This window comes from Salvelinus namaycush, chromosome 11 (genome assembly GCF_016432855.1).
Source record: "Salvelinus namaycush isolate Seneca chromosome 11, SaNama_1.0, whole genome shotgun sequence".
NCBI lineage: Eukaryota > Metazoa > Chordata > Actinopteri > Salmoniformes > Salmonidae > Salvelinus > Salvelinus namaycush.
The window spans coordinates 22,642,458-22,714,546 of NC_052317.1; the positions used below are offsets into that span (position 1 = coordinate 22,642,458).

The 72,089-nt window shown below is 41.3% G+C and overlaps 2 protein-coding genes across 6 annotated transcripts in view; one reads left to right on the forward strand and one right to left on the reverse strand.

The window, feature by feature from the left end:
• Window positions 1-869: 869 nt before the first annotated feature.
• LOC120055298 (vasoactive intestinal polypeptide receptor 2-like) lies at window positions 870-26,924 on the reverse strand. Its single transcript, XM_039003174.1, has 12 exons — window positions 26,864-26,924; window positions 15,924-16,037; window positions 12,492-12,583; window positions 8,828-8,925; window positions 8,489-8,618; window positions 6,999-7,149; window positions 6,823-6,883; window positions 5,245-5,314; window positions 4,659-4,750; window positions 2,774-2,900; window positions 2,606-2,647; window positions 870-1,043 (listed from the first exon to the last, which is right to left on the reverse strand). The coding sequence occupies exons 1-12, from the start codon at window positions 26,922-26,924 to the stop codon at window positions 870-872; spliced, it is 1,212 nt and encodes a 403-aa protein (XP_038859102.1).
• A 20,648-nt stretch (window positions 26,925-47,572) lies between these two features.
• The window catches only part of LOC120055924 (zinc finger MYND domain-containing protein 11-like), a 29,063-nt gene continuing 4,546 nt past the window's right edge, over window positions 47,573-72,089 (forward strand). Inside the window, exons 1-16 of one of the 5 annotated variants that reach the window (XM_039003976.1) lie at window positions 47,573-47,682; window positions 52,334-52,469; window positions 56,753-56,912; window positions 58,069-58,092; window positions 62,470-62,493; window positions 62,848-63,009; window positions 66,241-66,318; window positions 66,617-66,709; window positions 67,335-67,422; window positions 67,855-67,910; window positions 68,066-68,143; window positions 68,371-68,489; window positions 69,221-69,485; window positions 69,783-69,890; window positions 70,246-70,521; window positions 71,030-71,215. In XM_039003976.1, coding sequence (XP_038859904.1) covers window positions 52,339-52,469; window positions 56,753-56,912; window positions 58,069-58,092; window positions 62,470-62,493; window positions 62,848-63,009; window positions 66,241-66,318; window positions 66,617-66,709; window positions 67,335-67,422; window positions 67,855-67,910; window positions 68,066-68,143; window positions 68,371-68,489; window positions 69,221-69,485; window positions 69,783-69,890; window positions 70,246-70,521; window positions 71,030-71,215 — 1,848 coding nt within the window. In that variant the 5' untranslated portion in view covers window positions 47,573-47,682; window positions 52,334-52,338. Of the gene's footprint in view, window positions 47,742-52,333; window positions 52,470-56,752; window positions 56,913-58,068; window positions 58,093-62,469; window positions 62,494-62,847; window positions 63,010-66,240; window positions 66,319-66,616; window positions 66,710-67,334; window positions 67,423-67,854; window positions 67,911-68,065; window positions 68,144-68,370; window positions 68,490-69,220; window positions 69,486-69,782; window positions 69,891-70,245; window positions 70,522-71,029; window positions 71,216-72,089 lie in introns of all 5 variants that reach the window. The other 4 variants (XM_039003975.1, XM_039003974.1, XM_039003977.1 and 1 more) reach the window with 4 other exon arrangements.

Consider the following 72,089-nt stretch of genomic DNA (forward strand, 5'->3'; position numbering starts at 1 on the left):
TGCCTTATGTCATGTTCATATGATATATGATATCTGAGTGAGTGAGACTAACAAAATCAAATGGGGGGGCCCCCTGGAGGACAGGGCTCTTCGGCACACTCCGTGCCCAGTCTGTAATTTGGTGATGATTACTACAGGGTTTAGATAGCTGGGTAGACTACCTTTCCCAGCAATCTAAAGAATTGAGCTGATATAGCTGGGCTAACTGAGTGACTGTCAGTGACTGACATGACAAGTGGCAAACTGCAATACATGACCATATTTCTAAATTGCAACTTGTGTATTCTACTTTGTAACCCTCAACAGTAAGTTGAAACCCAGACTGAGTTCCTACGTTTTTTTTCGTTTTTGGGTTGGGGACCCCCTAATGGCCGTGGAACCGTGGGTGTATAGGCAGAGGCATCTCTGGTCGTTAACCACAGAGTGAAATCCATTTTACTACAGGGAGAGGGAGAGAGAAAGAGGGAGAGAGATAAAGATATAAGAGCCATGCAGAGCACTTCTCCCTGGCATCCAGTAATGAAATGTTTACTTAAACTAACCAATTATTACAAATATTGACATTAATGCAGTATAGCCCAATTTATTCATATCTGTTCAAAAAATACCCTGTTACGCCATCTGCCATAAATTGCGGGCACAAGAAAATATAGATTTTTTCAAACCCTGTACCGGTGTCTGGGTTTTAGTAACAAACTCATTAGAAGATCCTAGAGTGCCACTGTGCCAATTGTTCTGCCAATACCGTGGTCCAAGCTAACTTTTTAGTGCCCACAACTGTAGGCTGTGTGTGCTGTAGTGTGTATTTAGGCCAATACCAGAATTCCAGAGCGTTTTAATGGAGACCGATCCCTCTTTACACGCAGCCCTCACACTACAGTGGTCTCTGACTGCAGGAAGGACTGAGCACGAGAATTACGTTGGAACTGAGCCATGTTCTCTGAGCCGTTTTTGGAGGCGTAGGTGTTGTGCTGGGTGTAGTTTCTGGCCATATGGCAGTTGAGGCATATACTCCGCCATTTTCTCTTGAGTTCCCCTTGAACCTGAAGTAGCAAGGTAAATATTTTAGCACAGAGGGAAAACTAGCCCACATCTGTCACTACATTGCTTATATAAATGTTCTTATAAAATGCTGTACTCATCGTTTCACTACAATGAAAACAAAGCAGACAACAATTAAAATGTACAATTGTAGTAACTGCTAACAAAATACCTTTAAACATTATACACTTTAAACATTTCTCATAATTTACACTTTTACATTTGAGTAATTTAGCACTTATCACTGTCAAGTAAATTTTTCCTCAATAAAGTTGCTATCAGCCAAGTCAGAGCCAGTAAGCGGGAAAAAAATCCAGTGCGAGTGTTAGTTCACAAATGTGTTTTTGTTTTGTATTTTCGGGGGGCCAATGTTGATTCCAATGCTTCCCACAGTTGTGTCAAGTTGGCTGGATGTCCTTTGGGTGGTGGACCATTCTTGATACACACGGGAAACTGTTGAGTGAAAAACCCAGCTGGGTTGCAGTTCTTGATGCAAACCGGTGTGCCTGGCACCTACTTCCATACCCTGTTCAAAGGCACTTAAATATTTTTGTCTTACCCATTCACCCTCTGAATGGCACATATACAAAATCCATGTCTAAATTGTCTCAAGGCTTAAAAATCCTTCTTTAACCTGTCTCCTCCCCTTTATCTACACTGATTGAAGGAGGGGTGTGTGTGGGGGGGGGGGGGGTATTTAAGATATTGTTAAAAGAGGTAGGGTTTCAGTTTTTGAAAGATGGGCAGGGACTCTGCTGTCCTAGCTTCAGGGGGGAAACTGGTTCCCCCATTAGGATGCCAAGGTAAGAGCTTGGACTGGGCTGAGCTGAGCGGGAGCTGCCCTCCCGTAGGGGTGGAAGGGCTAAGAGACCAGAGGTGGCAGAACGGAGTACTCAGGTTGGGGTGTAGGGTTTGAGCAGAGCCCGAAGGTAGGGAGGTGCAGTTCCTCTTGCTGCTCCGTAGGAAAGTACCATGGTCTTCCAGTGGAGTACACGGAGGAGCGGGGTGACATGGGAGAACTTGGGTAGCTTGAACACGGGAAGGCTGCAGCGTTCTGGATAAGTTGCAAGGGTTTGATTGCAACAGGCGGGGAGCCCAGCCAACAGCAAGTTGCAATAGTCCAGACGGGTGATGACAAGTGCCTGGATTAGGACCTGCGCTGCTTCCTGTGTGAAGTAGGGTTGTACTCTACGGATGTTGTAGAGCATCAACCTGCAGGAGCGAGTCACTGCTTTGATGTTTGCAGAGAACAACAGGGTGTAGTCCAGGGTCACGCCAACGTTCTTTGCACTCTGGGAGCGGGACACTGGAGTTGTCAACCGCAGAGCTGCTCCGTCTTGTCGAGGTTGAGGTCAATTACAATGATGTACACAACAGCTTTTACAAAAGCCTGCACGTTGCTTCTCATCTATCCTAATTTGTGCCAAGGAGGACTTTGTCAACACTGATTCAACACTAATCATTTACGCTGTTGTGCGTCTTCTTAACTGGGCCATCAGGGCCCAAGGCAACCTATTCATTCCAGAATAAAATGCAATTAAGAGCAATCAAGGCGAGAGCTTACCTCACTGTTTAAGAAACAGTACAGGATGGCAACCACCAGGCCCTGTCAACAGAACAGAAAGTCTTCAAAATGAGAAACAACCAAAAACAATCCAAAATAAAAATGCCCCAAATATAGCCAAAATATATTGTGATATAGATTAAAATATCCTAAAAGGATCAGTTTTACCTGAAAGGATCCGATAGCAAGGTCAAAGAAGATTTTATAATTTTCCATGGATTCATTGAGAGACACAAAGACAACGTAATGGATGCCAAACAGGGGGATCAGCAGGAGAGTGGATTTGGCCAACCTCCTGAAACCAGACACACAATATTACAGAGACACTCTATGGAGGGGACCTAAAGACTACACTGTTATACAATCACATACACCGAGTATAGTCAACATTGGGAACACCTTCCTAATATTGAGTTGCACCTCCCCTTTTGCCCTCAGAACAGCCTCAATTAGTTGTGTCATGGACTCTACAAGGTGTCGAAAGCATTCCAAAGGGATGCTGGCCAATGTTGACTCCAATGCTTCCCACAGTTGTGTCAAGTTGGCTGGATGTCCTTTGGGTGGTGGACCATTCTTGATACACACGGGAAACTGTTGAGTGAAAAACTCAGCAGCGTTGCAGTTCTTGATGCAAACCGGTGTGCCTGGCACCTACTTCCATACCCTGTTCAAAGGCACTTAAATATTTTTGTCTTACCCATTCACCCTCTGAATGGCACATATACAAAATCCATGTCTAAATTGTCTCAAGGCTTAAAAATCCTTCTTTATTAACCTGTCTCCTCCCCTTTATCTACACTGATTGAAGTGGATTTAACAAGTGACATCAATAAGGGATCATAGCTTCCACCTGGATTCACCTGGTCAGTCTATGTCATGGAAAGTGCATGTTTTGTATACGCAGTGTATAATTTAATAATAATTGTTGTTAATACATCCACAAAACGTTGGTGTTTACCCATTAAATGATAGGGAGCATATAAGGCAGGGATGGGCAACTCTGATGGGGGTGGGGGCCACAAAAAAATCTAAACTAACCATGAGGGGCCACAGTGGCTCGTGCAGTCAGAGCCTTTTGAGGTACCCATGTTGTTTGCGCTGCTGTGAGAGTAACCTATAGTGCACTACTTTTGACCAGAGCTCTATGGGCACTAAAAATTGTGCACTATGAAGGGAATAGGGTACCATTTCAGACACATCCTAAATCGTGAAGGGGCCCTGACTGCTAAGTGCCAACCAAGGTGGACTTTCCTGTAGCAGTAGACAGCAGCTCATCCAGTCTTAGTGTCGCCAGCCGCTTCTCAGCCCTTAAATCCACTCACAGACAAGATGGGAATATTTCTCCCTGAAGGCAAATACGTGCTGTGCTGACCACCTCTGTAGCTTAGCCGAATCTAGTGTCACTCTACAGTGTAGTTCGCACAATAGAACAATAGGCTGCATATCTATGTCTTTTGCTTGAGAAGTCAACTAAAATACCATATGTCAGAGTGACATACAAAGGCATACTGAAACATTTGAGCACTTAATTTCTCCATTCAGGAATGTTGACACTGAGTATTCATGGTCTGTTGCCTGAGCGCAGTAACACATAGGTCTCCCTGTTTTGTGACTGACTGAGCACAACACATACCTGTTTTGTGACTGACCGAGCACAACAACACATACCTGTATTGTGACTGACTGAGCACAACAACACATACCTGTTTTGTGACTGACTGAGCACAACAACACATACCTGTTTTGTGACTGACTGAGCACAACAACACATACCTGTTTTGTGACTGACTGAGCACAACAACACATACCTGTTTTGTGACTGACTGAGCACAACAACACATACCTGTTTTGTGACTGACTGAGCACAACAACACATACCTATTTTGTGACTGACTGAGCACAACAACACATACCTGTTTTGTGACTGACTGAGCACAACAACACATACCTGTTTTGTGACTGACTGAGCACAACATCACATACCTGTTTTGTGACTGACTGAGCACAACAACACATACCTGTTTTGTGACTGACTGAGCACAACAACACATACCTGTATTGTGACTGGTCGTTGCCACCCACATCAGGACACCTCAGCTTCTGAACCAGAATCCTTATAATACTGATGAACAGGAGGAAGTTCACCTGGAAACCCAGTCAACATATATTGACATACAGTATGTTGTATATTTAGTGAAATTTGGTTACTGCAATTATTTTTAAGGGCAGTTAACTCAGCTATAACCAGCGTTGGTATACATTGAGGAATGTGTTATGCAATCAGATAAGACGACAGTACTTAGTTCCATATAAATCATCCCATATAAATTACCTGTTGTAAAATACAATGACAGTTCGATAAAGCTAGTTCAACCTTGAACTACATCCAGGCCAGCATCAATTCACACGCATGCAGAGCATCTAGGTTTAACATGCTCTTGCCGTTACAGTCCTATCAGCTCCCCAGTATGCGCTGGCTACCTAACATGACAGATTGGAATATTCTCTGTGTGGCATTTACTTATCTCCTGGACACATTCTGTTAGTTAATGCTTGGGATGTAGCAGGGGTTTGATCCTGCATGTGGCAAAGAACATTAAAACAGCAGCAACCGAGAAGGATAAATGATATATACCCACCATGATGGAGAAGCCTATGGGTACATTGATCACCCACTTGGGGATTGGGTTATCATTCTGTTCCCAGCATCTGAAGGAATAGGAAATGATACCCATACGAAGATGTTAGTCAACACGTGCCATGCATCCCTGGCCATACTAACCTAAGTACAGCACTCCTAGGTTCCTGCATTTCTAGTGAGTTTTTCCTAGCCACCGTGCTTCTACATCTGCATTGCTTGCTGTTTGGGGTTTTAGGCTGGGTTTCTGTATAGCACTTTGTGACATCGGCTGATGTAAAAAGGGCTTGATAAATACATTTGATTGATTGATTGAGCACTTTGAACTGGTTTAAACTGATTTGAGAAATAAATTAAAATGACAAAGGTTGCCAATGCTTCATTAACTTTATAATCACAATCAAATTCTTTCATGCAGTCCAAGACAAACAGCACATCTACATTAAGTCTGGCAACAGGCACATGCACAGATTGGGTTCAACCAGTGCCCAAACACCTGCCCTTTTCCCCTCTTATGAAAAAGTGCCCACGCAGCTCATCGATCATTTACATGTTATTATTTTAAAAAATATAAAACATTTAAAATATATATATATATGAATAATATTCCCTATTTTACCCCAAATTTTATCATAATATCCAATTGGTAGTTACGACCTTATCTAAATGCTGCAACTCCCAATGGGCTAGAAAGAGATGAAGGTCGAGACGTGAAACATGACCCGCCAAGCCGCACTGCTTCTTAACACACTGCTCGCTTAACCCTGAAGTCAGCCGCACCAATGTGTCGGAGGAAACACCGTTCGACTGAACGAAGCCAGCTTGCAGGCGCCCGGCCCGCCACAAGGAGCGCGATGAGCCAAGGAAAGCACTGCTGGTCAAACCCTCCCCTAACCCAGACAGTGCTGGACCAATTGTGCACCGCCCTTTGGTGTTCACGGTCACAGCCCCAGGCTGTAGTACCTTAGACCACTGCACCATGCAGGTCTCTTAGAATATTTTTCTTAATTTTAAACGTAACAAATTGCGCATTAAAATTAGGTCATTTCATAAACTCTTGAATCTCAGAAAATACCCCCCCCCCCCTCATCTGACTTGCATGCAGTGGCCACTGGCTGCGGGCGGGGAGACATTTCCCCGTTCTTTGCCCCTAACAGTGAATGAGACTCATGACAGATCCAACACCAATAGTAGCCTCCTACCAGGAAAGAATGGGGCAAACTGACTGATTGTTAGTAAGAGGCAGATGTCAGCAGCAGAACACACTCAAATCAAGTGAAAACTATTTTTTTCCCGACGGCATTGCTAACTAGCTAGCATATTTAGCCTACATCATCATTCGCTCTCTGGTTGTCTCCAGGCCTAGGAGTCACTGGTTTGCTTACAATGTTTGATGAGTGAGTGTGTTGTACCAGAAAATATTAGAACGATTTTCTTTTTTTGGGGTGCGAGGGGGGGCTGCCCTTATTTTGAGCACTGCCCCCGAAATGTCTGTGCACGGCCCTGTCTGGCAATCACAAATGAAAAGAATCCACTACCCTACCAACCATGTACATTTATGCTTTCCAAGGTGACTTACCCAGTATCCTCAAAATAAACCCTTGTTATAGCCCATGCAGAAACAAACACGGTTGGGAATCCTGAAATACAGATGGAGAATTCACTGAATACAATCTCATAGCGTAAATGGTTTGGATGTACTGTATGTTCCTCACTGTTTTTGATACATTGGATATATATTAATGACTAGCTTACCCCAGCCGATGAGAAGATAAACGATGAAGTGTCTATTTTCAGAGAAGATGACAATCAGGAGCGTATGGAGGTAGAGGCCCTCGACCAGCAACCAGAAGAAGTTGGCCATGATAAAGTATTGAAAAATCACCAGGCTCGCCTTGCATCCAATCTGGAACAACATTGTAGTACATCACTTGTGCTGCTATACAAAGAGAAACTACAGGACACTCAACACAAATAACCAAAGTGTATCTATATGGAAACTGAATTCCATGTCCTTATTCTGATAGAAATGAGTGGTTACCAGATCTTTGTCTAAAATATACCCACACCAACACAATCGGAGTGAAATGAATGAGCAACAATCAAAATGTGTCCAACGGAAACTGAATTCCGTACCTCAATTTCAAAGAAGTGAAAGAAACATGTTTCATAGCAAATCTACACAAATAAAGTTGAAGTCAGAAGTTTACATACACCTTAGCCAAATACATTTAAACTTTCACAATTCCTGGCATTTAATCCTAGTAAAAATTCCCTGTCTTAGGTCAGTTAGGATCACAACTTTATTTTAAGAATGTGAAATATCAGAATAATATAGTAGAGAGAAAGATTTATTTCAGCTTTTATTTCTGTCATCACATTCCCAGTGGGTCAGAAGTTTACATGCACTCAATTAGTATTTGGTAGCATTGCCTTAAATTTTTTTAACTTGGGTCAAACGTTTCGGGTAGCCTTCCACAAGCTTCCCACAATAAATTGGGTGAATTTTGGCCCATTCCTCCTGACAGAGCTGGTGTAACTGAGTCAGGTTTGTAGGCCTCCTTGCTCACACATGCTTTTTCAGTTCTGCCCACAACTTTTCCATAGAATTGAGGTCAGGGCTTTGTGATGGCCACTCCAATACCTTGACTTTGCGTACTATTGTTTGTACATATGAATGTGGTACCTTCAGGCGTTTGGAAATTGCTCCCAAGGATGAACCAGACTTGTGGAGGTCTACAATTTTTTTCTGAGGTCTTGGCTGATTTCTTTTGATTTTCCCATGATGTCAAGCAAAGAGGCACTGAGTTTGAAGGTAGGCTTTGAAATATATCCACAGGTACAACTCCAATTGACTCAAATTATGTCAATTAGCCTACCAGAAGCTTCTAAAGCCATAATCTTCTGGATTTTTCCAAGCTGTTTAAAGGCACAGTCAACTTAGTGTATTTAAACCTGACTGCCTGGAATTGTGATACTGTGAATTATAAGTTAAATAATCTGTAAACAATTGTTGGAAAAAATACTTGTGTCATGCACAAAGTAGATGTCCTAACCAACTTGCCAAAACTATAGTTTGTTAACAAGAAATTTGTGGAGTGGTTGAAAAACGAGTTAATGACTCCAACATAAGTGTATGTAAACTTCCAACTTCAACTGTACATCTATACAAATACATATCAGTTGGAATTGTCAATGATCTATAAGAACCAGAGGTATACAGGCTGATGAACAACCTGACTCACCAGTGAAGGTTGCTCAGAGCACTGATTGCGAGAGAAGAGGATGTCGTCCTTCACAAGGACTGCCACCGCTCTCAGGATGAAGGAAAAGAAGAGGTTGAGGTGAATGTAGTTCCGCGTGCAGTGGAGTTTTCTATAGAGTGGAAGAAATGATTTATCAGAGGATCTCTGGTGATTTATCAGAGGATCTCTGCTGTGTCACAATACCCTGCTGCTTCTCTCTACAGTGAGTGACTAAGACTGTTTCCCAAATAGCACCTTATTTCCTACAGTATATGATGCACTACATTTGACCACTATATAGGAAATAGGGTGTCTTTTGGGACTCATCCTAACTCTCACCTGAATAGACAGAGGATGGCGCTCCCGGTTGTGAGGGCGATCAAAGACAAACTGTGGCCCAGCGTATACAGCGTCTTCACCACCGTAAAGAAGACAAGCTATAGGTAAGAGAACATACTGTACAGTCATTGGCAGTATCAAAGCTGTATATATAATTTATCTCAGATGGGCATTCACTTCAGCACCATAGAAGAAGAGTCAGGAGAAAGAACATACAGGGCACAGGCCCAGCGCATGGATCACTTTCAGAATGGACTGATCCTAACACCAAATGACAGATGTAAAATCATATAATTATCATCAGCAACATCAACATGTTGAAACTGAAAGACTGTAGGATCTTTAGAAACATCATTTTCAGAGTCACAAAAGTGTACTTTAGAGACGGTGTTTAAAAACATTGGGGAGAAAAACATGTACCGAGCATTACTGTCAGAAAGAGCCTTCCCCTGAAAGGAGCCATTGTAAGTACAGTGCCTTTTCTGCTAATCATTCAACCCACTCAAAGAGTGATCCACAGATTCAAACAGATTAAAATCTGTCAATAAAATGACCTGCTCGAATTTGCCCTCTTATCTTGTTTCCCCAGGAAATTAGTCAAAGGTTTGATTTCCCCCTCTTTCACTACAGTCGAGTGAAAAACAAAGAGACTTCCTCTAAAACAAATGTCAGACAAGGACCGTACCAACCCACCAATGCTCGCAGTCATTCCTTTGAGGCAGTGCCAAATTGACATTCTCTTAGTAAAACAGTCACTCTTTCTAAAAGCATTGAGTGAGCTCCTATCCTGTAGCAGTGACATCTCTTCTCCACCTGCACTTCACACTTTCCATTGCTCATTGTTCTACAAAACGTGGACGCACGCACACACTTCCTACAGAACGAATGTATCCCTATAGACAGTTGTAAACAGTGAAATGACAGATACAGTCAATTTGAAGAAAAGGTCAATTTGGTTCGATACTGCATCTCCTCCAAAAGATTTTAAAGAAAACTTTGTGTACATTTAGTTGCTAAAAACACCCCAATTGATTACATGAAATACACCTTCACTACGAAGCACGTATCAAAACTGCAAGGTGTCTTCAGTACACTTTCCAAGCGTATTCAGATGGAACTGTTGGAAGTTATCCATGGGAAATGCCTAACACCTATCAACCAATAAGCATCCAAGATCCAAACTACCCATTTTATTCTACATAATGATACCTCAAATAAATAATTAGCCACAGCAAAACTGTGTCATGAATTTTGTCTAATTGGCAGGGCTCATCATGTCAAAAGGGCAATCAACATCTGTCCCGCTAATCTGCTCATCTGTATCACCAAAAATAGCCTTTGATCCTACAAATATTGTTTTTTAAAATAGCTTTAAGGTATGAGAGGAACAAGTGAGAGTCCTAAATGTTTCCCCTTTAGGAGACTTTGCCACTTCTGACTGCCACAGGGACTGAATTGGCTCTCCAGGGCGTCATGTTGTTCTGAGGAAATTGCCTTTAGAGGACACACAGCATGCAACTGATGTACTGCATATGATAGACACAACCTAGTATACTGTCAAACTTACATAATTGCTTCAGTAAGAATGTCAATGAATCTATTCATGTATTATCACGGAGATATCACACGTAATATATATTAAGGTTACATTAGGTTTGAACATCACACATCAAACATCATAACTCACCTTCAAATACAACTATAAGAAAAGGTTATGTTAAATAGCCTGGTGCCAGATCTGTTTGTGCTCTTGCCAACTCTATTGTTGTCATTGTCAAGCCAAACATAACAATGAGTGACAAGGAGTTGGCATGAAAGCACAAACAGACTGGCACTCAGGCAAGAGGTTACATCCCAAAGGCAGGGTCCCAAAGAGCTTGCAGTATATTGGTAATGGCAGTGGGCATCGTTTGGTACTTCTTGCCCCTCCACCACCTTCAAGAATTCCTTGCTTCACTACTAGTTGCAGCCCAAAGTGTATGAACTACAGGTGTGAAACAAGTCATTGAGGAAACGTGTCATATCTATTTTTCATAGTGAGAAGATGAACTTTCCTTTCCGAAAGACTGGACTGGCCTTAAGACAGACGGACCGGTGGAAAGGCCACACAGCTAAAGGAAAAGCTTTCAATACATTTAATATTCCATATTTTTTCAGCTTGAGATAAGCACAGTGCCAATGGTGGCCCTGTGATCCAGACCAGAGGCGCATCTTGGATAACCACCAACAGAAGAGAGAGAAAGTGAGCACAATAGGCTATTCAAAGGTACTGACATTCATGCCCCAATCTGAATAAAACAAGTGAATGGGAGGGAATCGTTGATGGATCCTTTTTGTCTTCTTCTAATGCCTCTTAAGGGGAAAGTAATCCAAAAGTAAATCAGATTAGGTTACTGATTACAATTTTGACACATAACTAGCAACTGTAACGGATTACATTTACAAAGTAACCTACCCAACCCTGGTTGGGAGTATTATTTAAATTATCTCAGTTTGATTTTCCTTTTTCAGGTCTCATCTCTGATCAAATCCTGGGCAGTGGAATAGCAGTATGAATCTCTTACTTGCTTGGCCTCTTACTAACATCTGCTGTAGAGGGCCAACCAGGAGGACAGTAACTCGGAGTCTGCATCCAAAATGTCACCCAATTCACCACCAGGGTTAGGTAGGTTACCTGTCCAAAATTGTAATCAGTAACATAACTTTTGGATTATCCAAACTCAGTAATGTAAACAGATTACATTCAGTTACTTTTGGATTACTTTCCCCTTAAGAGGCATCAGAAGAAGACAAAAAGGATCCATCAAACACATTTGGTGTGTCATCATAGTGGTCTCTGACTTGTGGTCAGACTCCCTCGGGTGGAACAAACTTAAACGTGCACATTTTTCCAATGCTGAATTGAATGTCACTGAGAAAACAGAAAGGTGTTTTGAATTTAAAAATAATCCAATATGTAATCTGTAATCAGATGACAATATTTTTGCTGGTAACGTTACAGAATACAGTTAGTTTTGTAATCAGATTACATGTAACTGATTACTTGTATTCAGTTACTCCCCAACCCTGTTCTACCTCAGGGCTCTGGTTAAAAGCTGTGCACTATAGGGAATAGGGTGCCATTTGGGACACAGCCTGGTACAATGTTTAGATTGAGGAGACAGCTGGGTGCCACAGTGAACAGGATGTTTTATTTAGCCTTTAAGGCGCCTGTGTTTCATCTGTATTTCAAGTCATCAGGTGGAAGTGAGCACACACACACACACACTGCAGTACACCTTCCCTATCAAAACAGACCCAGGACAGAATTTCAATGCATTTAGCAAAGGGTTCTTAGCAAATGGTTCTACTGCTAGTTTTCATTACCAGCATGAGGGCCTTGACAATCAGAAATCAGACCAAACAAAATCTAATTTTATATAATATAAAACCATGGAAAAATCTATCACACAAGAACATTGTCTTGTTTCTCTCTCTGAGGTCCAACGTATCAACACCTTCATTGCAATATCTAATATATGATAGAGTACTGTATTGGATTTCCAAATAAATCTACTTTCAAGTCATATCATGTAGTTTCTTGGTCAATCTAAGAACAATGATACAACACCAGAGAGACAATAGATGTAGAGATCTAGAACTTAAAGAACATCACCCTGCTTACCCTATCATCCTTTTCTTCTGCCCCACACACACTGCTGATGTTGGGGAAAACATCAGACCATCCGTCCGCTGTACAGTTCTTGTTTATGTTTCCTGTGGACAGGAGAAAAACATTCTTTTTGCCAGTTAAATGTTTCTATTGCCTCTTCTCTAAAACCTTTATAAATGGTTATCCAGACCCATTATTCCTTTCATAAATCATAGTCAAAGAAACATGCAGCATGTTTATTTGTTTGGAGATGTTTGGATTTGATTTCTCTGGTGAGTTTGATGAAAGATTTTTCTTTAGCCAAGATTATCCTCCATTGTTTTCACAGATAGTAAGCCCAATCAAGCTGACTGAAATATTGGCTTCACACACAACCCCAAAGTGAATTGCTGTGATCCCATTTTGAGCATGACAGATGATGGCTTCCATTAAAGTTTCATTCATCAGGCTCTTGTTTACAGTATTATCATATATTTTGAAGTCTGTTTTTATATCAATATCAAATTGACAAAAATAGCTTTTTATCAAAAAACGATTTCTCAAGCGAGAATTTAGCTAGGACTGTCTGGGAGTGGGGAGGGGAAAACTGAAAACTAGCTGTTATTGCCAGAGAACTCTTTGAAACTCTCTTTGTTATTGGTCTATTAACCAGTTTACCACCTGGTAATGTCACCTGGCAAGCCGAAACTCCAATACATGCAAACCTGCTGATTAGAAAGTCCCGTGTAGATTATGTTTTCAACCGGCAACTATCAGGAAATAACACTGATCCAATTTCTTCATACTGTTAGTGTTAGTTTCATCAGCTGTTGTACAATATGATTTTTTTTAAATTCTACTGGGCCTTTAAAAGATATTCAGACAGACTTTTCAAGGGCAAATAGATGTAATTTTGAGAGACAGGTTTTTGACAAAAACCACTCACTCTGGGAAGAACAATCAATTGTTCAATGCTTGATTCAAATGAGCCTTCGACTTAGTCGGTTGAATATTGAATGTGTTTCTTCTCTTGGGTTTGGCATTCCACAGAGGTCTAGATGAGAGAATGTGTCTGGAGATATAAACGTCTTGAGTGTGCTCTGCTCTGTGGCAGGGACAGACAGGGGCAGGGGGAGAATGTAAGCGGAACAGAGGATGTGAGAGCCTGTGTTTATTCTCTCTGTGTTATTCTCGAGGAGACAACGATGACTGTCCCAAATGGCACCCTATTCCTCACAGTGCACTACTTTTGACCAGAGTCTTATCGGCCCTGGTCAAAAGTAGTGCACTATATAGGGAATAGGGTGCCATTTGGAACGCAGACGATGGCAGTGCCTGAACCCAGTGTGCAACGTCCTGTAATGTACTTTGCCACATACTATGTATAACCACAGGCCTCTTGCTTTCTTTCTCCACTTCTGTGATCGGAATGAGCATGTCTCACTCCATTAGTCTACTCTACACAGACCCTGCCACAGCAGCCTGCCTAGCCGTAGGTTTGACGAGTGCTATAGGGCTCCCCAGAGGTTTCTGTTACAAAGAAGTCTTCCAAGCCAATTTACATGCCCAACTCGTCCTTTCCAAATCAAGAGGTACACTATACAGACAAAAGTATGTGGACACCCCTTCAAATTAGTGGATTCAGCCACATTGGTTGTCGACAGGTGTATAAAGTCGAGCACAAAGCCATGCAATGTCCATAGACAAACATTGGCAGTAGAATGGCCTGTACTGAAGAGCACAGTGACTTTCAATGTGGCACCGTCATAGGATGCCACCTTTCCAACAAGTCAGTTCGTCAAATTTCTGCCCTGCTACAGATGCCCCGGTCAACTGTAAGTGCTGTTATTGTGAAGTGGAAACGTCTAGGAGCAACACCGACTCAGCCGCTAAGTGGTAGCTCACACAAGCTCACAGAAAGGGACCGTCAGTTGCTGAAACGTGTACGACAAAAAAAATTGTCTATCCTCGGTTGTAACACTCACTACCGAGTTCCAAACTGCCTCTGGAAGCAACGTCACACAACATCAGCACAATAACTGTTTGTCGGGAGCTTCATTAAATGGGTTTCCATGGCCGAGCAGCCGCACACAAGCCTAAGATCACCATGCTCAATGCCAAGCATCGGCTTGAGTGGTGTAAAGCTCGCTGCCATTACACTCTGGAGCAGGGGAAACGCGTGCCTCCCCATTTGGCAGTCCGTTTAGCGAATCTGGATTTGGCGGGTGCCAAGAGAACACTACCTGCCCCAATGCATAGTGCCAACTGTAAAGTTTGGTAGAGGAGGAATAATGGTCTGGGGCTGTTTCATGGTTCAGGCTAGGCTCCTTGATTCCAGTGAAGGGAAATCTTAATGCTACAGCATACAACGACATTCTAGACGATTCTGTCATTCCAACTTTGTGGCAACAGTTTGGGAAAGGCCCTTTCCTGTTTCCGCATGATAATGCCCCCGTGCACAAAGCAAGGTCCATACAGAAATGGTTTGTCGAGATCGGTGTGGAAGAACTTGACTGACCTGCACAGAGCCCTGACCTCAACCCCATTGGTATGAATTGGAACGCTGACTGCGAGCCAGGCCTAATCGCCCAACATCAGTGCTCGACCTCAATAATGCTCTTGTGGCTGAATGGAAGCAAGTCCCTGCAGCAATGTTCCAACATCTAGTGGAAAGCCTTCCCAGAAGAGTGAAGGCTGTTATAGCAGCAAAAGGGGGACCAACTCCATATTAATGCTTATGATTTTGGAATGAGATATTCGATGAGTAGGTGTCCACATACTTTTTGAATGTATCTTGAATGTGGGGCGTTCATCATAGGACTGGAACCTGTCTTCAAGTGAATACGATAATCTAACAGTATAACCCATCATTTATCATCCTCTTTGTCTGGGTAATTAGTTTATAATGAATGAAGTGTCCATGCAGATTCATCCAGACTGATGGGAAGGAGGAGAGCTCCACAGCATCCTAGTCTGCCACATACATGGGCCATTGGAGATTGTGGAGTGAGCAGACGTGATTCATTTTGCCTCTAGTTCATGCAGTGCAGAACATGTTCTCTGAACCTTGCTTGGTACAATTCACCATGATTCAGTGCCACAGTATATAAAAAAGAACGATATAGACTTGGGGGCCATTTTTGTCCCTGGCTTTCAATGCACTCCAAAAAGGTAGAACATCTACATTACACTGGTCTATACACCTCAGTAATTCTGTGAAATGAGAAACATGGGTCTGGTGTGACTCCAAAGCCCAAACATAGCGTGAGCTTTTTCCCAAAAGAAAACTTACATAACATTGTAGTGTAGCTTTAGATATCACAGACCATATCAGAACATTGCTTGAGGAGTATCTCAAACTACCCTTTCATCTGGGCCTGGGTTTGAGAACAGAACACTCACACTAAACCATTCAGAAATGTTACTTTGCCATTGATATCAAAATGAAAAAATACAATACTTTACCATTTCTGCCAAAAAACATCTTGAGCACTCTGGGGCACTCTCTAGTGACAGTCTCTCCAACCTCTGCACGGTCCCAACATGCTATGTTATCCCAGATTGCTTTGCATCCCACTCCTGTCAAGAGATCAGACAGCAGCGTCTTAGAAAAATACAACAATTTAAGTAAATAAAACATGTTTATCATAACTCTGCCTTATGCAATTGTTAAAATTGTACTTCTGCCATAGGTGATTCAAGACCATACCCTCTACAGCAGGGCTCTCTAACCCTGTTCTTGAAGAGCTACCCTCCTGTAGGTTTTCCAAACCCCAGTTGTAACTAACCTGATTCAGCTTATCAACCAGCTAACTATTAGAATCAGGTGTGCTCGATTAGAGTTGGAGAGAAAATGTACAGGATGGTAGCTCTCCAGGAACAGGGTTGGAGAGAAAATGTACAGGATGGTAGCTCTCCAGGAACAGGGTTGGAGAGAAAATGTACAGGATGGTAGCTCTCCAGGAACAGGGTTGGAGAGAAAATGTACAGGATGGTAGCTCTCCAGGAACAGGGTTGGAGAGAAAATGTACAGGATGGTAGCTCTCCAGGAACAGGGTTGGAGAGAAAATGTACAGGATGGTAGCTCTCCAGGAACAGGGTTGGAGAGAAAATGTACAGGATGGTAGCTCTCCAGGGACAGGGTTGGAGAGAAAATGTACAGGATGGTAGCTCTCCAGGGACAGGGTTGGAGAGAAAATGTACAGGATGGTAGCTCTCCAGGGACAGGGTTGGAGAGAAAATGTACAGGATGGTAGCTCTCCAGGAACAGGGTTGGAGAGAAAATGTACAGGATGGTAGCTCCCCAGGAACAGGGTTGGAGAGAAAATGTACAGGATGGTAGCTCTCCAGGAACAGGGTTGGAGAGAAAATGTACAGGATGGTAGCTCTCCAGGAACAGGGTTGGAGAGAAAATGTACAGGATGGTAGCTCTCCAGGAACAGGATTGGAGAGAAAATGTACAGGATGGTAGCTCTCCAGGAACAGGGTTGGAGAGAAAATGTACAGGATGGTAGCTCTCCAGGAACAGGATTGGAGAGAAAATGTACAGGATGGTAGCTCTCCAGGAACAGGGTTGGAGAGAAAATGTACAGGATGGTAGCTCTCCAGGAACAGGATTGGAGAGAAAATGTACAGGATGGTAGCTCTCCAGGAACAGGGTTGGAGAGAAAATGTACAGGATGGTAGCTCTCCAGGAACAGGGTTGGAGAGAAAATGTACAGGATGGTAGCTCTCCAGGAACAGGATTGGAGAGAAAATGTACAGGATGGTAGCTCTCCAGGAACAGGATTGGAGAGAAAATGTACAGGATGGTAGCTCTCCAGGAACAGGGTTGGAGAGAAAATGTACAGGATGGTAGCTCTCCAGGAACAGGGTTGGAGAGAAAATGTACAGGATGGTAGCTCTCCAGGAACAGGGTTGGAGAGAAAAGGTACAGGATGGTAGCTCTCCAGGAACAGGGTTGGAGAGAAAATGTACAGGATGGTAGCTCTCCAGGGACAGGGTTGGAGAGAAAATGTACAGGATGGTAGCTCTCCAGGAACAGGATTGGAGAGCCATGCTACAGTGCCTTTGGAAAGTATTGCTACAGTGCCTTTGGACCCCTTGACTTTTTCCACATTTTGTTACGCTACAGCCTTATTCTAAAATGGATTAAATAAAATAAAAAATCCTCAGCGATCTACACACATAACCCCATTAATGACAAAGCGAAAACAGGTTTTTAGAAGTACCTTATTTACATAAGTATTCAGAGCCTTTGATATGAGACTCGAAATTGAGCTCAGGTCCATCCTGTTTCCATTGATCATCCTTGAGATGTTTCTACAACTTGATTGGAGTCCACCTGTGGTAAATTCAATTGATTGGACATGATTTGGAAAGGCTCACCCCTGTCTACTGTATATAAGGTCCCACAGTTGACAGTGCATGTCAGAGCAAAAACCAAGCCATGAGGTCGAGACAGTATTTTGTGTCGAGGCACAGATCTGGGGAAGGTTAACAAAACATGTCTGCAGCATTGAAGGTCCCCAAGAACACAATGGCCTCATCATTCTTAAATGGAAGAAGTTTGGAACCACCAAGACTCTTCCTAGAGCTGGCAGCCCGGCCAAACTGAGCAATCGGGGGAGAAAGGCTTTGGACAGGGAGGTGACCAAAAACCCGATGGTCACTCTGACAGCGCTCTAGAGTTCCTCTGTGGTGATGGGAGAACCTTCTAGAAGGACAACCATCGCTGCAGCACTCCACCAATCAGGCCTTTATGGTAGAGTAGCCAGACAGAATCCACTCTTCAGTAAAAGGCACCTAAAGACTCTCAGACCATGAGAAACAAGATTCTCTGGTCTGATGAAACCAAGATCGAACTATTTGGCCTGAATGCCAAGCATCAGGTCTGGAGAAAACCTGGCACCATCCCTACAGTGAAGCATGGTAGTGGCAGACTGGGGGGGAGGGTTCACCTTCCAACAGGACAATGACCCTAAGCACACAGCCAAGACAACGCAGGAGTGGCTTCAGGACGCTTCAGAAGTCTCTGAATGGCCCAGCCAGAGACCGGACCTGAACCAGATTGAACATTTCTGGAGAAACCTGAAAATAGCTGTGCAGCAACGCTCCCCATCCAACCTGACAGGGCTTGAGAGGATCTGCAGAGAAGAATAGGAGAAACTCCCCAAATACAGGTGTGCCAAGCTTGTAGCGTCATACCCAAGAAGACTCGAGGCATGATTGCTGCCAAAGGTGCTTCAACAAAGTATTGAGTAAAAGGTCTGAATACTTATGGAAATTTGATATTTCTGTTTTAAATGTTTTATAAATTAGCAAAAAATTCTAAAAACCTGTTTTTGCTTTGTCATTATGGGGTTTTGTGTGTAGCTTGATGAGGAGAAAAACTATTTAAATCCATTTAGGAAAAGGCTGTAACAAAATTTGGGAAAAGGCAAGGGGTCTGAAAACTTTCCGAAGGATAACATCATAGAACTATTGAACATGATCAATGCCTCATGTACTGTAGTGTAGACACAATATACAATATACACTGCACAATATACACTGCACAATATACACTACACAATACAGCAGGGTCTTTCAGAATGAAAGGTAGTCCATTAGGCTGCTGGTGTTTGGAACAATATGATAGACTCTCTATGTGGGAGTGAAAGTGGCTAAATGTGTGACTCTATTTGCTTCACCAATGTCAGGAGGAGGACCACGGCTGAGAAAGCCTTTCGCTGAAACTTGATTCCTGAAATGGCTTGTTATGAAACAAAAGGGTGTGAAAGTGCCAAGGGCAGACTTAACAGTCAAACCCTTTTAAGCCACTTAGTGGAAAAAATGGAGCGCTTAAGCTCAGTAAAACGTAGATAGCAGAGAGAATCCACCAGTAAACAATGTAGCTAGCTCTATCAAAAGAAACCTTTTAACTAACATCAGATAAAAATAATTAAATTAAAACAAAATTGTGAAACCCAGACAAAAAAATACATATTCATGATGTGGCCCACATGAGTGGTATAATGTGTGTCCTTCTGTGTCTCAAATGGCACCCTATTCCCTTATAATGCACAGGGCTCTGGTCAAAAGTAGTGCATTATAGGGGATAGAGTGACATTTGAGACACACCCAATGATATAATTTTAAGTGCAGCTCCTGCTTGCTGTATGGTATCTTCATAACTGTGATTCAGTACATGGTAATGGCAGTTTTGTATCACACTTTTAGATGATACTGTTGAGCACTTTGCCACCCACAGTGCGCCCTGGCGCTAATCAACGCATAGATTTTTTTCATAAATGTTTCATAATCACATTGGGCTTTAGAACAAGAACAAATCAATTATCGATTTGCATTAAGCATGGCTTCATTCCAGTACCAGGGTAACTGATGCATGAAATCCCGGCCCCCTTTAATGTTGACCTGGATGCTCTCTATACTTTCATGCTACAGTTGGCTCAGTTAGTATGAGCATGGTGCTAGCAACGCCATGGTCGTGGTTTTAATGCCCCCTGGGACCACCCATATGAAAAGGCATACATCTATTAATGAAGTCAAATTATTTTGTGTTCTCTTTTATGTAATTTTATGTTCAGAAAAAGGATTTGTTCCTGCTGTAACTGAGTACTTTCAATCCATATTGTACTTAATATTGTCTATAAGAACTGTTTTATACCTATGCTCATGTTATGGTGAAAGAAGGCAAGTTACATTGCAAAATAATGTATAATTTAAACTATACACGTTGTTTTAATTTTTGCGGCAAAGACTAAGTGTCTTGTCTTTGATAACGTGCACTAATTCCCTTGACAGTTCACAGTAATTCTTCATCCAATTAGTTTAATTTATGTAGCACAGCCTGGGTTACAACTCACAGTAAAGTGTCAACATAGTGAGTCGGCAGCATGGTGGAGCTGCCAGGCATGAAGTTTAGTTTAATAATAATAAGAAGAAGAAGAATTAAAACTGCAAGCGGAAATGCCAGGGTTCAAGCTGTGGGCCCACTGTGCTACCATCAGGACAAACTCGACACATTGCCCTAGGATGAGCTACTTCTGTAATCCATACCATGCTTGCCAAATATCAGAACTAAAACATCAAACAGATCATGCAATATGCCTTTGATGTATTTTGGACCAACTGTAATGATGATGACTACTTTAAATGTCTTATTCTCCAGAACCACTGGACCGATCTGCACCAAATTTGGTACATGTATCCATGTTTCTGGCTCAAACAATATGACCTCTATGAGCCAATGAGCTTGCATGAATGGTTTTTCCTGTCCAACAGTGCCACCATGCAGCCAGAATGAACCACACTATACAGGTTAGCTAGACTCATATCCCTGAGCATGTGTGCCAAGTTTAATCAATCTGAGTCAAACAGATAAAGATATATAAATATGTGCCTGTTTTAGCGCCACCGTGTGATCGATCTGAATGTGCTTGCATATGTTGAGTCTTGACAGTGTTTGGAACATGTGTACCAAGTTTGGCTACAATACAAATATCCGTGTCTGATATAGATGCATTAATGTGCCAGACCACACCCACATGAATGTTTATTGGTTAGTAGTAGTCATGTTGTTTGACATACTAGTCTGGAAAATATTGTGTTGAGAGACCTTGGTCCATAGATGCCGTATGTTAAGGTTCATCCAGATCAGCCCAGTGGTTCAAGAGGAGATGTTATTTAAGTGTTTTTAACAAAATTCTAAATGGTGGAAAATCCATCATGGCGAACCTTATGGGTCATTGAGGCAACTTTGTTCCTTGTGAGAAGAGGGACCGATTTACTAAATGTCAGGACTCTAGGTCATATGGGACGAGGGACGTGATGTTTCAAAGTTTGCAACTTCAATCGCCTGTTATAGAGCCACCTTGTGGCCAATTGGCATGGCATGGCATGAGAGGGTGTGGACTATGGGCCTTTACCATCATGTCAAGTCGCACCGTCCTCGGCCTTACCATCTCACAGTCATTTGCATATTAAATCTCCTTGCAAGAACAACCGGTATAATGATAATGAACGCCAACAAATAAAATAGGGTTTCACCCAGCTTCACTCGCTTGAACCCTTAATTATAGAGAGAATGCTCATAGGTATGAGTTGTAAAACATTCACTATGTACAACATTTACTTCAAGATAGCTAAAGTGCGAGCTATTCAGATTTTAATATTAAGTGCCAATACATCAAAGGTTTGTGGTCACAATCTGAGTTGCTTATCTGGACTAGGAAACACTGTACAACTACTAAAGGTCTTCATTTAATTTGACATTTACGTTTCAAAGGCACTCGAATAGGTGGCATTTCATATTTTCGTTTAAAAGTTTCATAAAAGTAATTTAGTTGAGTGACCTAAAAATCTATGTAGCTTGTAATCTTTCACCATTAACCAAAATATGCAGTCGGTTTCCATTCCCGAAATATTCAGAAATCTATTTTCAACCCATGGTTTATTCTGTCTGATGAGAAGAGATGAATGTGAAATCAAAATATTCTGTGATGTCACCTTTGGAGTAATTTGAAGATTCTTGGTCCCTCAGCTTCACAAGACATGCTTCCTGGTCTGTTTCAAGCTCCAGGAGGAAGTTACATGTTGGATGTCTTCCATTCACCTAAAAAAAAATGCAATATAAGTTTTATTAAAATGAATTGAATCGTATTTTGAGATCATATTAAAGAGATCAATTGTATAGTAGAAAGAAAGGTGTAGTTCATTTATGTTGTAGATTCAATAAATTTTTCACAGGACATCATATATTTTCTTAAGTAGCAGAATGTAGGGAAACACCAGTGAACAAAACATCCACAATATCAGGGACGGGTTATACATCAGCTGTTATACATCACATAAATCGAATCATGTTTTAAATACATTTATTTGATGTGTTTAAATGACACAGCAGTTCATGATAACAACACCTTCTATATAGGTTAGTTGACAGAGAGAGAGAGAGAATGAATTAATAAATAAATGAATGAGAAGTTTTACTGGAGGAGAGAGATTCCCATTAGAGGTAGAACAAAATAGATTGTGAGAAAAATTGCTAAACTTTTCCCATGAGTAAATGGAGAAGATGGATAGAATAACCAATTTGTTTATGCATCATGATGTTCCACACTAAACAACCAGTGTTAGTATATGGTTTTGGGAGATAGGACGGTAGGGAATTCCTTGACAAACACTTTCAGCATCCTAGATGGGAACTGTATACGTTCCCTAGATCCCCTGAAGGGTTTCAGACATATGTGATGACGTACAGTATGTATGGCTGTGTGATGACGTTGTGTGTGAGTGGGTGAGCATCAGTGTGTGTGTGTGTGTGTGTGTGTGTGTGTGTGTGTGTGTGTGTGTGTGTGTGTGTGTGTGTGTGTGTGTGTGTGGGTGTGTTAACCACGTTAGCCCTTTTCTGGAGGATTCAAGTGCAGTAAAAAGATGATGATGGCCTGAGTGTAAAGAACAGAATAGTCAAACTGGGCATTGTGCCATTATGAGGTGTGCTGGAGGAAGAGAGTGGCCTGAAAACATGACTGAACATCAGAATGAACTGTCGTTTCTGAATTGACCCATTCTCTGCCAGGGGAAACAATTGGCATGTCACAGAAAGGGTGAGAGACACACTGTGTGCCGCAGAGAGCACACCTCAGGGGGCACACACACAGCACCAAGTAGCATTGTCAGAAGCGTTAACAAGCAATCGGGGCCACCAAGCAGAAGAGACCTATTCTGCATCCAAAATGCATCCCTATTCCCTACATATTGTACTACTTTTGACCAGAGCCCAATGGGCCAAAGTCAAAAGTATTATACCACTCTCCCCTATGTATTTGGACAGTGATGCTAAAACTATTCATTTGGCTCTATACTCCAGCATTTTAGATTTGAGATCAAATGTTTTATATGAGGCGACAGTACAGAATGTCAACTTTCATTTGAGGGAATTTTCATACATATATGTTTTACTGTTTAGAAATTAAAGCACTTTATGTACTATATCTAGTCCCCCCGTTTGAAGGTGTCATATACTTAGAAGAAAATAACTTATAGTGTATTACATTTAATAAAAAGTTTAGTATTTGGTCCCATATTCCTAGCACGCAATGACTACATCAAGTTTGTGATTACTTGTTGGATGCATGTGCAGTTTGTTTTGGTTGTTTCCAATTATGTTGTGCCCAATAGAAATGAATGGTTAATAATGTATTGTGTCATTTTGGAGTCACTTTTATTGTAAATAAGAATAGAATATGTCTCTGAACACTTCTACATGAATGTGGATGCTATCATGATTACGGATAGTCCTGAATGAATTGTGAATAACGATGAGTGAGAAAGTCAGAGAGGCATAAATATCATACCCCCCCCCCCCCCCCCAAATGCTAACCTCCCTGGTTATTGTAATGGTGAGAGGTTCGCATGTCTTTGGGACATGATCTTTGTGCATTCGTAACTTACTCATTCATCATTACTCACGATTCATTCATGATTATCCATAACATTTTACTGCAGTGGGCTAAATCAGGGTCACACAGTGTTTCTTGGTAGTCTTAAACAAATCTACTTTGAAACAGAAGTATACACCTCACACACATGGTTATGGGCTTAAAAAGAAGAAGACATCTGTACCATGTCAGACAGAGTTGAAATGTATTCCATTTTGAATTTGCATCCTAATAATACAGTATATACTTCACAGAAGACTAAAATATAACAAAACTGTTTGACATAGAAACACCAGATTTTTGTCCGTTTTTGGAAATAATCTTTATTAATCATGAAATTATAAAAAATATGAATAACATTCCATCCATGAGGCCAAAGAGAGCACTTTTGATCATTGACTGCAGGAAAGGGCTACATCCAAAATGCTGAAGAATAGAGCTAAATTTAACGTTTTAGCTTCACTGTCCAAATAAATACGTAGGACAGTGCATATATGAAAAAGGGTTCTGTTTGGGACACAGGCAATGACTAATATGACTTCCGGACTCTTCTAAGGCAAACACACAGAACTACACTACACTCACAGTCGAAGACGCATTCAAAAGAATCTACATCGCACTTGAAACAGAATGTTTCCCCTGGCTGGCTAGGAAGGGTATTGAGGGCACTGCTACCTTTCGTGAGTGTGCAGTGAGAGAGGAGATATTGACTCTCACACCCGGGACTCCACACAGTTTCGCCCCAAAATGGCAGTGATTGTCAGGTCAGTGGTAGGAGCATCTATCTCTGAGAGAGAGTCAATGACCCACTCCCAGTCAGCTAAAGGGCCTTTTAAATGAAGCTGCACACAACACACCACTAATTACTGGGTTTACTAACCGTCGCCTAGGCCGTTACAACTAGGCTCCGTCCCTAATGGCATTCTATTCCCTTTAAAGGGCACTATTTAGTGCACTATTTAGGGAATAGGATGCCATTGGGGACATAACACCAATGTGTGTGGCTACAGATATGTTAATGCAGCAGCAATCCCATCCACTGTATGTTTTGCTAAAGCAAATGTATTTTAACGCTTCTTTGCTCCACCAACTTGTGGTACACACACATTAAATTGGAAGGCCATTGGCGGTAGAAGATATTGCTCTGATTAATTCCTAGTATTCTGTCAGAGAGAGAGAGAGAGAGAGAAGAAGTGCAGAGTATGTAAGTGCAACTCAACGCAGACCTTCAGGCTAAAATGTGAGAGCCTAACATTTTGATATGAAATGTATTGCGCTGCTATTACTATACCCCACAGCTGATTTGTAACTAACAAAGCTAAAATCACTGAAGCACTGGGGACACACAGTAAGCCTTTACACTTCTTATGCATAAACAAACTTCACAGCTTTTTATTTAATCATCCTCTATCCAAAAATATGTTTTGATTCCTACAATAATATCAAATAAATCCATAATGTTCATCACCTTCCCCTAACAGATGAATCTGTGTCCAGTGATGCTCTGTAAATGGTTTATCTGTCTATAGCCAGATGGACTTATGAACCCAAGACTGGTACATAGCAGCTTTACACTAATCATACTGATTTGGCACATACTGTATTAAATCTGTGACATAATAGTAATTCATTCGATGAAAGGCAGTGGCTAGAACATGCTATTTCACAATTCACATTGACCTGAGACTGCATGGGACTTTCTTTTGTAAAGCACAATTAGGTGAGATTAGAACGCACTGACTATTGAATGAGACAGACTGACTTTGTGTTTGCCGGATCCAACATGCTTTATACTTGAGAGTCAGGGGCGTTTCATTGCAATCAGCAACCATTTTAATTAGCTGTCATGTCATGTACAGGACACTTGCACATCTAGACAGCTGTTGAACATGATCTGCTGATTGGGATCTTTGGAAGTACAGGATAATCATGAGAGTCTGCTAATTACCTGCACAGAGTACATTTTACAAATGAAAAGAGAATGCCAATTACTAGGTCTGATTTTGAAATGATCTTTGTAGCCGCTTACAGACAGCGCATACAGATGATGCTCAGATAGGTATTTCTGTACAGTACAATATGTCCTCCATATCATCGATATCATCGATTACAAAGTAAGCACTGTGTGTTGTATTAAACATGAACACATACTGTATACTGTAGATAGACTGCCTACATTATTAAGAGCTTCTTTACTGGCCTCAACATACAGTGCTAAAGTTTTTCTATGAAATTACGCTCTGCTTTCATCAGGTTGGTGGAGGAGAACTACCATGACATAAAATACACAAAATATTAAACTTATTTTGAGAGAGGAGGTTCATTTGTACTGGCAATAGTCCTGCCCTCTAGCACTATGTGAAGATAGGGCAAAACTGGAGAGTCTATTTGTATCAAGCACATTGGCACTATACCAAACCTAAAGGTGTAAAGGCAGTGGTACATGAGGTCTCGCTACAGCGTGTTCTGAACAGATAGGAGCACCCGGGTGCTACAGACACTGAACATGCCTGAGGTACATTACAGCATATTAGGTACCAGTGTGCTAGCCTGGTCTCAGACCTGTTTGTGCTTTTGCCAACAGTATTGCTCCTTGTCAAGCCAAACAGCATATTAAGTGTGACTTGAAGCAAAGTAAAAAGTACTAGAATAGGGTTTGAAAAAAATCTGTAAGTCTAAACTGTTAGACCATGCAGACAGCAGACAGTCCTATTTTACTCCAGTTTTCAGAGTTGAACATCTTGTGTGAGAGGGCTTCTACCATAGAATCTCTATGGCTTGTACTTTCCAACTTTCTGTGCAATGTTGTGATGTTAAAAACAAGAGTATTTCTAAGTAAATCATTCTCACATCATTACATCAGAATATACTGAGTTGAACAGACACTGAACAGCTGCTATCTCTTGTTCTGATGGGTATAATCTCATTACATACACTATGGGACCAGACTCCCATTCACACCTGTGTCCCGATCACTCTGCCACACATTGAGGGCACAGCCAACACAGACACAGTATTGCATGGGTAAATTCCATAGAGGTAAATAGAGGACTCTCGTGCCCAAAAGACAGTTTTAGCATGGGCAGCGCCATTGAGGACTTTCACCATTTTCAAGTAGTCAACAGGGTGGGAATTCCTATGGGTTAAGGAAGGGTCACATAATTCCATCCAGGTCATCAGGAGGGATCATCAATCAATGAATTATACTTTTGTGCCAACATTTCAAAACTGTGGTGGTAGTAAATCAACAACCTTGGCTTTATCCTTTATCCTCGTCTTTTCAGTTCGCTGCAGCTAGTGACTGGAACGAGCTGCAACAAACACTCAAACTGGACAGTTTTATATCTCAATCTCTTCATTCAAAGACTCAATTATGGACACTCTTAATGACACTTGCGGCTGCTTTGCGTGATGTATTGTTGTCTCTACCTTCTTGCCCTTTGTGCTGTTGTCTGTGCCCAATAATGTTTGTACCATGTTTTGTGCTGCTACCATGTTGTGTTGCTACCATGTTATTGTCATGTTGTGTGGCTACCATGCTGTGTTGTCGTGTGTTGCTGCCTTGTTATGTTGTTGTCTTAGGTCTCTCTTTATGTAGTGTTGTGTTGTCTCTCTTGTCGGAATGTGTGTTTTGTCCTATATTTCATTTATGTTTACATTTTTTTATCCCAGCCCTGTCCCAACAGTAGGCCTTTTGCCTTTTGGTAGGCCGTCATTGTAAATAAGAATTTGTTCCTAACTGTCTTGCCTAGTTAAATAAAGGTTAAATAAATAAATAATATAAATAAATTATACCTGTTCTAACAACACACTCCAGGTGGCGGTATTCACCTTTTCAGTTTTTTTACCATTGCATAGACGCGGCTGGTTGTTTAGCAACAAAACCGATGTGTCTTCAACTGTGGGGCAAAACAGAAGGGGTTGGCTTAGATTGTTGACAACATGTAAACTATATTTCGTATCCAATGTTTATTGAAAACATAAATACATTTTCACAATGAACACTTGTCTCTCAAGTACATTGTTACAATTGTTGGTTAGGTAGGTAGCGAATTTTGCCGATATGGCATAGACATGACATCAGTCAAATTACCTCAAAACAAGACATGGTATCAAGAACAAGATAAAACTAGCTGAAACGAGCCACCTACAATTCCGCACATGGCAGCTTCTTGTCATTGTTGCCAGCTATCTGGCCATCCAAAATCACAACAACACACAGACTAATGCTCATTGAAGCGTGCCATCGTTTTTTCGTGGCATTGTCAGCTAACCCATCAATAGAAGTATCAAAAATGTACTTCTTTAAAATGGAGATTGCCTCAATGGCGCTGCCCATGCTCTCACAGACACCATAATGCGACAGATACAATATTATGTCCTCTAACTATATCTATGGTCAATTCAGAGCAGTCCTTGAGGGGTAGATAATGAGGATGCTAGTTAGCTGAAAGATGAAATTACCTAGTCTAGAATTTGACCTGTAAAGTGGATAAAAAGGGAAGAGGGCACTCCAATGTCAGCATTATGGCAAAATCTTGATGTTTTGACGAGAACAACCCTATTCATTACTGCTATGTGTTTATATCATATCTCTTTGGACTGTGAAAAATGCTGCTTAAATCAAGAGCTGAACTACTGTAGACTGCAGAGAGCAATATGTTTTAATAAATTAATAATAAATAATAATAATAATTACAACACAGTAGTGTACACTGTACAGTTGCCTATACCATATATCGACAAAAGCCTTATTAGCAAATGCACCAATCATAATGCCACACTTTGAGGTACATTTCTGTTATGTCTTTATATTTATTATATTTCATATTTTCAAGCATTAGAAAGCCCTTCTCTGCAATCCTTGTGCGCATTTTGATCATCACGCATAAAACGGAATATAAAATAAAAGTATTGTTGTGTCACACTTACCACAGACAGACACGTTGATAATGACAGAATAAAAACAATCAAATATGTCATTTTAAATTCGTCGGTCACCTGCTTGTTCTTCTAAAAGAGAAAAATCTGTTTCAAACTGATACCGGACTTCATTGATGAGAGCTCGTAATCCCACGTAAGTGACTAAGAGTGTTTTATTGAGAAGAAAAATCTAATATCCCAAGATTTAAAAGTAAAACCAACCAGCTATGAAAATGGCTTAAATATTTTGATTTGTCAAATCCAAATACTTGACTCAGAGAGACAGAGGGGAAAACGCGCACTGCTTGTTTGTCCGCCCGCACTTCTTTGGCACCTCTTCGGGTTGTTGGGAAGTCAGAGGTCTGCAGCAGACGTGTCAAATATTACATTGAAAGCTTATTTAGTAAGTCCCGAATCACCGAACTAAGCTTTAAATTTTGAAATTCCATTTCCCTGAAGCCATCAAACCCGAGAAGCATCTGCACGCATCGGACAATAGTACAGCAGCACGCGCGTCCGTGGAGGGACGCTCCTTTCTCCTTGTGAACTTCGAAATGACTGAAGTCAGCTCTGCGCTGTTGTTACGCAAGGCAAAAACGCGTGCACATCAATACAAAAATGATATTGACCTCAGCTTCTAATCAGCTGATCGTTCAGGCTACTAACCACGCTCCCTTAATTTCTTGGATTTCTAATGTGGATTTTGTATACAACATGCCTAGCCTACAACACATAAATAACAGCATACTTATCGTAAATTATTTGTGTAAATTCACTTCCATGAAAGTAAGTTTCACTCATTTGATAAATAATGTAATAGGCCATCAACCAGGATAATAAAAAAGTGTTCATAATGGAAATTTCCCCTTCTCTTGAACATGATTTACTGTTCAAAGCTGAGCTTTGTGTGATAGTGAAGGGAAACCAAAGTGACAGCACGCAAAGCCCAGAGCAAAGTCGACAGAATGATGACGAAACAATTCCTAAAGATGTATGTGATGCACAATGTTGCAACAAGTACCTGAAGAGATCCTCCAACAGCAGTGTTTTCATTTTCAAGCCAAACTCACAATCCATATCTCAAATGAATGGACTAAAGATGTGTTTCAAGTACGTAAAAGATAAGGGGAAAAAATGTAAGGCAATTTCAGATGCAATACATTTGACCTCTAAATAGCAGCAGCACTGCTTTTCTCAACCGGACAATCTCCTGTAGTTGTCCACTCCACTCACTCCACCCTCCACCCACTGCAGCCAACTAATCATGCATTCATTCCAAGACCTCTTTTTTTGTTGAGCACTAATGACACTTTGCACTGGCCCTTGTGTACTCCATAAGCATGGGATTCAATTAAGAATATATTTTTTTCCTTTTTATGGTTTGAGTGCCAGTACCTGCTTAACCTAGTTATTTATTTATCTAACATCCCGGCCACCATTCACCAAAGACCCTTTCACCTCCATGGTTCACTCTACACACCTTACACAGGTCTATCCATAGTGGGGTCTCCATTAGTCCCCTGGTCACTGATGAATGTGATAAGCAGAATAATATTTCCAAGGGGAATGGTAGTAGACAGTAGAGCCTTCGGTTTTCCATGAGGAAGAAAGGGGATGTCGGAGGCATCAGTGTAACATTGTTTGTGGAGCTGAAGCAAGGCCAATATAAGCAAGGCAGCAAGCACTGCAGAGGTCAGTGTAGCATACCTCACATTGTATCCATCATTACACTTTTCTGAAGGACAGGCTGTCTATCAGCAATGTTACATTAGCATATAGGTATTTCATTTACCTTCGAGAGTACTGACCAGAATTATATTTTCCCAGTGGTGGAAAAAGTACCTAATTGTCATACTTGAGTAAAAGTCAATATACCTTAATAGAAAGTTACTTAAGTAAAAAACACCCAGTAAAATACTACTAGAGCAAAAGTATAATAGCATTTCAATTTAAATATACTTTGTGTCAAAAGTAAAAGTATAAATCATTTCAAATTCCTTATTTTAAAAAGCACCACTTTTTAAAATGTTTATTATGGATAGCCAGGGAAACACTCCAACATAATTTAAAAACAAAGCATGTGTGTTTAGTGAGTCCGCCAGATCAGCGGCAGTAGGGATGACCATAGACGTTCTCTTGATAATTGCATGAATTGTACAATTTTCCTGTCCTGATAAGCATTCAAAATGTAACAAGTACTTTTGGGTGTCAGGAAAAATGTATGGAGTAAAAAGCACAATATTTTCAATAGGAATGTAGTGAAGTAAAAGTAAAAATATAAATAGTAAAGTACAGATACCACAAAAAACGACTTAAATAGTACTTTAAAGTATTTTTACTTAAGCACTTTACACCACTGTATTTCCCCCAAAATTTAACAGATAATGAACCATTACAGCGTAGTGACAGAGTTGAGCCATATGTTCTGGGAGTGCATATTACTGTGCGAATATTTAACATATAGCCAATCAGATTACGTAGAATGAGTACTTTCAGATGTAAAAGCCATCAAGATTATGTTTTTAGGTGTAGTGTAATATTTACTCAGAGCAGGGGATACATTTCATAGCTCAATTTCATAGCTCCAATGAAATTCATCCCCATATTTTTCGATCAATTCCACTTCCCGGCAGGCAAGTGTTCCGTTTGTGTGACCTAGACTAATCTGTAATATGATTGGTTTGACCCAGATGATGGCTGCACACATTATCTCAAACATGTGGGATTTTTTCCAGTGGTAAAGCAGTACAAGGGGGGTTATTTCATTTGAAGGCCTGTCAGCAGTTAGCACTAGACAACGGGGACATTTCAATCATTTCACAAGTTTGTCTCTTTGATGTGCAGTGTTTGGCCTAGGATTTTTTTTCAGCAGTGGTACTAGCGTAAACGCAATGACATGCTAGATATTCCCATAGACCTACAGTCATTGAGCCAACGACTAACCATTTAAAAGCATGTGTCAGCAGAAATATACAGTTCAAGTCGGAAGTTTACATACACCTTTGCCAAATACATTTAAACTCAGTTTTTCACAATTCCTGAAATGCAATCCCAGTAAAAATTCCCTGTCTTAGGTCAGTTAGGATCACCACTTTATTTTGAGAATGTGAAATGTCAGAATAATAGTAGAGAGAATGATTTATTTCAGCTTTTATTTCTTTCATCACATTTCCAGTGGGTCAGAAGTTTACATACACTCAATTAGTATTTGGTACCATTGCCTTTAAATTGTTTAACTTGGGTAAAACATTTTGGGTAGCCTTCCACAAGCTTCCTACAATAAATTGGGTGAATTTTGGCCCATTCCTCCTGACAGAGCTAGTGTAATTGAGTCAGGTTTGTAGGCCTCCTTGCTCGCACATCCTTTTTCAGTTCTGCCCACACATTTTCTACAGGATTGAGGTCAGGGCTTTGTGATGGGTTCTCCAATTCCTTGACTTTGTTGTCCTTAAGATATTTTGCCACAACTTTGGAAGTATGCTTGGGGTCATTGTCCATTTGGAAGACCCATTTGCGACCAAGCTTTAACTTCCTGACTGATGTCTTGAGATGTTGCTTCAATATATCCACATAATTTTCCTCCCTTATGATGCCATCTATTTTGTGAAGAGCACCAGTCCCTCCTGCAGCAAAGCAACCCCACAACATGATGCTGCCACCCCCGTGCTTCACGGTTGGGATGGTGTTCTTCAGCTTGCAGGCCTCCCCCTTTTCCTCCAAACATAACGATGGTCATTATGGCCAAACAGTTCTATTTTTGTTTCATCAGACCAGAGGACATTTCTCCAGAAAGTATGATCTTTGTCCCCATGTGCAGTTGCAAACCGTAGTCTGTCTTTTTTATGGCGGTTTTGGAGCAGTAGCTTCTTCCCTGCTGAGCGGCCTTTCAGGTTATGTTGATACAGAACTTGTTTTACTGTGGATATAGATACTTTTGTACCTGTTTCCTCCAGCATCTTCACAGGGTCCTTTGCTGTTGTTCTGGGATTGATCTGCACTTTTTGCACCAAAGTAGGTTCATCTCTAGGAGACAGAACGCGTCTCCTTCCTGAGCGGTATGATGGCTGCGTGGTCCCATGGTGTTTATACTTGCTTACTATTGTTTGTACAGATGAACGTGGTACCTTCAGGCATTTGGAAATTGCTCTCAAGGATGAACCAGACCTGTGGAGGTCTACAATTTTTTTTCTGAGGTCTTGGCTGATTTATTTTGATTTTCCCATGATGTCAAGCAAAGTGGAACTGAGTTTGAAGGTAGGCCTTGAAATACATCCACAGGTACACCTTCAATTGACTCAAATAATGTCAATTAGCCCATCAGAAGCTTCTAAAGCCATGACATAATTTTCTGGAATTTTCCAAGCTGTTTAAAGGCACAGTCAACTTAGTGTATGTAAACGTCTGACCCACTGGAATTGTGATACAGTGAATTATAAGTGAAATAATCTGTCTGTAAACAATTATTGGGAAAATGACTTGTGTCATGCACAAAGTAGATGTCCTAACCGACTTGCCAAAACTATAGTTGGTTTGACAAGAAATTTGTGGAGTGGTTGAAAAACGTTTTAATGACTCCAACCTAAGTGTATGTAACTTCAACTGTATATAAAAAGTAATTTAACAGCGGTGGTCCACCACTGATAAATGAATACAGGGGAAACACTGATATTTAGTCCTGGGGTGACGTTTGCTACTTTTCATTGACAAACTTCAGAAGTTTCTAACATGTAAACTAGACACTAACCATGATCAATAGGTCAGTCAGCCTAAAACAATTAAATCCTGAATGCCTTACCAACCACCTTGCATCACTAGAATTTGAACTTTTTAAGACTTTTCTGGTATTCGACTTGATGCACTCATTTAAACACCAATCGTATGGGGACTCTGGAATCGCATGTCAATCGCATGGGGACTCTGGAATGGCTCCATTAACCGTGCTATATTTGTAACGCCCTAAATAGTTTCACCTAAAAATAAAAGACAAGATGTGAGCATGAAAAAGAACATTCAATCAATAAAATGTTAGCTAGTCTGTGAAAAGAAAGTTAACCCACTGAAGGCTCAAACATAGAACTTCACAAATACCCAAAACTTGGTGTGTCATCTGTTTCTCATTTATGTTATGCCAGTAATTCAGCACTTATAAGTTATAATCATAGGAGGCCCATGAAGTTAGTCAGTTCAGTGAAATCAATTAGTTATAAAAGTTGAGCTTAGCTTTGCACAATTTACTTCATTAAAAGATATGATGACCTGTCATTTCAAGACTTAACTCACCATCACTGTCAATTTTGAAAAGTCAGTCATTATTCTGTTGGATGGCATTCCACCACTGAAAGACAAGAAAGAACATAAATGCAAAGTCACAAGAACGAGCTCAATGCCATAATGAGGAATACATTAGTAGTTGTTGTGCTTGTTGGGTCAACATTACATGTGTAGACTTGTTATTATTTGTAGACCTGTTACAACATACAAACTACATTTCCCTCAAATAATCCTTCCTTAAAATGAGGAAAAGTGTTAACTTGACCCATTTAGCCAAATAATTGCTTCCCCTGGGAAGTGAGGCAGCTCAGGGAACACGGGTCATCTCCTTTCTGCACCATCTGCTGTCATGGCTGTGCTACAAGTGTTGAATTTCATGTTGTATAATGACACAAAATCTGAACAGTTCTCATGCCTGATATTAGTGTACATTCCTTTTGTTGCTGTATGTGCCCTTTTTAATGCTGACTTCCTTCTCCTCCTGTATTCCCCCTCATAATCATCCCTTGCCCCTTTCCCTGTTTACTATACTCAGGTGGAAGACATATGTTACAGTACAATTGTCCATTTCAATTAATCATAAAATCACAAATAATGTGTTTATATGGTTTTGACAGTGTATTATAATGCATTCCTACCAATATATTGTGATGCATTTCATGCATTAATTAACTGTATCTTGTAATGTGTCCCTACTGTACATGTTAGCTAGCTACTGTACTTTCTTCATTGGACTAGCATGGCTATTCATGTGCACTTTCATTGTTCATTTGTACTTTGCAGAGGAGTTGGCGTATAAGGGCAGCACAACATTTTGGTTTATGGAAGTTTTTCCTTTCCTTATCAGAGAATAAAATATCAACATCAACCCTGATCCTATGGTCATACAGAAGCTGATCAAAACATAACGCAAAGGTAATCTACACCGGTCACAGCTGGAAGGACTTCCCTCTCACTGAATCTGGGTTCCTCAATTTCATAATTTTTTCCAAAATCTAAGGAATTTTGCCCAAATCTGTGTCTGGGGCACATGTTGTTTTAGTGGTCCTGAGACAAAAATACTATGGCTTTAGGTTATTGTTGACTTGTAATTTTATTTGTATCATATTACTGCAATTTATTCTGTTGCTTTGCATTATTGACTATTGCTAAAAGCTTTTGGGAGTTAGTTCAAAAAATATTTTCCAATGATTAGGTAGTGTATAAACATATTCATCGCCGCAAAATGTACTTAAAAGGACTTTTCAGATACCGTATTAAGACTAAACATTCAATTCAATCCAACATCCAATTCAGACTCTCATTTTGGAAGGTATCCATATTACTTCAAGCTACCATTTACATAGAAGCTGTTTACCATTCTCATCATTTGAATCTCAGTACAGCACATCTGAAGCATATTCACAAAATGAGCTAGCACAAAACCTAATAATAAATGACTAAATATGGAGCTATCTAACATAGCTAACATTCCAAGAGGGTTCAATGTTTATTTTAGCAAAGTACTAAACCATAAACAACACCCTTTTATTGTCTATTTAACAGCTCTATACCAGGTGGTGTCAGAGGAAGGCCCGGAAAATTGCCAAAGACTTCAGCCACCCAAGCCATAGACTGTTACTCTGCTACTGTCCAGCTGTCTACCTGAGCATCGGCTCTCAGATCAACAGGCTCCGTGACATCTTCTACCCCCAAGCCATAAGACTGCTAAATATTTAATTAAATGGTTACCCGGACCATATCTTGCACTGACTATGCACACTCACGAGACTATACACTCTGTGCTATCTAGAACCTTAAAGGGATCTTCGGCTGTCCCCATAGGAGAACCCTTTAAAGAAACATTTTTGGTTGCAGGTAGAACCCTAATGGGTTTCTACAGATGGTTCTACATGGAACCCAAAAGGGTTCTAACTGGAACCAAAAAGGGTTCTACCTGCAACTAAAAATTGTTATCCTATGGGGACAGCCGAAGAACCCTTTTGGTGCCCTTTTTTCTAAGAGTATACACACACACACACACACACACACACTACACTGAAAAACTCACACAACACACACATACCGACACAACACACACACACACACACACTTTCACACTCATCATATGCTGCTGCTACTCTGTTATTTATTACATATCTACCTCAAATACCTCGTATCACTGCACATTGATCAAGGGCTTCTATTCCCTGTCTGTACCGCAGCTCCATTCTTGTGTATTTTATTCCTTGTGTTACTATTTCTATTTGTATCTCTGCATTGTTGGGAAGGGCTCTACGCCCGTTGTATTTGGCGCATGTGACAAATAAAATGTGATTTTATTTTATATATTTAAACAGTACTGATAGTAAGTGTACCACAAGCCTGGGAGAACACTATAGTGTATAAAACTCTACTGAGAGAGGTCCACTCAGGCAATGACCAGTCCCCTTATTAACGTAAGAAGATTGACGATTCCCTGCTGTTCTGTTTTAACTGGGCAATCTGGGATTCAAACAACAACAAAGTGATCACACTGCCTAAAATGGATGTAACAATTCCAGATTTCCCCTTTAAGGATGCCCCCATGATGCACTTTGGGATTCTTCTGGTGCTTTGAGGAAGTGACTCATTTGTAAACAGTTATCTGTGATTTATCAAATAACTGTGGCCGAGTAGGCAGACCTAAGATGCATCCCAAATGGCACCCTATTCCCTATGTAGTGCACTATATGGTAGGTTGCCATTTGGGAAACCGGTCTTAGTCTCACACAGTAACACTGCTCTCTCTCATATCTTTGTTCAACATGTCAAACTGTATAACATGTCTCACCTTGTCTAAATGCTTTTAGATGTAAATATATTAACTGAATGTTATTATACAGTTGGCTACTTTGATTTACTTTGGTAGCGACTACATAAAACACATCTGGATGGTGACCAAAAATGTCTGAGAAGGTCCAGTCCAGACAATAGTTAGAAATAGAGCAATGTAGACAGGAGACTAATATGAGATCTTTGTCTGCACTAAACGAGTTTAAAAGGAGAAATCTGCGATTGCGACCTTTAAAAGAAGTATACATACCCATTGATTCTTAACGAATGTAACTTATAAATGCCTCCTGAGCTTATTTCAACTGTCTCACCTCATCAGAACTCAAAATAGAAGCTTGTTTTACTCCTTTAAAAAAAACAACCAATGTAATTGTAAACAATCACTATATAGACTAAAAACATGGTTAAAACTATCATTCTGATCTCATGGATGGTCAGTTCTTGCATCGATAGCTCTGTCTATGAATTTGAGAGTGGTTGCATTTCTGCAGCCCCATCCCTCAGCTGTTTACCAAAAACAGTGGCAGGGAATCGGCGTTGTTATTGTTTGAACTGCAGATTGCCATTTTAAAGATGACATGAAATGATGCAGCTGGGCTGCATACCGAACCATGACACTTTGGAATAAGGAGATTGTACTCATGATATGTGTTTTGTTTAACTGCTAGTAATTCAATCGCAAACCTCACAGAGTGAATACTGGATCGTGTGTGAACACTCCACATGTGGAGGCATACCTTCATAAAACTATAGTTTATTTAAAACATTTATTTAGCTTACTGTAAAAGGGAAAGAACACTTTTGAAAACCAGGGAAAGAGAATTGATATATTTTGGGTCGATTACATTGATTAATTGGGAAACGTCCAAGACGTCCAAGGGCCAAGAAATGTAAAAAGTCACATGAAGCCTAAAGATTAAAATAATGAGCTGTACTACATGGATTCAACCATTCCAAATAAAACAATGCTGAGTGATTTTCATATCATCGTTATGAGCGGAAGCAATGAAGAAAGCCTGCTATTTATGTTGGGAAACATAATTCATGTGTTATTCCTCTACCAAAACGAGTAAACAAATAAATATCCTTTTTCTAAATGAAAGCAGCGCAGACATACACTATCAGAGGGCATGCCAAAATACATCTTGAGGAACTTCGACAAAGAAGTAAGCTGCCCTTCAACATTCAGTAGGACGTAATCATCTGAAATGGCCAAATATAGTGACCACCATGTCATCAGGCCAAAGCACTCAAAGCAAAGGAGACCGGCAAAAATTGATAAAGGTTATCAGGAGAGTGCATGAATAGATGAATAGATATGTGGACAATGTACAGGACTGACTGTACACATGCATACACAATTCACATAATGGATTAAAGTACACTGTGAGCGAAATCCTAAAAAACATGCACTTTCACTTAGTCATACATTGATGTCCAGGGCTTGACGTGGGCAGGAGCTCACCGGAACTGAGTACCGGCACGTGAGTACCAACTATCTAAAGTAGTGAAAATAAGATTTGCCATTGAATTGCTAAAACATCACAAAAGTCTGACCGTTGTTTTTTTGGGCTTGACAATCCTAGACTACTGCTTGTAGTGCAGCAAAATTGCTGCCACTTCACAAATGATTACACCTTGGCTTTCTCTACCCTGCAATAGATTTTGGAACAGAGAAGTTGTGGAACGAACAATACAGACAGACCTCTTCTGTTTTTGTCTGGTGACGTGCAGAGGATGTCATGTCAGTCTGACTTTGAATGAAGACAAATTCTTCAATGGAGAAATACTGAGTCACTGGCATATCCTGTGAAAATTGGTTTACACGTTTCCTAAGTGCTATACACCTTGGTTGGAGAGCGATGTTCCAACCCTAAGATCTATAATGGAGTATGACCATATCCCTTGTACTGTCACTCCAAATTGAGTGCCGCCATTACAGTCTGAATAGTGTCACCCTATTCCGTGAAACTATGAGAATGTCCCAATGTGATTCGAACAAATGGCTTACATGAAGTTCAGTGTTCATTTGCAAATGAAACTTTTACACACTGCACTGCAGAATACAAATGAGTTGACTTGTCAACCAATGGAATAACTGAACACTCCACTATGACCTACGGGGTTTGGTGTACACTGTGGAATTTCCTATTGTCCTGTGAGAAAAGTGTTGCGACAGGTTTTATGTAACATGTCCTTTCTCACAAACGAGCTACGCACAAACTGTGGCACTGGGTCAATCAGTACTTGTTTCTTGGCAAGGATAGAGGGCTTCTGAAAGACCCAGAAATGTTAGACAGACCAAGGGGTTCCCATGTAAGCGGTGTCTGTGTTTGTGTCTCCGATTCAAAGACACCTCTGCATAACAGGCATTAATGTCAAAGAGATTACTTGAGCTGAGTGGTAAAGCAAAAATGTGCTTGTGAGTCACATCTTATTGATGCATATGGTTGCTATTAATATGATTGGTTTTCATTTCACTATCGATTTGGTCTGTGTTCAGATGCTTGGTTCACATTCTTCCCTCACCCCTCTGCCATATGTGGTTATGTGAATTAGCTGCTACTACAATTCACCACTCCTCTTAAAAATACGAATATGCGTAGGCTACCCTCAACGGAGATTTAGATTTGATGTATACAGTTTTATGTACAGTGTCAAGCCGATCAAAGCATGATTCATGCTGAGTTAATGCATGACCTACTGCAACAAAAGACTAGGAAAACCATGCCCAGATGTCTTGCCATGGGCTAAATTATCAACATTGCATCTACTTCTGCTTGTAAAGGCTTAAGGGTGCCAGTCTGTTTAAAATGCTTTGTAGTTTGTGTACAAAACAGTCTTTTAAACATTCTTAAGCATAAACATATACATCCCATCCTCAATGAAAAGAAGAACGAATTCCCATACAAGTTAGGAGATCAACAGCAACTGTCTTTGCTGGAATATGTTTAGCTCGTAAAACGAATGCATCTTTTTCTTGAAAGATAAATCCACAGAGTACATCCACAGTATCCCCTTATGACAATCTCAAATGAATATAGGACCCCAGTGCACTTACTGTAGAATGGAACATAGAACAGACTGCCATCCAGATCTAGTACAGTAGTCTATGTCAATCACTTGATATAGAGGTGTCTTGTCTGGCCACTAAGACATATTGGTTAACTTTTATTTAACCAGGGAAAAACACATTGAGACCTAGGTCTCATTTGCAAATGTGCCCTGGGAACAATACAGAAAAGAAAATGATACACAATTTAAAACACTAAATAAAATAAATAGCAAATATTATATACACAATAAACAATCAAACAAAACAAACACATTTATCAATATAAAAATCCCTTTCCCCTAAACTGACCCAGAGACAACAACACATCCAAATGAAACATTACTTGGAGATTATTCCATGGTAGGTAAAGGCAGATTTACCCAACTCTGTGGATACACGTGGAGTCTCCAGCATTAACCAACCCTGTGATCTAGTGTTTTAATACTAGTTTCTGTAGTTCAACAATATCAAGTAAATTGGTAGTTTATTGAGTAAGGCTTTATAAACAAAAACAGAATAAGGAAGTGACCTACGTGTTTTTAGCGAGGTCCAACCATCTTTATGATAAAGGATGCAGTGGTGAGTGTCAAAACTGTCAGATGTTATAAAACGAATTGTGCTATGATAATTGTGTCCAAGGGCTTCAAAACACTGGGAGCTGCACTCATGTATATAATATCACCATAATCTATAACAGGAATGAATGTAGACTGAATGATCTGTTCTCTACTATTTAATGAAAGGCAAGCCCTATTCCTATAGAAGAAGCCCAACTTAATTCTTAATTTCTTCACTAACTCGTCAACATGCTTTTTAAAAGATAGCTTTTCATCAATCCAGATGCCCAGATATTTATTGGCGGGGACACGATCAACGAGGGCACCATCTAATGTACTTGTACACAAATCATCAGTTAGATTATTAAATGATTTGGAAAATAACATGTACTTGGTTTTAGCAGCATTTAGTACCAACTTCAGGTCAACGAAGAGCCAATCGTAGAATAAGTAACGTGTGATCCACAGTGTGAATGCCTTGGACAGGTCAATGAAGAGGGCAGCACAGTGTTTCTTCGTATCTAAACAATTTATGACATCATGACCTGGTCTGAACTTTGACTGTTTTACATTCAGAAAAGATGTAGCAGTTAAAAGGGATCTAAGTTGAGTATTAATCAATGATTCCAGGATATTTGCTAGGCAAGAGAGTTTGGAAATGGGACGATAATTATTTAGATCACTCGGGTCGCCACCTTTATGCTGAGGAGGCACATGGGCCGCCTTCCAAACTCAATATAATTGTCAAGTTAAGTATATGTGTTAATGCTTCCACAATCAATGGAGCAAAAAACTTAAATAAGAAGGCATCAAGCATATCAGCCCCAGTAGATTTTTTTTTACACCAATCATAAGTACTTGTTCCAATACATCAGAAGTAGACAGTTGCTCCAGAGTACAAGGATTCACTGGGGGTTGTCTGGTCCTTTATCAAGTCGACTTGTGGCTGGGAGAGGGACTAGCGGCTGGGAGAGGGACTCGCGGCTGGGAGAGGGACTCGCGGCTGGGAGAGGGACTCGCGGCTGGGAGAGGGACTCGCGGCTGGGAGAGGGACTCGCGGCTGGGAGAGGGACTCGCGGCTGGGAGAGGGACTAGCGGCTGGGAGAGGGACAAGCAGTTTACTGACTGACCCGGGTCTATTAAACCAACATGTCTTTCAAACAAAAAAACGGCAGACATAAAATGTTGATTAAAAGCATGACCTATCTAATTTTTAAAAATAATGATATCAGAGTTCAGTATAACTTGCTTGGGTAGGGAAGGAGAGGAATTTCCATGCTTTAGCGCCTTAACGTTTTTCAAAATGTAGATGGATCACCAGCAGAGTCAGCGAAAGAACTTAGGAAGTAGCTTGATTTAGCCTTTTTTACTATATATGATAATTACAAGATTTAGTCCACCAATAATAATTGGCAATAAGTAGTTGACAGATTTTAGTATAGTGGTTTGGTTCAACTACCACAAGAAATAACTCCTAACCCACCAGGTGCAATGCAATGTGTAACACTGTACAGGTCAGTTATAGGTATACATTTTCAGTGCTACTCTATCGCCGCCCAGTGGTGATTGATTGATATATCACTCATCCAAATTCCTCCACTTTCTTTCAATTCAGATTCAGACTCAGAACTACAGAATGGCTAGGCCTACTCAATCTTTTGTCTTCGACAAAACTTTGGGCCTTCCCTAATTTGATACTGGCAAAATGCTTCCTCTTGCTGTTAAAAAATGGCTTACGTGTCAAGAAAATGCATGCCATTTACACTAACAAAAATGTAACCTTAACTAGGCAAGTCAGTTAAGAAAAAAAGTAATATTTACAATGACGGCCTAATGTTAGGCCTGGCAACAGTCAGAATAGATGGGCCTCACCTATGAGTCTGGTTCCTTTCTAGGTTTCTTCCTTCCAGGCCTGGGTAACTCCAGTCCTCGGTGCCTGATTGGTGTCACACTTTTTCCCCAGCCCCAGCCAACGCACCTGACTCCAATAATCAACTAATCATGATCTTCAGTTTAGAATGCAATTAGTTTAAATCAGGTTTGTTTGCTAGGGATGGGGGAAAAGTGTAACATGCACCTCTGATTGATAGCCTACAGCTGCTCTTTGAGATCTTGACAAGGTAAAGCAGGAGGGACAACTGCTTTGATGTAAAAGGGGCTTATTACAGTATGAGCTAGAGAGCGAGCATCACATCCGGACATTCAACTACACACCGCTATTTGGCGCCAAACACAGATTGCAAATGTTTGCTATTTGTCATGTTAATTGTAAGCGTATTTAACCACATTCATGCTTAACCTGACCGACAATTGTTATACAAAAATCACAAGTGAATAATATTTAGTTAAGTTTAAAGTTAGTAACAGTGTTGGTATCGCTGTCGACGACCTACATGTAGCCTACTCACCACACCAACTATGGTCAAGTGAGCCAACACTTACAATATGCATGTCAAGCCATTCATTTTCCTTCTGAATTTGTGTGCGTGAATACACAATACTTTTTCTGGTAGGCAAACTGAGTCTGATGCGCACTCATGCACAGATTGAGACCATGGCAAGAAATCATTCCAAACAAACAGTTTGAAGAACACTTATCCCTTCTTCCATAATCAAAATTATACCAAATCGTTTATTTACTTTTCGCACCTTATCAAAAATTACTTTGATATCACGGGTAGAATGAGGCCGCAGTAGCCTAATGGTCTGCTATTTAGCAAATGTTCTATTGTTAAAGTGAGATGTTTATACGGTCATGACACAAACACAGACACACAGCTTCACAATTTAAGCTTACTAGAGAGTGTGTGCCCTCAGGTCTGGAGGAAAGCAAAAGTCATTCCCCTACCTAAGAATAGTAAAGCCCCCTTTACTGGCTCAAATAGCCGACCCAATCAGCCTGTTACCAACCCTTGGTAAACTTCTGGAAAAAATGGTGTTTGACCAGATACAATGCTATTTAACAGTAAACAAATTGATAACAGAATTTCAGCATGCTTATAGGGAAGGACACTCAACAAGCACTGCCCTTACACAAATGACTGATGATTGGCTGAGAGAAATTGATGATCAAATTATTGTGGGGGCTGTCTTGTTAGACTTTAGTGCAGCTTTTGACATTATCGATCATAGTCTGCTGCTGGAAAAACGTATGCGTTATGGCTTTACACCCCCTGCTATAATGTGGATAAAGAGTTACTTGTCTAACAGAACATAGAGGGTGTTCTTTAATGGAAGCCTCTCAAATATAATCCAGTTAGAATCAGGAATTCCCCAGGGTAGCTGTTTAGGCCCCTTGATTTTTTCTACTAACGCCCCTTGATTTTTTAATACTAATGACATGCCACTGATTATGTATGTGATGACTCAACACTATACACGTCAGCTACTAAAATGACTGAAATGACTGCAACACTCAACAAAGAGCTGCAGTTAGTTTCAGAGTGGGTGGCAAGGAATAAGTTAGCCCTAAATATTTCTAAAACTAAAAGCATTGTATTGGAACACTCACTAAATGCTAAACCTCAACTAAATTTTGTAATAAATCATGTGGAAATTGAGCAAGTTGAGATGACTGAACTGCTTGGATTAACCCTAAATTGTAAACTCTCATGGTCAAAACATATTGATGCAGTAGTAGCTAAGATGGGGAGAAGTCTGTCTATAATAAAGCGATGCTTTGCTTTCTTAATAACAACACTATCAACAAGGCAGGTCCTACAGGCCCTAGTTTTGTCACACCGTGACTACTGTTCAGTCGTGTGGTCAGGTGCCACAACAAAAGGACTTAGGAAAATTGCAATTGGCTCAGAACAGGGCAGCACGGCTGGCCCATGGACGTACACAGAGAGCTAATATTAATAATATGCATGTCAATCTCTCCTGGCTGAAAGTGGAGGAGAGATTGACTTCACCACTACTTTTATTTATGAGAGGTATTGACATGTTGAATGCATATTTTGGAACTCCTTCAAGACAGTTGGAAAAGCATTCCTCATGAAGGTGGTTGAGAGAATGCCAAGAGTGTGCAAAGCTGTTATCAATGCAAAGGGTGGCTACTTTGAAGAATCTCAAATATAAAATACATTTTGATTTGTTTAACACTTTTTTGGTTACTACATGATTCCATATGCGTTATTTCATAGTTTTGATGTCTTCACTATTATTCTACAATGAAGAAAATAGTCATAATAAAGAAAAATCCTTGAATGAGTAGGTGGGTCCAAACTTTTGACTTGTACTGTACGTACATGGACACACAGGCTTTATTCAAGGTCAGTGGAAGGTCCTTAGTAAACACAGAAAACAATAATGGTCCAATCCAGCTGCCCTGTGGGACACCACACTCAAATTTGCATTAGAGAGGCTTCCATTAAATAAAACCCTCTGTGTTCTATTGGATAGGTAACTGTCCATCCATGATAAGGCAGATGATGTTAATCCATAACACCTACGTTTTTTCCGTATTTTCCAAAAGCTTGCTTGGCACCGGTAACAGGCTGATTGGTCTGCTGTTTCAACCATTAAAGGGTGCTTTGCTATTTTTGGGTAGCGGAATGACCTTCACCTCCCTCAAGGCCTTAGGGCACAATCCGTCTTCTAAGCTTAGATTGAAGATGTGGCTAATAGGAGTCGCAGTGTATTCCACTACCAACCTCAGACATGTACAGTACCATCCAGGTTGTCGGTTCCAGGTGGTATGTCCTTATTTATAGATACTGTAGCAATATTTTTTTATGTGCTTGTCTTTCATTATTTGGATCACGATGCATGAATATGAAGCATTTGTTGTTAGCATGTCATGCCTAAGTTTGCTAATCTTGTCAACAAAAAAAGTTATTAAAGCGGTTGGCAATATCAAAGGGTTTTGTTATGAATGAGCCATCAGCCTCAATGAAGGATGAAGATGAGTTAGTATTTCTGCCTTCAATTTAATTGAGGGTACTCCAGAGCTTTTTACTATTATTCTTTCTATCATTTATCTTTGTTCCATACTATAGTTTTTTCTTCTATTTGTTTAGTTTAGATACATGCTTTCTCATTTTACTATATGTTTGCCAATCTGCTGTGTTGCCAGACTTATTTGCCATTCCCTTAACCTCATCCATACAGTTTTTTCAATTCATCATCTATCCATGGGGATTTGGAAGTTTTAACAGTCAGTTTCGTTATGGACACATGCCTATCAGTAACCGGAAGAAGCAATTTCATAAATGCTTCAAGTGCAGCATCAGAATGTTCATCATTACATACATCAGACCAACAAATATTTTTCACATCTTCAACATAGGAATCATTGCAAAACCTCTTGTATGATCGCTTATACACTGTTTAAGATCCAGTCTTTGGAACTTTGGTTTTCCTAGATATGGCTATTATATTATGATCACTATATCCGATGGGTGTGTATACTGCTTTAGAGAAGATTTCTGCAGCCTTATTAAAGATGTGGTCAATACAAGAGGATGATTTAGTTTCTGTTCTGTTTGTAAATAACTGGTAGTTTGACTGATAACCTCAACCAGCTGGTTGCAGGCACTGGTTACAGTTTGAATCTTTTTCTTGAGGGGACAGTGGACACCCAGTCAATATTCAGGTCACCCTGAAAATATACATGTACCTTTTCTGTTGATATCACATACATTGATATCACATACATTATCAAGCATTTAACCCTAACCCTAACCCGAGTGGAGCAGTGGTCTAAGGCACTGGATCTCAGTGCTAAAGGCGTCACTACAGACCCTGGTTTGATTCCAGGCTGTATTTACATTTACATTTAAGTCATTTAGCAGACGCTCTTATCCAGAGCGACTTACAAAATTGGAAAGTTCATACATATTCATCCTGGTCCCCCCGTGGGGAATGAACCCACAACCCTGGCGTTGCAAGCGCCATGCTCTACCAACTGAGCCACACGGGACCTGTATCACAACCGGCCGTGATTGGGAGTCCCATAGGGCGGCGTATAATTGGCCCAGAGTTGTTCGGGTTTGGTCTGTGTAGGCTGTCATTGTAAATAAGAATTTGTTCTTAACTGACATGCCTAGTTAAATAAAGGTTACATTAATATATATATATATATATATTAACCAGATACTGACTGTTAGCACTTGGTGATCCATATCAACTTCTCACAATAAGCTTTAGGTGAGGCAGGTGAACCTGTAGCCATATCACTTCAACAGCATTTGACATGAGATCCTCTCTAAACTTTACAGGAATATAACTCTGAATATAAACAGCAATACCTCCTCGATTGGCATTCCTGTCACTTCTGTAGATATTATAACCATATATATGGTATCATTTTAATTATGGAAGATTGAATAACTGTGATTCAAACGGTTTGCTTGGAATGATTTGCAGCTATAGTCTCTGTGCATGACAGTGCATCCGGCTCAGTTTCCCTACCAGAAAACACGCGATACCGGAAAACGTTGCATATTCGCGCATGATTTTAATGAGGAGGACACTGAAGAGTGGATGACTCAATGGCTTGACCGCGTTTTGCAAGTGTCGTGTCACTTGACCCCAATTCACAACCACAGCAGGTTTTTGGCGGACTGATTAGGAAACGGGCACCGGTCACGCCCACATATACAGACACTGACAGCAGCTACAAGCGCTCTGTAGCCTAATTTAGGATCTTCTATATTGAGGGGTGTTTGCCTAATATATGTATATATATATAGCATTTAACGAATATATATATATATATATATATATATATATACGTTAAATGGTATGTATTATACCCGGATATGTTGAAACCATTGAGAAGTATTGATTGTAGTGAAATAATGTTAATCGCTTAAATCCCTGTTCAGGTGCATTTTAGATTATTCAAGTGTAAGGGGCAGCTTTTACAGACGTTGATCTTTTTTTTACAACAATTGGCCAAAAGCCTGTTCAATATATATATGTTTTATTGTCACATACATGCACTCTCAAAAGTTGCCTCACAAAAATAACAAAGACAGAAGTGTGTCAAGCATAGACTGTAAAAATCGTGTCAAATCATAATTCCACCACTAGAGTTCTCCTGTGTAAAAACCTGTCCTGCTATGTTGGCGCTGTTTACCTCCCCAATCCTGTGCTGTGGCCAGCTGGACATAAACCATAATTCAGACAGTCTAAAATATCCCGGAAATACAAATGTAAGGTATTTTACATTGAATCATTCACGGACACATATATTATTAATACTGTAGTAAAGGTAAGTTAGACATTTATTTAATGAAACATGTATTACTTCAATGAAAACATTACGGCTAGTTAGCTATTTTATGAACATGGCGCCTTCGAAAAAAAAAAAAAGATTTTCCATGCACGTTTTGGTAGCTACTGTAGTTTCTTTGCTACTGTCAAAACGATATTGTATTTGATTAGCCCAGCTACGCGGCTATTAATCATGCTTGACAGCTAACGTTTGCTAGTTAGTACAGAACTGCTTTGCTTTACCGATTCGGCTAGCTAATGCGTTGGCTAACTAGCTGGCTAGTTACCTTAGCTTAATTTACTATTTGTTTTGTCGAACCATGTTTAGGTTGATAGCTTTAGTAGTTTACATCAAGCCATGCATATTGAAGTATTTGATCTAGCTAACTAACGTTTTGACAAGCTGTCTTTGGCCCACGCTTTGGAGATTATCCTATCCAAACGTTAGCTAGCTTCCTGTTAGTACCAACTAGCTACCTAATATTAAGCTGACAGTAGCCAGCTAACTGACTGGGAGCTCCCAGTTTGCTCTTGTGGCCTTGGCTGCTTTTGTTGAAATATCCACGGACTGTGTTGAATACTTAATCCGGAAATAAGACACCTTGGATGGTCTAGGGAAGAAGGCACAATTACCTGCTCTCCCCACTAACCATGTGCAAATAGTTGGCCAGACAAAATTAAAACAGTCACGACAAGGCGTATTAATGTGTCCAATTAGCTGGCCAATCTAGCTAGCTAACGCTTTAGCTAGGTAACAAAATGTTTGCCTGCTTGTCAACATTATGCAATTTGAATGTAAAAATGATTCGTTTTGTCCCATTTAGTTAAATGGTTAGTTGTAATAATAGTCGATGTGATAAGTGATTGCAATGAATTTAGCTAGGTACTACACATAGCAGGCCTATCTTACACCCAACAACTGTTTTATGCACATGTGCCGTTCATGGTGTGAAAAGTTGCCTGGTATGGTTAGCCGAACCCATATTCAGGTCCAGCGAATGAGATGAGAGAGGTCAAAGTAGCTATCCTGTTTTTATATTTTCAAAATAGTATTTCTTGACTTAGTTTTAGCTATTCCTTCAGCTTTAGCACAGCCGCAGAAATCCTGAAGAAGTCCTATCTCCCATAGCTACTATTATTCATGGTGATTTTGACCGGCTGTTTGACCGGCTGCCCGTACCAGGTATATAGATAGCCTATATTCAACAGTGGTTAATTTCAGATGGTATATTTTATGTCACCCTCCTCTGTTGAACACTGGTTGTGTTGGAAGAGTTAAAACAGAGGAGCAGCTGGACCTTGAGGAAGACAACAAATGTTGCATACATTTGATCAACTTTATTCATCTTGATGCCAATAACTAGACTTATCTCATGTATGATTAAAAGCTCTGTCTTTTTTGTGCTCCTGGACACCTTGCATAATTGAATAGGGGAGTGTAGTTCCTCCACCTCTGTTGTATTGGAGTCATGTAGTGTCAGTCACCTTAGACAGAGGTGTGTAGCAGCTGTGATCTGTATTTAACTAGGCAAGTCAGTTAAGAACAAATTCTTATTTACAATGACGGCCTAGGAACAGTGGGTTAACTGCCTTGTTCAGGGGCAGAAAGACAGATTTTTACCTTGTCAGCTTGGGGATTCGATCTAGCAACCTTTCGGTTACTGGCCCAAAGCTCGGCTACCTGCCGCCCTCTGCTGTTACTTTCCTTTGTAAGGTGCCAGTGGAGTTGAGCACAGAGTAGTGCTATGGCACAGTTGGCACTCATTAACGCCTACTCTGATTGGCATAGCATGGGATATTGCTCACTGTCACCTCTACTCCTCTCAGCAATCCCTCTCTTACATCTCAGCAGGCTGCATGTCAGGCATTGGAAGATACATGATTTACAGTCTTTCAACCCTCAGGTTATTTTTACTGTCTTGCTAAGGCCATACAAATGTAATGAAATGTTTAACAGTTGCCCCTCATCACTTTTCTCAAAAATAAAAAGTGAAAAAATACACCATTAAAATAAAAATTATGTCCTCAAGCTTCCTGTAAAGAGAGATACACAACTTTCTGTCAGATTATAGCTGAACCATGCTTCTTTTAGTCTCCCCAAGAGGCTAAAATCTCTTGATTAGGTTGTTAGGTGTTGAATTAAGGTTGCTAACAAGAATGTCTACTCTTGAATTGTTTTATTTATATTTGCTCGCTTGCCTCACCTGTTAACATTTGATAAAATGTATATGGCCTAAGTGTTTGTTGCTCTATATATCAGTGTAAACTCAATATGCTTCACATATAAGATGCCATGGTATTGTAAGGACTGGATGTGAGTGGCCTAAATCTGTGAAATTTGGCTCACATTTCAGTATCACATGTTTTGTATTCTGACTATGACCAATTGAAGAAAAAATTGAAGTACCTGATGTGTAGGCTATTTCCTCCTGTGTTTGACCCAATGAGTTGGTAAAATCCCAGGATGTGTGTAGGTAGGCTACTATAGGCTTATGTATTTAGTAAAGTGTTGTGAATGGTTAGTAAACCATGCTCATAATTTGGCCTTTGGTCTTTAAATGTTAGAGTTGAACAAAAGTATTTATGGATTTGCATTCTGTGTGTGAAGTCTGGACAAAAATGTACATAATGGCGCAGCAAGTGGCGCAGCTGTCTAAGGCACTGCATCTCAGTGCAAGAGGCGTAACTGCAGTCCCTGGTTCGAATCCAGGCTGCATCACATCTGTCCGGTCAATGTAAATAATAATTTGTTATTAACTGACTTGCCTAGTTAAATTAAGGTTACATATGGTGAGGTTGTAATATCAGTTTTATGGTTACCACAGCCACAAATCTAAATTGGATGGCCTATATCTTTTTGGTCTTAATATATGGTTAGGCATACAGTTCGCAGTGTGGTTAGGGTTAAGATGAGGGTTAGGTTTAAAATAAGATTTCAAGAAGAGACATTTTTGAAATAGGTGTGGTTTAGCCATAATTATGACTTTGTGGCTGTGGTAACTAGTGACGACCCCATTTTCTAAAGTGACATTTTACGTTTCATGGAGGCTTATTAAGAAGAGAAATGCGTGAATTTGGATTTGAAACATTGTTTCATAGAAATTCTCTGACTGCTATAGGAAGCTGTGTCATGAGAGAAGGCAATGCTCATCACATAGATACAACTGAGTCATTTGTGACATGGTGGGAAGCCAATTACCTGGACCTGAATGTACTGAAGACCAATGAGCTAGTGGTAGATTTTAGGAAAAAGAAAGATGTTTTTAATCCCATTTTTATTAATGGTGAAGAGATTGGTACTGGGGACTCTAACAAGTACTTGGGTGTAATAGTATATGTACTTGGGTGTAAAACAAACTGAACTGGAAGGAGGACTTCCACACTGTCTACAAAAAATACCAATCCAGACTGTACTTTTTAAGGAAGCTTAGCTAGATCTTTTAATGTCTGTGACAAAATGCTTCGCATGTTCTACAGCAGTGGCATGGCGAGTGTAGTGAGCTATGCCATTGTGTGCTTGAAAGGAGGACTTAAACAAGCTTGACAAAATTACCAAGAAAGCAAGTGCTACGTACGGCTGCAGCCGGGAATCAATGCAGGACCTGTTCATAAAAATGCTGCGTGCAAAAACACACATGATCATTGGCAATGACACACACCTACTCCACAGCACTTTAATGCAACACAAGAGCAGCTTTAGTAGCAGGTCCATCCTGCCTAGAAGTTCCACAGAGAGGTTTAGAAAGTAATTTTTACCCACATTCATGAAGCTTTTTAACAAATGTAATTGATTAACTGTTTTAGGATGTCTTCCTATTGTTTTTGCTTGTTTCTCCCTCTAAAGTACGATAGGAAAACAGCACTTGAATCAGACTATTTTACGGATACTAAGTTGCAGGTCCCTTCATGTGTCTTAATCTTAAATTATTATTTGTTCTATGGCCGTGTCGGTAAGTTGCACAACTTTCATTGTGTCTTTGTAATAACAGTTTATTTTTCAGTATGATGCTTTTCTTCTCCCACTGAATAGCCTATATGTTGGCCATTTCTACTACAGGTCCCTAAATGCTGATTCCTTTTACATTGCAGTTTAAGGAAATTATATATATATATATTAAACAAAGGAATTAGGAAGCCACCTGTGACACTTGCATGATCATTGGAGCTGTGTTGTGTCGTCATGGACAATGGACATCTATTAGGCCAGTCAAGGCACATTTCTGAGGTCAGGACCTTCTGAAATGAGAATAGACAGTTTTTGTTGTCTTGATTGGGTTGACCAATCCTTGTCCTGAAGGGCTTTGGAACCTGCAAATTCTTGTTGTTTCTTATCCTGTATGAATTCTTTATCCTGGTGGTTTTAGCTAGGAAGATGACTAGAGGTAGCCTGATGGAATCATCCTGATCACTGCGTTCACCATTCTGTTGATGTGAAATAGTGAACGTAGCATTCAGGATTGTTCCACCAGGCTAGGCTGAAGGTGTAGTCTGCCCCTGCTCTCTATTGATGGTGCTCCTTGATGAGATTCCGCAGTGTTTAAAGAAATAGCCTAATGTTTTGAAACCTTTCTTCTCTCCCATCCCTTGCAGGTGTCATGAATAAAGAGGTCATGTCACGTGTGGTGAAGAAGAGGCAGGCGGACCCTAAAGTGGTCCAATACGTGTGGGCCGCCATTGAGGTCATCCGCAACCAGAAACAAATTGCCAACATGGACAGGATCTCAAAGTAAGTGCTGCAGTCATACTAGTTCTGTTCCAATACGTATGGAAAATGGAGACATCACAAACGCCAAAAGAGTAGGCCTAAGCATTAGTGGAGACACCTTGCCGTTTTGGAGCCAAAACGACGAGGTGTCTCTAGTTGTTTACAATTGTGATGCACCTTCCATGCATAGCCTATTCACTTTCAATACGTATTGAGTTTGGTGGATGATGGATGGTCTTACCCACCCCGCTCTCAGGGTCATACTTGATCAATAGCTGAAATTATGATTGTTTCATGGTTCAATAGTTGACATGGAATTTATTTAGCTTATTGACATTTAGACTACAGGGCTTGACATTCAGATACATTTGCCAGTGGCACACCGATCACAGGAACGCAAGCTATGCATGCAGAATTTTAATCATGGGTGATTTCATGTTTCATTTGCAGTCTGGGCAAACACCTTATAGCCAACCATACAATCTGATATTTAAACCGATTATTTGGAAAACAAAATTAAAACCTTCCCCTCAATGATGACATAGCCTTAACATATGGAACCGTTTAAAATGTAATATTCCCCACAAGAAATGAGCCCAATAACATATTGGTGAAAAGTAATATATTTAGGGCCAGTACATGGTCCATATTGCAGGCAGGTGTGCTATTTTAGCAATTAGCATTATCACCTGTAGCCTGATGCAGTATCATGGCTACATTGCTGAAGCATGGAGTTGCTAATCTACATTGTTTACCCCAATGGGCTAATCATTAGCTACAGTGCATTCGGAAAGTATTCAGACCCCTTCCCTTTTTGTTACGTTACAGCCTTATTTTAAAATGGATTAATAAAACATTTTCCTCATCAATCAACACACAATACCCCATAAAGACAAAGCGAAAACAGGTTTTTAGAAATGTTTGTAAATGTATTATAAAAAATAGAGACCATATTTACATAAGTATTCAGACCCTTTACTATGAGACTCGAAATTGAGCTCAGGTGCATGCTGTTTTCATCTATCATTCTTGAGATGTTTCTACAGTCCACCTGTGGTAAATTCAATTGATGATTTGGAAAGGCACACACCTGTCTATTTAAGGTCCCACAGTTGACAGTGCATGTCTGAGCAAAAACCAAGCAAGGAGGTGAAGGAATTGTCCGTAGAGCTCAGAGAAAGGATTGTGTCGAGGCACAGATCTAGGGAAGGGTACCAAAAAATGTCTGCAGCATTGAAGGTTCCCAAGAACACCGTGGTCTCCATCATTCTTAAATGGAATAAGTTTGGAACCACCAAGACTCTTCCTAGAGCTGGCCGACTGGCCAAACTAGACAATCGGTGGAGAAGGGCCTTGGTCAGGGAAATGACCATAAACCCGATGGTCACTCTGGCAGCGCTCTAGAGTTCCTCTGTGGAGATGGGAGAACCTTTCCAGAAGGACATCCATCTCCGCAGCACTCCCCCAATCAGGCTTTTATGGTAGAGTGGCCAGACGGAAGTCACACCTCAGTAAAAGGCACATGACAGCTCACTTGGAGTTTGCCAAAAGTTACCTAAAGGACTCTCAGACCATGATAAACAAGATTCTCTGGTCGGATGAAACCAAGATTGAACTTTTTGTCTTGAATGCCAAGGAAACCTGGCACCATCCCTACGGTGAAGCATGGTGGTGGCAGCATCATGCTGTGGGGAATGTTTTTCAGCGGCAGGGACTGGGACACTAGTCAGGATCGAGGCAAAGATGAACGGAGCAAAGTACAGAGAGAGATCCTTGATGAGCACTCATGACCTCAGACTGGGGTGAAGATTCACCTTCCAATGAGACAACAACCCTAAGCACACAGCCAAGGCAACGCAGGTGTGGCTTCGGGACAAGTCTCTGAATGTTCTTGAGCGGCCCAGCCACAGCCCGGACTGGAACCCGATCGAACATCTGAAGAGACCTGAAAATAGCTGTGCAGTAATGCTCCCCATACAACCTGACAGAGCTTGAGAGGATCTGCAGAGAAGAATGGGAGAAACTCCCCAAATACAGATGTGCCAAGCTTGTAGTGACATACCCAAGAAGACTTTGCTGAGTAAAGGGTCTGAATTCTTATGTAAATGTGATATTTCAGTTGTATTTTTTTGTAAATTTGCAAACATTTCTAAAAACATGTTTTTGCTTTGTCATTATAGAGTATTGTGTGTAAATTGATGAGGAAAACAAACAATTTTATCCATTTTAGAATAAGGCTGTAATGTAACAATGTGGAAAAAGTCTGAATACTTTCCGAATGCACTGTGGATCAGACTCTAAATATGATCTTGTTGCTTGTTTAATGTTCTAAAAAACTCCCACTGCCACTAGCCTAATAAAATCATGTGATTTTTTACAGTGTTTATAAATACAGTGCAATTGTGTGAATTTTACAATGAATATAAGCCTATTGTTTATGCACTCAAATGGCCGCGACACGTGACATGGGCGAAGTTCAACTCTGCGGGTCTGGCTCGAGTATCCAGGCCGTACTGAGGTGGGAGTCACATGAGACGGAGGGGGAAGGCTTTGGCATTCTTGCCACCGCTTGGGAACCGAATGCTGGTTGATAACAAGTGTGAAGTGTCAGACGTTGGGAAGATTGTGATTAATTACAAATAGACATGTTCTGTTTTGGAGTTTGAAAATGTAATGGCCTTAGTGGGCCATATGAAAGCTAGATTTACTGGCCCGGTGAGCTTGGCAGATGTTGCCAGGCCAACGGGCAGCTCTGAATTTTGAGCCCTGAGACCATAAATGAATTCAACCAACCTATATTGTAGAATCAGACCTTGATGAATATATAATTATATTTTGACCCTAACACGGAACCCAAACCCAAACCGCGTGCGCCATCGTGCATAAATGTATTTTGTCCCCCCACACTAAACACGATCACGACACGCAGGTTAAAATATCCAAACAAACTCTGAACCAATTATATTAATTTGGGGACAGGTCGAAAAGCATTAAACATTTATGGCAATTTAGCTAGCTAGCTTGCAGTTGCTAGCTAATTTGTCCTATTTAGCTAGCTTGCTGTTGCTAGCTAATTTGTCCTGGGATATAAACATTGAGTTGTTATTTTATCTGAAATGCACAAGGTCCTCTACTCTGCCAATTAATCCATACATAAAAAGGTCAACTGAAACGTTTCTAGTCATCTCCCTTCCAGGCTTTTTCTTCTCTTGACTTTATATTGCGATTGGCAACTTTCATAAATTAAGTGCATTACCGCCACTGACCTATTTAGTCTTTCAGTCACCCACCTGGGTATAACCAATGAGGAGATGGTACGTGGGTACCTGCTTCTATAAACCAATGAGGAGATGGGAGAGGCAGGACTTGCAGCGCGATCTGTGTCAGAAATAGAACTGACTTCTATTTTAGCCCTTGGCAACGCAGACGCTCGTTGGCGCGCAAGCAGTGTGGGTGCAATAGTTGAATAACATGTATGTCTAAATTTATTTTGCAACGCACGCGACGCGAGCTGGTGTAGTCAGCCTGTAAGAGTTAGGTCCTATCAAAGTTTATTAGACATGATCGTTATGTGATATTCTTATAGTCTAGTCTAAATTCATTCACGGCGAAATCCATGGCTGATCAGTCATTTTCAGTTAATGGGAATAGGAATATGGCTAAATGAAATCCTCAGGCAGAGAGCCCTGGGAGTTGGCCACTCTCATAATGAATGCCACAGATTGGCTGTTGTCATGGAGCTAAAGCGATGAAATTCAATGGCAGGCACTGTTGAACTGTCTTAATGTCATTTTGTATTTGAATGTATGAGGTGGTGACAGTGGGAGACCATGAAAATACAGTTTAATATGAGAACAAAGGCATAAGGGAATGAGAGTGAGGAAATTGTGTTATAATCTCTTTACATTAGGACCTAGATGTGAAAAAGTTCCATCTCTGTGCAGAACATGAATGATTGTCTGACCAAAATGCACAGTCATTAGTGTTAGTATATGTCTAATTATTCTATGTGATTTGAACATGTACTGGGCTTCACTGTGATAATGAGTTTCCAATGCAGGTAGCAATATTTTTCTGGGGGATAGGCCAGGCCCTACTTCAAGATTTTCAATTGGCAACGCAATGCCTTCCTTGGCAATGCAGTGGGCACTCTTTTCTAGAGCTGCTTCTGTTCTGTTCTCGCTCATTTCCCTTGTGAATTGCATATTTGGCTGGAGGTGTATGCATTTCCCCTTGCTTGAGTTGAGTTGTTAGAGAACGCAGGCAGGCCGAGACAGTGATGTTGATGTGCTGTGTCTGTGCAGGTACCTGAGCCGTGTGTTTGGCATGCACCCAAAGGAGACGGCCAGGCAGCTGAGTCTGGCAGTGAAGGATGGCCTGGTCGTAGAGACTCTCACTGTGGGCTGTAAGGGGTCCAAGGCTGGCATCGAACAGGAGGGCTACTGGCTGCCTGGAGACGAGCAGGTAAGAGAGGGATTTTACCCTGTAGTGATAATACAAACCCCGTAGGACAGGGGTGTATTTCCTGATCAACACCTCTATGGTTCAGAGGAAACCTTCATTAAATGTTTACGTCTTTTTTATTTGTATGGAGTGTCTTGTGTGTCTATATCTGCTATGCTAGCATGCAACTAATATGCAAACCTCACCGGCCACGTTGCAAAATAAATGTACACATACATGTAATTCAATCATTTCACCCCCACAGCTCGTGTGAATGAGCGTCTGCGTAGCTAAGCGCTAAAATAGAACTTGGTTATATTTTAGACGCTCCACAAGTCCCGTCCTTATTGGATATCAGAAAGATACAAGCCCACGTGGATGCTTGAAAGACAAATGAGGAGAGATGAATTAAAGATAATTAACTAAAAACAAACTCGTTTTCCCTTTTTATCTGTGGATTAATCGTCTGAGTAGAGAAACATACGAATTTGTATTCTACAAAAATTCAACAATTATCCAGCAACAATGTATACATACAAAAACCCAATGCTCATCTCCCAGGACAAATTAGCTAGCAATAGCAAGCTAGCTTAATGTCCATGAATGTTTCATGTGTTTCGACATGCCCCCAAATTGATATGGTTGGTTCACAGTTGGCTTTGATATTTTAACCTGCGTGTCTTGATCGCGTCTTGTGTGGATGGCGTATGGCAAGTGTAGTCAGCATGTTAGTTATAGATCAGTCATTCAGAGGTTCTATGAACTATAGCACTGAATTCAGCATTGATTATAATGACCTGGTGATTCAAGTCATGCTGATCTTTTTCAAATGTTTACTGTATGTGAAGCTGACTTGTTAGTCATAGGTATGGCCATGCATACATTCCTTTGGTACTGTAGCTCTGCTATACACCAAACAAACTGAACCCACACAGTACAGTCAACACTAGCACTGCTCTTAGGCTGCGTTTATACAGGCTGCCCAATTCTTGTATTTTTCCCCACCAATTGATCTTTTGACCAATCACGTCAGATCTTTTCACATCAGGTCAAAATACCAATTAGTGAAAGAAATATCAGAGTTGGGCTGCTTGTGTTAACGCAGCCAAAGAGAGCTCAATTGACCGTAGCAGCAGGACTTTAAACATTGCTTTCTGGGTCACTTGCAATCACACAGGAGCCCAATGCCGACGGAAGCAAGGTAAGGGTGCATCGTTGTTTTTTTATTTTGGTTTGATTTGTTCTGCTTTTATCTCTATAATTTATTTTACTAACATCATCTCGCGAACAAATCACTTCGGCCACTTGCAGCGCAATCTTGGATTTTATGGAATCTTTTTACAGTGCAGCATACTCTATAATAGAATATGAAAACAATAGACTAATTATTTTAACTGTTTTAAAAATACGATTTTTCTTTTCATTTGTAATGGTTAGACCATTTTATGTCACACTCAGTAGTTTTAACACAATAGAAGATGCTGATATTCCATGTGAAAATCTTCCAGAAAGCCCATTGTAGCGCTGTCTCTCGGTGGCCCAATTTCTTGTGTAATGGATCAAAGTGACTTCCTTTAAATATTTGCTCGCTACTTATCTACACATGTAACGTTGCTTTAAATATAGCTACATGAAAAAAATGTAATTCATTGCCAGGGTTAAATAAAGTGACAGCTGTATATTCTCCATGGCTTTGTTTGACACATACAGTACTTCAAATAAATCTCCAGATAAATACATCTCTGAAAAATAGTTTCGGAATCATAGTAGTACATTTCAAAGTAATGTCTTTTGAGTGACATAACAAGCAATGCCAACATAGTCGCAGGTTTGTAGCAAGCATATATGATGAGTACGTGAGTAGTAGATGTAGTTTTTCAGTAGTAGTAGTAACTCCTCAGGGAGGGATGTGTAGCTACATTCCTCTGTGTGTTACTGTTATGATCTCTGTGTTTCCGGCATGCGTTTGGTTTGATGAACAGGGGGGTGTGGTGGTGTGTGACGTCATCTAGTTGTCTATACTATGTCTGCGTCCCAAATGGCACCCACATAACACATATGGAATCATTTAGTAACCAAAAAAGTGTTAAACAAATCAAAATATATTTAACATACTTCAAGGTAGCCACCCTTTGCCTTGATGACAGCATTTCACACTCTTGGCATTCTCTCAACCAGCTTCACCTGGAATGTTTTTCCAACAGAGTTCCCACATATGCTGAGCACTTGTTGGCTGTTTTTCCTTCACTCTGCGGTCCAACTCATCCCAACCCATCTCAATTGGGTTTAGGTCGGGTGATTGTGGAGGCCAGGTTATCTGATGCAGCACTCCATCACTCTCCTTCTTGGTCAAATAGCCCTTACACAGCCTGGAGGTATGTTGGGTCATTGTCCTGTTGAAAAACAAATGATAGTCCCACTAAGCGCAAACCAGATGGGATGGCGTATTGCTGCAGAATGCTGTGGTAGCCATGCTGGTTAAGTGTGCCTTGAATTCTAAATAAATCAACGACAGTGACAAAGCACCATCACACCTCCTCCTCCATGCTTCACGGTGGGAACCACACATGCAGAGATCATCTGTTCACCTACTGTGTCTCACAAAGACACGGCGGTTGGAACCAAAAATCTCAAATTTGGGACTCATAAGACCAAAGGACAGATTTCCACCGGTCTAATGTCCATTGCTTGTGTGGAATTGCAAGTCTCTTCTTATTATTGGTGTCCTTTAGTAGGGGTTTCTTTGCAGCAATTTGACCACGAAGGCCTGATTCACACAGTCTCCTCTGAACAGTTGATGTTGAGATGTGTTTGTTACTTGAACTCTGTAAAGCATTTATTTGGGCTGCAATTTATGAGGCTGGTAACTCTAATGAACGTATCCTCTGCAGCAGAGGTAACTCTGGGTCTTCTTTTCCTGTGGCGGTCCTCATGAGAGCCAGTTTCATCATAGCGCCTGATGGTTTTTGTGACTGCACTTGAAGAAACTGAAAGTTCTTGACATGTTCCAGATTTACTGACCTTCATGTCTTACAGTAATGATGGACTGTCGTTTCTCTTTGCTTATGTGACCTGTTCTTGCCATAATATGGACTTGGTCTTTTACCAAATAGGGCTATCTTCTGTATACCACCCCTACCTTGTCACAGCACAACTGATTGGCTCAAACGCATTTAAGAAATTCCACAAATTGACTTCAAGACACACCTGTTAATTGAAATGCATTCCAGGTGACTACCTCATGAAGCTGGTTGAGAGAATGCCAAGAGTGTGCAAAGCTGTCATCAAGGCAAAGGGTGGCTACTTTGAAGAATATAAAATATATTTAGATTTGTTTAACACTTTTTTGGTTACTACAGGATTCCATATGTGTTATTTCATAGTTTTGATGTCTTCACTATTATTCTACAATGTAGAAAATAGTAATAAAGAAAAATCCTTGAGTAGGTATGTCCAAACTTTTGACTTGTACTGTATGTTACCTCTCCCTTATATTATAGTAGATGGTCAACAGCCTTTTTTTTTTTCTTACATGAGGATGTCCTTACCTTGATCTCTGAAATAACCATCACCACACTGGAAAATCATGGCATTGTGATGGTGATATTTAATACTCCAGGTGAGGTAGAAAGCTTCATCGGACACAGACAGTTCTTCCCCAGAGGCCTCACCCTTTTTTGAAGTCACAACAACCGTTTCATTCAGAGTACAATAGGGCAGGGACACAGAGTGGACAGTGAAGTACCTTTTTACACTTGACTGTACAGTATGACTGGGCCAGGCGCAAAGAGGGAGATCTGTTGAAACAGAGCTGAACACTACCATCAGACTATGTCTCGCCTGGAAAGAAATGTCTAAAATAGCCCTGGGCCCAGTTTCCCGATAGCAATTTTACTTAGGCTTACGAGTATTTTAACGATGCATCTTTTCTACAATGGCCGAAGATGTAACGTGCGTTTCCCAAAACCACGCAGAGAGAACGGTCACTGAGTGCGTCTTTGGAGAATGTGTCGATAGCAATAGGATCGAAAGAAAGCGAGCGCTGCTTTCGGATCAGCCTTCTCCATTAAAATCTTTGCTTTACATTATACTTTTTTCACAATACTGATGACTGATCAGCTCTTAGAGATGGGCTATTACCACCTACGGCTGCAAATATTGAGGCAGCTTATTCTAATGCTTACCAAATAAAAATGCACTAAATCACTCATTGCACACATTTTAGGCTACACATCATGAAATATATTGAGACAAATTAGACAGTAGCCTACAAGTAGCAAAATAGAACTCAAATGATTGAACATTAAATGTATTTCAATATGATTGAAATAGGCCTATTGCTTACTGTTTATATTTTAACGCAGTCATCTCGGTTTTCATTTGAAGCGTATTTTTATACGCCGCTTGTTTGTATCAATTGCAAAGACATTGGCAACTTTGTTGTGAACTTTATTCTGAAGTTCACTGAGAAATGGAGAACCACGGAGATCTTCTTGGTATAAAGTGAGGGCAAAAAGGATTGGTTAGGCGTTAGATTACGAGCGTTTTGAAGTGCACCGGTAATAATAATGGTTTTGGGAAACAGATCTGAGATTTAACAATGCTCCTACGAAGGTTCTAATAATGAACTTAGCCTTTGAAGATGCTTTTGGGAAACTAGGCCCAGGACAGGAAGAGATGGAGGGCCTCTCATAGCCCACTAGGCTGGCAGTGAAACTGTTTACCAACTGTCGGTCTGTCCTCTTTCCTTTATCCTTTTTGACTTTTTATGGCTGTGTGTTAGTTCGGGCTCCTCCTCTCTGCTCACCTGTGATGGAGTGCTCTCCAGCTCACGAGGTTTAAACAGAGCATGTGCAACTGAGCAGAGCCTAGATGGCATTGGATTCTGCACTGATGGGGTGTAGTAGGTTAGCTTGTCCTGTGGCTTCCTTAATCTGAAAGAAAGGGTTTTCTGGCTTCCTTAATCTGAAAGAAATGGTTTTGTGGGGAGGTGTAGACTAGTTTTTGATATGTTGCAATATAACACAGTCCTTGTTGACTTCCACTCCAGACTGTGTGGAGTGTGACTACCATGGTTGTTGGTTTGAATCCCAGGCAGGCAGGTCGTTTCTAGCTCTCTGCCCCTTAGTGAAACCTGAAACACTATAGTAGATCATTATGATTTAACCTAAAGGTTTGAGCAGCAGGTTCAGGTTGGCAGGAATTTGCCCCACCCTTCCCTAGCTTCCATCAGCCTTTCATGCATGCACAACCACATCTGGATTTTATATTAACTTTGGATGCATCCCAAATGGCAGCCTATGCCCTTCATAGTGCACTACTTTTGACCAGGGTATTATATAGGGAATAGGGTGCCATTTGGGACATACACTTTCTCTAGCCTCAGAATGACTACCTTCCAGTAAGCCAATGTTTCAGCGATGGTCACATATTAGTCTTAGGCCTTCCTTCCAATGAGGTTTATCCAAAGATTGCGCTTTGAATCATTGGCTTGCACAGGTGTTATGGTACACAATCCACTGTGCACACACACACAGTTTATTTGTTAGTTAATTGCAGATTTGTTGTTTAATTGCAGACGGAGAAGGAGCCGCCAGAGGAGGTCAGTCAGAATTAAATAAACTAAATAAACATTCAATAACTGTTGTGATGTTTGTATAGGCTACCTGTAAAAACTTGTGATTTCATATGTTTTATTTAACTTGTATTTATTCAGGAAGTCCCATTGAGGTCAGAAGACCTCTTTTCAAAGGAGACATGGATATATAACATGCATTTTTTGTAGATATTAGAACTGAAAAGTTCCAGTGATGTGCCTTTGTCAAGCCCCAGCAGAGGTGTGTTGTGGAGCGGCTGGTGTGGTGGGGCCAGGAGTGGCCCCCTGGCTGGGGGTGTAGTCTAGCCATCAGGTCGGTGCGGAGGGGGGGCACCGACCACTGTGCTTCGTCTGTTTCAGGAATGGGAGGCGGAGAGCCACGACTGGTACTGCTTCGAGTGCCACCTGCCCGGAGACGTGCTTGTGTGCGACAACTGCTTCCGTGTCTATCACCTAAAATGCCTGTCTGATGAGTACAAGCCCCGGGACAGTGGATCCCACTGGCAGTGTGTGGTGTGCAGGGTAGGTACTCCTATAGGCGGCAGGTAGCCTAGCGGTTAGAGCGTTGGGCCAGTAACCTAAAGGCTGCTGGTTCGAATTAGGGTTGCAAAGGGTCGGAAACTTAACGGTCAAATTTTCCCGGAAATTTTCCATGGGAAGTTAAGCCCTGGAATTTGGGGAATTTTACTTAAATTCATCAAAAAAGTTAGCTTATAACAGTGAACCTTTTTTTGTGGGATACAAATAAGGCAATTCTAGGTCTTGTGGCATATTTTGGTTAAACTATCCCCAATTCAATGGAATTGCAACCGTCTGCATGCAAAGTGCACTCTTCTGTCACATGTGCAGTGCACTCTTCCGTCACATGTACAGCTGATTCTCAAGATCTTGCACACTGATGAGATGCTATTGAGCCCACACTACCTCACTGTCTGAGCCAAGGACTACATGCTTTCTGGTAAGTTTTGATTAAAATACTGGGTGGGGTGAATGCATTTTATATGACATGCATGCTTTTTTGTTAACTAGTAAATAGTAGCCTACAGCAAAGTGTGTTTAAATAATTTATAACTTGTTAACAATTTCTGCTAGATAGTTTTTGCTACCATGTGGGTTTTAGCTTGCTTGAGCCTGCTAACGGAGGAGTGTTAATTCACCTGTTTCCATACATGTTTCATTTTAAAACATTTATCTTACAATAGAGTTGTTTAATCCAACTGCTTAACTATTTATCTGTACATGGAATTGTATTGTTTTTTTTACTCATTTATTTCTAATCTTTACAGGAAAATGCCACGGGCACTATCTGATGTGTGGAGACATTTCACTGCAGCTAATGTAGAAGGAAAAGCTGTGTACATTTGCAAATACTGTGCCAAATCATATGTGAAGAATGCAACAAAGATGCAGAATCATCTGGCAAAGTGCATAAAATTCCCTCAGCGCTCACAACAACCAACCTCTGACAAAAGTCCCTCTACTTCTATTTGAGGTTAAAATGATGAACCAGACACCTTATCGATAGCAACAGCTCATGGTCCTCCTGGAATCAGAAGTTTTTTTTTGACTCAATGGAGGAACGTAGTCAGAGAAATGCTGATGAATGTTTTGCTCGAGCTGTGTATGCAACTGGTTCACCTCTGATGCTCACTAGCAATGTGTATTGGAAGAGATTTCTGAATGTTCTTCGCCCAGCATACACCCCTCCAACCAGACATGCTTTATCTACTCATTTGCTGGATGCAGAGTTCAAGTGAAGATCAAGCAAATCATAGAGAAAGCAGACTATATGGCAATCATCTCTGATGGGTGGTCGAATGTTCGTGGGCAAGGAATAATTAACTACATCATCTCCACTCCTCAACCAGTATTCTACAAGAGCACAGACCCAAGGGACAACAGACACACCGGTCTCTACAATGCAGATGAGCTGAAAGCAGTCATTGACCTTGGACCACAGAAGGTATTTGCACTGGTGACCGACAATGCTGCGAACATGAAGGCTGCTTGGTCTAAAGAGGAGGAGTCCTACCCTCACATCACACCCATTGGCTGTGCTGTTCATGCATTGAATCTGCTCCTCAAGGACATCATGGCACTGAAAACAATGGATACACTCTACAAGAGAGCTAAGGAAATGGTTAAGTTTCTGAAGGGTCATCAAATTATAGCAGCACTCTACCTCACCAAGCAAAGTGAGAAGAATAAGAGCACCACATTGAATCTGCCCAGCAACACCCATTGGGGTGGTGTTGTCATCATGTTTGACAGTCTCCTGGAGGGGAAGGAGTCTCCAAGAAATGGCCATATCACAGTCTGCCGATATGGACAGCCCCATCAAGAGGATCCTCCTGGATGATGTATTTTGGAAGAGAGTGTTAAGCAGCCTGACACTCCTGAAACCTATAGCAGTAGCCATTGAGGGAGATAATGCCATCCTGCCTGATGTTCAGACTCTGCTTGCAGACGTAAGAGAAGCAATCCGTACTGCTCTGCCCACTTCACTGTTGCGCCAAGCAGAGGAAACTGCAGTTCTGAAATACATCAAAATGTGTTAAGACTTCTGCCTGAAGCCCATACACGCCGCAGCGTACTTGTTAGACCCCAAGTATGCTGGCAAGAGCATCCTGTCTGTCCAGAGATCAACAAGGCCTACGGTGTCATCACAACCGTGTCTCACCACCTTGGCCTGGATGAGGGCAAGGTTCTTGGGCGTCTGTACACTTCCAAGCAAGGGCTTTGGGATGGAGATGCAATATGGCAGTCGTGCCAACATCTCTCATCAGCCACCTGGTGGAAGGGACTTTGTGGATCTGAGGCTCTTTCCCCTGTTGCCTCCATCGTCCTCCAAATCCCACCAACATCAGCCGCCTCAGAGCGCAACTGGTCCTTGTTTGGGAACACACACACCAAAGCACGCAACAGGCTGACCAATACAAGGGTTGAAAAATTGGTGGCCATCCGGGCAAATTCAAGGCTTTTTGAGCCTGACAACGAGCCATCCTCAACAAGGTTGGAAAGTGACAGTGAAGATGAGGACTCAGAGTCTGATGTTCAAGAGGTGGACATTGAGGAGGTCCAGGCAGAAGACATGGAAGCCTGAGAGGAAGACAACTAAAGCTTTAGTTTCTCGACTATCATTTTACAGATGTATGTTGAAAACGTTTTTGGGAGATGCGATGGATCATTGGGGATCATTCAATATTCCCTTTTTGTTTTTTGGTGAAATCATCCCATGTGAAGAGTCAACTCATTTAATTAAAGTTAAATTCATAACTAAATTACAAAATATATATATATATATTGGAAGGATTTAATAATTTGCAATTATGTCTACTTATAAGGTAAAAGGTTTATGTTTGTCTCCATATGCTATGGTAAATATATCCAATGCAAAAAAACATCTACATTTAAAAGATATTAATATTAATTCCCATATATTCCTGTTAATTCCCACGGAAAGTTTCCATCAAATGTGCAACCCTGGTTTAAATACTTGAGCCGACAAGGGGAAAAATCTGTCTGTGCCCTTGAGCAAAGCACTTAACCCTAGTTTGCTCCAGTGGTGCCGTTCTACTATGGCTGACCCTGTAAAACAACACATTTCACTGCACCTATCCGGTGTATGTGACAATAAAACATATTATATACTCAGTTAGCTCTCATCAGTTCCAATTTACTGCTAGCTACACGTGGTTTGAATAGAGAGCTGGATGGGTTACAGAGTCATCCTCTCTCTCTTTCTCTCTCTAGGGTAGTAAAAAGAAGAACCTGAACAAGCAGGAGATGTGCAGATACCTGCGTTTTATCATTCAGCGCATGAAAGAGAGGGTGAGTGTTGCAGTTAGTTTTATGTTCAGGGTAGGGATGCAGGACCAGGCTGTGGCACTGATTGCATCCCAAATGGCGCCCTATTCCCTTTATAGTGCACTACTTTTGACCAGCCCTCCTATAGGGCTCCGAGGGTGCCATTTGGAACGTAACACTGTATTGAATCAGAGCTCTGCCATGTTTTATTCCACTTTAAATCAAGGCCAGTAAAATGTCCCACCACAATGGCTTGGGTTAATCCCAGCACCCCTCCTCCTTTTCGCCCATAAATCGTATTATTTCTCTCCTGGCACTGTAGGCCGTGGACCTGAACAAGAAAGGCAAAGACACTCAACACCCGATGTACAGAAGGCTCATCCACACCACGCTGGACGTCACCAACATTCAGGAGGTAACTCCCCGCAATACACCGCTGAACACAGGATTTCACATGTTTTATTTTTATCCTGTCCCAAATGGCACCCTATTTCCTATGTATAGGGAATAGGGTGCTATTTGGGACTTAGTCCATGTTGTTTGGTGAGGGTCTGTGTAAGGGCACGTCAGATGTAGCCCCAGTATAAAGCTGTGATTGTGTAGCTGAGGCTTTCAGATTGCCTCTCGTCACAGCGAGGGGGTCAGTGAGGTCTCCTCTGCACCGTGATCACTGGTAGTTCCCGCCAGCCAAGCCCTGCCTGCCAAATTGGCTGGGAAACAGCACAGCGCTCCCTGCCACTGTCGCAGGGTAGTATTCATTAGTGCACACTGTAGCAAAACGTTCAGCTTAGTCCCTCCCTGTTCCAGTCGGTTTTCTTCTGTTTGGTGCCTAGTGAATACGACCCAGGCCTCTGGATAGGCTGGAAAACAGCACAGCGCCTCCCTGGCTTGGGTCTCGGTCTGTGGTGCACTGCCCTCCTCTGGTCTCTTATGGTACTGCAACTGCACCACACAGCCCCCTCTCTGCTGCCCTACCCAGTGTGAATGAATAGTCCTCTTTGTGTTCTCTCTGTCTCTGTATCGCTGTCTATGTGTTGCAGAACCTCACCGAGGGGAAATACAAGAGCTTCGACGAGTTCAAGGCAGATGCCCAGCTGATCGTGCACAACACCGCCATCTTGTTTGGAGGTGTGTGGGGGGGGGGGTGTCGTTCACAACCATGCTGTTATTATGGGTTACGTCCTAAATGGCATCCTGTTCCCTTTATACTGCACTACGTTTGACTAAGGACCATAGACCTCTGGTCTACAGTCGTGCACTATATAGTGAATAAGGTCCCATGTGGGAAACATCTGTGAAGAGCATGTTTTGCTGTCAGATTTCCTTCCTACTATTATTAATTGCAGCTTAGAAAATAAGACCGTATAGTTGTGGCAGAAATGTAATTTGAAGGAAGCACGAAGTCTGAACTGTTATTGATTGTCTACCAAAAAATGAGGAGGATCATGTCTCTCTATGTAGTTAAAATGCATTTGTGGTGGTATGTTTAATGGAACAAAATCTTTCCAATGTACTTCAATGTTATTTTCCCAACGTTAACGAACCCTGTTTTTGTTGCAGTTCATAGTGACCAGGCTGAAATAGCGCGGTTGCTCTACAGTGACACATGCCATGAGGTAAACAGTTTTTTCCCCCTTTTCTTTTCTGAACTAAATGTGACAGATTTGTATTGTAGTATTCTAGGTGGTTGTGTTGTGAGTGGCAGGGCAGCTGTTCTCTGTGTCTCTTCCTCATTCGCTCCACGTCTCTTCCTCTCTTCCTCTCTCTCCAGCTGAACGAGTTGATGCTGTGTAAGAACTGCTTCTACCTGTCCAACGCTCGGCCTGACAACTGGTTCTGCTACCCCTGTGTGAGTATCAAACTGTCTTGCCTTCAATGCTCCTGGGGCGTTGATTGTTGAAATGATCAAGATATCAACTCAATGTAATATTGGCCGTAATGTTAGGGCTATGTCTGAAGTGTTATAGTCCAAATAGAATTGCCATAAGGGGACAAATAAAGTTGATTGAATTGTATGTGTGTATTATCTGGTGTCGTTTGCCCTGTGCTGATCTGGGGTTGTGCTTGTTGTTGCAGACTCCTAATCATGAGGTTGTGTGGGCTAAGATGAAGGGCTTTGGCTACTGGCCGGCCAAGGTCCTGCAGAGAGAGGACCAGCAGGTGGACGTCCGCTTCTTTGGCCACCAGCACCAGAGGTCAGCCATCACACTGATACAGAGGCTGCGTCCCAAGTGGCACTGTATTCCCTATGTAGGGCACTACTTTCAACCAAAACGTTCATCAAAAGGAGTGCACTAAGGTGCTAGAACTCATCTCCCACCAGAGGTCAGCCATCACACTCGTGCTGATATACATGGCATAGTTATCGTGCCGCTACATATGCAACAGCCTTATCACTAGGACATGAGAGTCTCTGGATCTGAGGGCCAACTGTATTGACATGCAGAGCGGCGGATATATCATAGTGGATCATTTTAAACTTTCGATCCCCTAGAATGTCTTGTCTGTACTCATTTCTAGGCTGACGGCTCAAACGGAATTCTTCCGCTGCTCTGTCGTTCGCTACATACTTCAGTCTGATACTGTCGTCACTGAAGTCGTTTTGTGGTGACGAGGGGCGTTGTACCAAATAAAGTCATCAGAGTATCAAAGTCAATGACGCATTTCCAAACCACCGCTTTACCCACGTGTGTTCTGGCTCTGGCCCAACCCATTGGGTTCTGGACCAATCAGACTGCCCTGAATGTGTTCACATTCGGTGAAGGGTCGGGAGGTACTCAGATCCAGACTCAATGCGGAGAAGAAACGTTTGGCAGGAAGGAGCAAGGCATCTTGCTATCCACGCAATATAATTTCCCCTGGCTATGGAGCTTTGAGAGATTCCCTGGCTGCTCTGACTGTTGTTCCCCCTCCTCCTTGTCCCCAGAGCATGGATCCCTGCAGACAACATCCAGGACATCAAGGTGTCGGTGCAGCAGCTGCAGGTGAAGCGCAGCGCGAGCTGGAAGAAGGCCTGTGATGAGCTGGAGCTGTCCCAATGCTTTCAGAGGGAGGGCCGCTTCTGGAAAACCAAGACGGTGGAGAAGGTGGAGGAGAGGAGAGGAGACGGAGAGGAGAGGCTGACAGAGAGGCCGGAGGAGGCAGAGTACTCAATCTCCTCCACCAGCAACAACAACGATCAGGTCAAACATGTACGTATGTGTGCACTATTCTCACACACACAGAGGTATTTTTTATTTGCATGTTGAAAATAAGCTCACTAAAAGCTGCTCTAGTGTGTTTTTAGTAGCTAATTTAATATTAATGTAATAATACATTAGGAGGAATTTCAATGATTTGAGAATGTGAGGATCAACACAAACACCATCTGTAGTGTCATGGCTCTAGCTCGAATAGTTGCCGTGGTAACGGAAATGCTTATCCAACAGAGGTGCTAGACATCTCTGATACTGCGCTTCTGTAATCCAATATGTTATGTTTCTCCCCAGCAGAAAGCAGACAGACAGGCAGACCGAGACCGTCAGCCAGACAGGCAGGAGCCTAAAGCAAAGAAAAGCCGTCGCATTCAAGCTCCTGAGCCCAAAGAGGAAGCCACTGTAAGTATCCCAACACTACTGTTTTACGGTCACCTCAGCCAGTGTGTTACCATGGTATGTGTCTGTGTGTTTTATTTGAAGTGTTTTAGGGCTTGATTTAATCTGTATCACATATAGCACGCTTGACATTTAAAGGTCATTTCCGATTTGAGCTGCCATACGCAGCGTTTACCGTGAGTGCAGTTTCCGCATTGCCTTTAAAGTTCAATCGCACTGTAGCACTGAACTTCGGCGATATGGATTGAATCAAGACCTTGATGTGTGTGTAAGGAGATTTATGCCTGTGTCTGTTTCTATGTTTGTTTGCTTGTTTCTCTCTCCATCTCTAACCCCGTCCCTGACCTCTCTCCCCCAGGACCCGGAGCCTGAGATGGAGGCTGTGAGCAGCAGCCAGGAGATCCCCGTGACGACGCCCCACCAGCCAGAGAAGCTGTCTGTCTCCACGCAGACCAAGAAGGCCTCAGCCGCCTCGCCACGCAGCCTACACCGCAGCACCCAGACCACCTCTGACGGAGCCTGCCAGAACATGTGCCACGAGAAGTACACCAAGATCTTCAACGATGTCAAGGACATGATGAAGGCCGACAACAAGAGGGAGACAGAGCGCATGGTCCGAGAGGCCCTGGAGAAGGTGAGGGACTGGGGGATTGAGACTGAGGGGGTCCGAGAGGCCCTGGAGAAGGTGAGGGACTGGGGGATTGAGACTGAGGGGGTCCGAGAGGCCCTGGAGAAGGTGAGGGACTGGGGGATTGAGACTGAGGGGGTCCGAGAGGCCCTGGAGAAGGTGAGGGACTGGGGGATTGAGACTGAGGGGGTCCGAGAGGCCCTGGAGAAGGTGAGGGACTGGGGGATTGAGACTGAGGGGGTCCGAGAGGCCCTGGAGAAGGTGAGGGACTGGGGGATTGAGACTGAGGGGGTCCGAGAGGCCCTGGAGAAGGTGAGGGACTGGGGGATTGAGACTGAGGGGGTCCGCGAGGCCCTGGAGAAGGTGAGGGACTGAGGGATTGAGACTGAGTAGGACATAGAACAGTAGGACACTGAGAAAAGCTTTTATTGAATTATTCTTAAAGAAAAGGAAACACACGAGTATACCACATGTATCAAAGTTGAGGCTCATTTTCTGTGGTGTGTGTCTCCAGCTGCGTTCTGAGATGGAGGACGAGAAGAGGCAGGCGGTGAGCAAGGCAGTGTCGGGGAGCCAGGCTGAGATGGAGAGAAAGTGTAAGACGGTGAAGGAGAAGTGTAAGGAGGAGCTGGTGGAGGAGGTGAAGAAGATGGTGGCCCAGCACAAGCAGCTCATCTCCACCACCAAGAAGAAGCAGTGGGTGAGTGAGACCCTTCTCTTTCCCTCGTTCTCTACCACACACAGCTCAGTCTGTTAACCTCTCTGGGGCAGGTGGGACGCAATCGTCCCACCGGCCAATAGCCAGGGAAAATACAGCGTGCCATATTCAAATAAAATGATATAAAAATCAAACTTTCATTAAATCACACATGTAAGATACCAAATTAAAGCTACACTCGTTGTGAATCCAGCCAACATGTCAGATTTCAAAAAGGCTTTTCGGCGAAAGCATAAGATGCTATTATCTGATGATAGCACAACAGTAAACAAAGAGAGAAGCATATTTCAACACTGCAAGCACGACACAAAACGCAGAAATAAAATATAAATCATGCCTTACCTTTGACAAAATTATTTTGTTGGCACTCCAATATGTCCCACAAATGGTCCTTTTGTTCGATTAATTCCGTCGATATATATCCAAAATGTAAATTTATTTGGACCGTTTCATCCAGAAAAACACAGCTTCCAACTTTCGCCACTTCACTACAAAATATATCAAAAGTTACATGTAAACTTTACCAAAACATTTCAAACTACTTTTGTAATACAACGTTAGGTATTTTTAAACGTTAATAATCGATCAATTTGAAGACGGGATGATCTGTGTTCAATACAAAAAGAAAACAAACTGACGCAACTTTTTTTCGTAACGTGCCTCTATCAAAAAATGTACTTCATGTGACCCTCATTTACGATAGCCCTACTTCTTCATTACACAAAGGAATAACCTCAACCGATTTCCAAGGACTGGTGACATCCAGTGGAAGCGGTAGGAACTGCAAGCAAGTCCATTAGAAATCTGGTGTCTCTAAAAAATCTCATTGAAAAGACAGTGACATCAAAAAAAAAAA

Excerpts from the sequence above, each read along its gene's own strand:
- LOC120055298 (XM_039003174.1), bottom strand. The coding sequence starts at position 26,924 with ATGCAATACTGTGTCTGTGTTGGCTGTGCCCTCAATGTGTGGCAGAGT. Across the intron at positions 6,884-6,998 it reads TTATCTTCTCATCGGCTGGG|GATTCCCAACCGTGTTTGTT; the intron begins GTAAGCTAGTCA and ends TCTGTATTTCAG. Across the intron at positions 2,648-2,773 it reads TTGCTATCGGATCCTTTCAG|GGCCTGGTGGTTGCCATCCT; the intron begins GTAAAACTGATC and ends TTCTGTTGACAG.